The sequence below is a fragment of the Mytilus trossulus genome, chromosome 10 (genome assembly GCF_036588685.1).
Source record: "Mytilus trossulus isolate FHL-02 chromosome 10, PNRI_Mtr1.1.1.hap1, whole genome shotgun sequence".
In the NCBI taxonomy this organism is placed as follows: Eukaryota; Metazoa; Mollusca; class Bivalvia; order Mytilida; family Mytilidae; genus Mytilus; species Mytilus trossulus.
Genome location: NC_086382.1, coordinates 34,057,664 through 34,129,752, shown reverse-complemented (window position 1 = coordinate 34,129,752; position 72,089 = coordinate 34,057,664). Strand labels below are relative to the sequence as shown.

The 72,089-nt window shown below is 31.5% G+C and overlaps 1 protein-coding gene and 1 long non-coding RNA gene across 2 annotated transcripts; one reads left to right on the top strand and one right to left on the bottom strand.

Annotated features, from left to right (window-relative positions):
* Nucleotides 1-14,447: 14,447 nt before the first annotated feature.
* On the bottom strand, nucleotides 14,448-70,872 carry LOC134687250 (alpha-mannosidase 2C1-like). Its single transcript, XM_063547389.1, has 30 exons — nucleotides 70,713-70,872; nucleotides 68,740-68,864; nucleotides 67,904-68,029; nucleotides 65,737-65,860; nucleotides 64,494-64,561; nucleotides 63,278-63,452; nucleotides 62,572-62,669; nucleotides 61,161-61,252; nucleotides 59,997-60,103; nucleotides 49,348-49,458; nucleotides 48,935-49,027; nucleotides 47,963-48,079; nucleotides 47,436-47,531; nucleotides 45,545-45,636; nucleotides 43,793-43,846; nucleotides 43,056-43,182; nucleotides 36,301-36,477; nucleotides 35,703-35,733; nucleotides 33,382-33,594; nucleotides 32,557-32,636; nucleotides 31,625-31,716; nucleotides 29,721-29,825; nucleotides 28,909-28,978; nucleotides 27,563-27,649; nucleotides 26,111-26,254; nucleotides 25,138-25,247; nucleotides 23,043-23,122; nucleotides 16,305-16,453; nucleotides 15,464-15,573; nucleotides 14,448-14,762 (listed from the first exon to the last, which is right to left on the bottom strand). The coding sequence occupies exons 2-30, from the start codon at nucleotides 68,835-68,837 to the stop codon at nucleotides 14,639-14,641; spliced, it is 3,150 nt and encodes a 1,049-aa protein (XP_063403459.1). The 5' UTR covers nucleotides 68,838-68,864; nucleotides 70,713-70,872; the 3' UTR covers nucleotides 14,448-14,638.
* LOC134687251 (uncharacterized) lies at nucleotides 39,570-41,572 on the top strand. The gene is made up of 2 exons (XR_010101746.1): nucleotides 39,570-39,842; nucleotides 40,414-41,572. It is a non-coding gene; the product is annotated as an uncharacterized LOC134687251 (long non-coding RNA).
* Nucleotides 70,873-72,089: the final 1,217 nt, after the last annotated feature.

The window sequence follows — 72,089 nt, the reverse complement described above, 5'->3', positions numbered from 1 at the left end:
GAAAAACAAAAAAAATCTTTCACTTGTGACAAATTCCTGAATGAATACAAATTTTAATCACATTAAATGCTACTCCATGCATATATAATTCCAAATAAGAACTGGACGCAAATTTGTGCGTTCTTCACAATAATAAACCATCTCTGTAACATCCGTTTTTCCGATACAAATTGAAATGTGTATTGACTTGCAATTAATTTCATAATAACGCAGATTCAACAATTCTGATACACTTAAAACATAGTATCCCAATATACACGCACCAACGGTACATTGTTTAAAACGATTATATAATCAAAATAACTTATTATACGCATCCTGTAATAACTCATCGGCTCTTCCTTCCAGATTTGTTGGCCTAATTTCTTTCAACATCTTCAAAAACATATTTCACTAATTGAGAATCTGTTGTAGAATCTACACCAGTAATTGAGTGCGCCCCTCTGTACTATAGTATGCAGATACATACAGAACTAGACAAAGCAATATCGTTTCTGAACACCTGGAGAAAACATATTAAAACATAAATTTAAATTGATATGTTGTTCAATCCAAGTTTTCACATAGTTCATCAATACAATACATTCTACACCAATAAATGAAAAATTGCAATAAAGCATATGCAATAAAAATGCCCCCAATACATGAAAACTATCACCAAGTTAATACTAGTTAATGTAATGTCACCCTAAACTCCATGCTAATAGCCAACACTCTAAATGGTAAAACATATACCAAAAGCCGATGTATTCCCTCTACCAAATAACAATTAGCTTTGTTAGTAGGTAGGTAATGTAAACCCAACACCTGATCAATAAATATGTCTCCTTTGGGACATAAAAAAAGGCCAGTAATACGCCGATCTCCACAAAGGTAAAATAATAGTTCTATATGCCTTGTACATGTATACATAAGGACTTTCAATAATAGGCAAACTGGGGGAGCATACCACCCATTTATACCTTCTGATAAATTATTTTATCTCCTTTGACATATAAAAACGGCTTATAATACGCCGATCTCCTCAAAAGTTAAATAATAGTAAAATATGCCTTACACTGATGCATGTATACATAAGGACTTTCAATAATAGGCAAACTATGGGAACATAACACCCATTTAAACCTTGTCAATAGATAGTGAACGCATCAATAAACATTGAATGTACATTCCAATACCTGGAGTAAAATACAGGTAATCGATGGTTATAATCACTAACAAACCAATAAATTGCATGAGGACCCAAACAGGGAATCCAAATATTCAACAATATATACTGCATAACGGCAGTCATCAGTATTTATGATACGACTTATAGAGTCTGCATTTTTATTCTTTGTCCTAGGTATCCATTCAACCTCTAAGAACAAGACTTAAGTGTGCTTCTAACAAGTCACAAAAAAATGACATACGCAATATCTGCAATTAAGGCTTCATACTGCCCTTATATAAACAATAACAAAAAGTTTTGGTTATCCGTAAACCATTAATGCGTTTATCTCTCATAAAATCTGTCCAAGACGCCATATATATTTAACAGCCGTAAGTTCTTTCCAAATAGAACTATGGTGTACATCGTATTCATGACACACACCATGAGCAATAATCTAAGGATTTTCTACTGAACATCCACCATATCCAGTTCCACTGGTATCACTATAAACATAGTGAGGCACGAAAAATTAGATTCAAAATGTTAAAATTAACACATTTAAGATTTTCCAGCCAGAGTATAAGCTTTCTGAACTTTGAACTGAAAATCCAATATTAGATTCATATAGACTGATATAACATCAAAACTAACGATTCAATCATAGTATAGCCACATTCCTATGACATATATACGAAATGGATATAATCTGACCAACGAAAGCTACAGTTCTCTCATAAAATTAACATCAATATTTTGAAGATAGTTTAACTTGTATTATGGTATCAAACAGTTATGAGTCTCTCAAACGGTTATGCTTATGTAGCTTTGTCTGTATCAATGAAATAATCAAATATGTCAATGTATAACTGGGAGACCATGTGGATACAACCACTTTGGTCAATAAGTATAAAAAAGAAGATGTGGTATGATTGCCAATGAGACAACTATCCACAAAAAGACCAAACTGACACAAACATTAACAACTATAGGTCACCGTACGGACTTCAACAAGGTCTTGTTTAATTCAGGTGGCAAAATCTGTACACACGCTAATATCAGAATCGGTGACAAATCCATAAATCTATATACTTATGTACATAAAATTTCTTTGCATTCAACTCAATAACATTAGTGGTCAAGTAACATAAGTAAATATATATTAAGCAGGACTTCATCCCAAAAAGGGGAACGAGAATAAAATTATATATGAACTTCCATCCAAGGATTTGTAGTCTTAACTATTATACCTCGTCATATATTCAGTAAAAACCAAGATGATCAGAATGCAGATCGTATATGCCTTTATGGTGATAAGCTGAATGTTAAAACTTAAAACAATAAAAATATGTTTAATTAGATTGCATATCTACCAAGATATCTTCAAATTTCACAAAGGTGTTTTCCATAGATGTAAATAACATGAGCTATATCTAAAATTAAAAAAATGATTACCACTGATTAGAACAGAGGTAGCAAATGATGGCAAGTGAATAAGCAAACCAATGGTTTACATCAGTACATTCAATAATAAGTCCTCTAAACAAAAGATCTTCAATAGCTTATAAAACAAAATCACTGTATGTAATAGCAGAATAATTGTTTTGTAAACAAACGGACAGCCGTGTAGTACAAAAAGTATTTTATAAGCGTGTAAAATGGTATCGGTATTTAAATTGTCGGTAATGAAATCATGACAACCAATGTTATACCAAAAATCAATAATGTCTCTATAATCTATCTCTGACGATAATTTTAGACTCAAAATAGTCTTGTGTGAGAAAAGTGTGCACTCGATTGACTACCAAAATAATATTTAAATACTCATCTTATATAAATAATTCCATATTTGGCCTATCGACTGCTTTCGAGTTGAATAGGCATCTATTCCTCAAATATTGGTTATCCACAACCATAGCAGACTCCTTCCTGAAACTTAGACTGACTTCCGCTCATGCTGGACATGTTGCAATATAACGGGAAAACGGCATATACAACCGGGATGAGGTTCTCGAAAGGGCCGCTGTTGAAACTTTAATTGTTGTTTACTATTGTTGAAAATGTCCTGTTGTGAAACACCATGCAGGAGATTCCTCAAGTAATGGAGAATCTGAGTTCATTGTCAAATTCAAGATAGGCAGCACACCAAGAAAATTCGACTGCTCAGATTGACGATGTCGTGCTGAATGGTTACATCGGCAATTAAATACCGCGAAAATAATTTTGAAGCGGGAAAACATTACGCCCTCTATGCTACATATAATGAAACACCCAGGAGAAATTAATTTCACTCTAATGCACTGCCCGTTTAAATGAATGAAATTATAAATATATAACTATAGTATTTTTTAGAAAGTATTGTGTTTGCTATATTATAAAATGATAATTTCAAACTTAATCTATTTAATAAACCCAAAAGGTCCACTTTATACATACATGAATATTGTGACACTGTTTATATCGAACAATATCGTCATTAATCTCTGAATTATTTGACTTCAATTGAATGTAGCTTTATAAAAATCATTTGCTGTTTGTCTCCTGACATATTCTAGACTTTAATTTATATTTGTTTCAAGGTGCAGTTTATGGGAGTTAAAATATGGATGAAATAAAGTTATCAGTTTAATCAAATTGTAAACATGATACAAGTGCTAAAAATCATTGCATTTTACAAATACATACACAAATTTGCTTAATATTTTAAACAAGATATTTGTCCACCTTTTCATTGATTTTGTGCTAATTGGATAAATTATCACATGTCTGATTAATCTTTTACCATATATATTGTCCTACAGCTATACTTAGTTGGTAATTGCAATAAAAACAAACCTTAATTGGTTTCCTACTTGTCAATTCAAAGTTGACAAAAATCACAACATTAACAAAAGATTATAATTAAGGGTTAAAGAAAAGTATTACTTGAATATAACAGTTATTAATAAATATATATTTAATAAAATATTGAATCTTGAAATTGTGAATATATGTACAATATCTTTTACTAAGGCCAGAAACATATAATATGTCTCTTCTTAGGCTATTGATGACTTATCAATACTGTAACAGTTTATTTTTTTTACTGAAGTATACAAACCAATTGTCCTGCTTTATCAAAATAAGTAAACCAAACTATTTTAACATGTTCAATATAAATTGAATAAAAATAACAATATAATTCCTTTATTGACCATAAACACAGTTTAAGATATTTTTCATTGTAATCAGAATGTAATCATAAAGTAATCAAGATTACAGGGTATTTTGAAAAGTAATTGATTAAATTAAATAACATGTAATCAGATTTTTGGATGATTAATGACTACAATGATTACTTGAAAAATTGTAATCAATTACAGCTGATTAACGATTACAATTACAATTACCCCAACTCTTCATTCCGCTATTGTGTTGCTGTGAGATGGTAATTTTTTTGTAAACTTGTTATTCATGTTTGCCTTTTTGCTTTGTCTGTGTAACATTTTGTTCATCTTTGTTGACATACTGTTTTGTTTTTATAGTAATCAAGATTACGATTGATAGCTGTACTGCTATTTTTGACATTATCATGTCTGTTTGTTTTGTTCACACTTTGTTGGCAATATAATGGAATTTTATATGCGACTGTCATACAAGTCAGAGTTTTAGCTAGTTTTAAAACCAGGTTTATTCTACTATCTTTTATATAAGGAATTACCTGTATCAAGTCAGGAATATGACACTTGGTTTTCATTAGTTTAATGTGTTTGAGCTTTGGATTTTGCCATTTGATAATGAATTTTCGGTTTCAATTTACCTTGGAGTTCGGTATTTTGTTATTTTTCATTTTGCAAGTCTTCGCATATATGTACTTAGTGTCTTTTATGTGGAAGAGGGTATAAAGTTTCTACCACGTCCGTTCTGTGTTTTTGTAAGATTTATTATTGCTTTGTATCGGTCAAATGAGTTTAGTCCTGAATTATAGAATGATTTAATAGTATTTTCTTTTTTCATGTATGTTGTACTGTTCTACCAATGTCTAAGATTATGGAGACGGTTTGGAGTCAGTAATCATGCTTAACCTAGCTATATAAGAATATCCTGCAAGCAGCCGACCACGTTATCATATAGTACATGTATAATGTAGATTTTTACAAGAGAAAAATACACAAACAACATTAAATTAACATTATTAAAAAGTTAATAAAAATATAACTTAAACGTAAGGAATTAAAGTAGTCTTTCTTCGTTTAAATTCGATACTTTAAATCATCATGAAGAACTTGCATAAGGTTGTCGGTTTAATTTCCCCGTTGTGATATTATGCAGCTCATAGCCCTGTTCATTTGCTTGATACACGCGGATTGTAGGTCTTTCGATTGCATTTATATACATATAACTTATAGTGTTATTGTGAGTTACGAGCAGGTCGTGTGGAAGGCCATATAGGCCAGTGGCCTCTGCGTTTTTACCAGCTTTCACTATCATATTCGCCTTAACTTTGGATGCATGTCTTAATTGTACTCCAATATCTGTATTCGTCTCGTTTTGCACTGTGACGGAGAATGTATCACCCATTTCAAAAATTGAAGGCTGAAATAATAAACATGCATTACTCTTTTATCAATTTCAATATTAAACGCATGTGTCAATAACTAAAAATTATTTAATATTTTAGATTCAGTAAGAGACAATATTTGATATGTACTGACGATGAGTGTGTTTTATGTAACGACATTTGCTACCTATTAAGGCTTTTCATGGTCGCTAGATATTATTTGTTCTATTAAGGATATTTCAAATATAATTAGCTTCCTGTTATATGAATAGGATTATTCACAAGATAAACTTAACTATGATTCTGTTAAATAAACTATTAGTTTTGTAGGTGGGAGGATGATTTTTAAATGATTTTCCAAGCCTGGTAGAAACTCAACTAAAATTTGTCGATGGCGAATAAAACTGAATATCCAGCAAAAGAAAATGAGTAATTATCTCTTATTAAGTATAATACTCAACAGGGAAGTAGATCAAAACATCAGAAAAGTCTGAAAAAACAGCAGCCAGGATTCTATCTTCTTCTCTTAAATGACTGTATACATGTTATATTGGATAAACATGTTGAGCACATAAACTTGTTAAGAAGTAAGGGCAATTCCCTAAATTTATGTCTTCAATAAATAACTGAGTTCATTCTTATTCTTTATTCCGTTTATGTTCAAATATAGATAGTAGAGATGCGGTGTGCTTTCCAATGAAACAACTCTACACCAGAGTATGACATGGCAGTAAACTAATACATGTAATTAGCTATTTTAAAAATCTTTTTTTAATTTAGAATCCTTTCTTTTTGGTGAATGCTCACCCTTATAGTACACGGACCATTGCAATTCATTTCATAACCATTGCTTACGATTTAAAATAGGACAGTAATCTATGAGAATGATTCAACTGCTTTGAGGGCTCTAGTAATAACAGGTTAATGATCATTCATAAGTCCCCAGGGACAAGTTAGGGTTAACCATTTCTAATAAATAACATTGCATGTTTCTGAATTTATTTCATTGAGTCTTGACTATGAAATAATCAATGAAGTTTTTTTGGGATTAACTTCAAGACATCGATTTAGAAGCAACATTCCAATGATGAAAAGACTATTGCGATACATTATGCATTTAACAGTGCATTGTTGGTTTGCATTTAGCTAAATCCCTATAGAAATATGATTACAGAAAACTATATTGCTATCAACTAAAAAGTACTAGTATAATCAGAATAAGGGAATGTATCAATTAAAAATTATACTTTTATCTCACTTATGTAGTATACACAGGTGAACTTACACAATATTCATGTTTGCGTGAGACCATAAATCATGGATCAGTTTCATTCAATCTTTAAATAACTCAGGTATTCTAACTTTGTTATACACCACAAAAAAAAAGATAATTTGAAAAAAAAGCTTTTTATTTTACTCAAAGAGATAGCATAAGTATGATGTCTGGAATAGACATACACATTTGCAACAAATAGTAATATAATTAAGAAAAGGGAAAAGCTATACTATAATACAATACGTTTAATTATTAAAGATTCATCAATTGAATCATTGTCGGATAAGATGTTGGTGGAAACGATTATGGATAGTGTCCGTGGTAAAAATTCAAACTTATACTGATTAAGAGTCAATTACCCCTTGCTGAATAATTAGAGAAAAAATCTGTATAATGGAGCTCGGTACTGTAAAGACATATTGTTGCAATGATAATATTTGTTTTTTTTCCGCCTGTGAAAATGATTTTTATCTTGGTTAAATTTCAAATGTTTTACGTAAACATAAAATTAATGACTTTTAGACTGGCGATACAAAAGGGGACGAGACGTCCACCAGTAGACGTACAGATTTAGTGAAGAAAATCCGTCATGTACATAAAGTATTTTAATACTACTGCATTAAATATGTTAAGTAGTTTAATCAAACGAAATAAAAGTAACTTACCCAAGAACAACGTTATTAGATTTATTGCTTCTTTTCAATAACCTTGTACTATTCAAATAACATTGAAAAATGTGGAATTTTCGATTTACTTTCGTTTTAATTATGACTCACGATATAAAGTGGTATAAAATAAAGCTATTTAAAAAGTTATCTCACAAAAATACTGAAATCCCAGGAAAATTAAAAACGGAAAGTCCCTTATCAAATGGCAAAATCCAAAGCACAAACACATCAAACGAATGAACAGATGATTAATGCTGTCATAGGTCAATTAAATATTAATGCCTGTTTCAATTCACTGCTATATCTGAAGTCAATATGTAGGTAAAAGAGTACTATACGATTAAATTGATTCACATATCAACTTACATATATTTATTACCGAGGGTATCACCAACCCAGTAGTCAGCACTTCGGTGTTGACATGAATATCAATTATATGGTCATTTTTATAAATTTTCTGTTTACAAAACTTTGAATTTTTCGAAAAACTAAGGATTTTCTTACCCCAGGAGTAGATTACCTTAGCCGTATTTGGCACAACTTTTTGGAATTTTGGATCCTCAATGCTCTTCAACTTTGTATTTATTTGGCTTTTTAACTATTTCGATCTGAGCGTCACTGATGAGTCTTATGTAGACGAAACGCGCGTCTGGCGTATAAAATTATAATCCTGGTACTTTTGATAACTATTACGTCAAATAAAATTTTATAGATAGCATCTTGCTATAAGAGAAGTTTAGTAAATTGTTTATACACGATTGACCTTTTGTACAATGGTTTGGTATTGACAGAAAATTATTTGATGTAATATAGTCACTGTGTTGTATTGATGTAATTTGCATACCACCTGAAAACTCTTTAATCAATTCCGAAAATTCTCTTTAAGATATAGAATTCGAATTTTTGAAGTTGCAATGAACAAAAAAGTATAGTTGTCTAATTGGATTATTTGTTTGTAAAACAACAAGTATACAAGATGTTAATGATTATGTTGGTTTTAGCACATAATTCGATTGATCTTAAAGTCAATTGAAACGAGTTTCTTGAAATTTTAATTGTTGAACCAATGAATATATATATATACTAAACCAAGTCTTGCAAGCACATTTTCTTTTTATATTTTAAACACATCTATAACGTATTATCGACACATAATATTTCATTCAGTGGTTGTTGCGCGACCTAAGTAAAAGAGTGCCTTCTTTTACTTTAGGGGTCCCACAACCTACGATATACATAGGTAATATTGATAGTACCCTTAAGTCAAAGAATGCAATAATGCCTTCTATTACTTTAGGGGTCCAACAACCTACGGTATACATAGGTAATATTGATAGTACCCTTAAGTCAAAGAATGCAATAATGCCTTCTATTACTTTAGGGGTCCCACAACCTACGGTATACATAGGTAATATTGATAGTACCCTTAAGTCAAAGAATGCAATAATGCCTTCTATTACTTTAGGGGTCCCACAACCTACGGTATACATAGGTAATATTGATATTACTCTTAAGTGAGAGAATGCAATGATGCCTTCTTTTACTTTAGGGGTCACACAACCTTTATAAAAGCCAATACTATATAAACAATCAATACACCAGAACAAATAATATAACAACGACACAATGCATTTAAATACGCTTTATTAACCAGTTAGTATAATTATAAGCTTAACTGTCCTATCATTATAATAGGTGTCAATACATTATTTTACCCAAAATAGTCACCCCGGTCCATTATGACTTTTACCCGGTCCATTATGACTCATATCCGGTCCATTATTGATTTGTTGCCAGTCCTTTATGAGCACGTGCAATAATGTTGAAAAACCAAAAAAAAATGGCTGACATCAGTGTCCGCTTCGATTTCAATTTTATGTTTTGAAAAGATCTGTGCAACTTTTCTGTGGAATTACCTACAAGTCCAGGACTGCGTAACTTCTTTTAGCAACATTTTGCGTGCTATATTTAGAACCGGAACTCTATAGACGCAGACGACAGTACAGTATGGCAGGCCTTGTTCCTGCAAAAATATCGGACAGATACGCCAAGAATGGCGAAGACATGCTTGATGTTTTGTCTCATGACATAATGAGGTACGAAATGCTTGCAGAGAAGGAGACGTTCGACGCTCTTACCTCCGTCCTGCAAGGGGAACAATCCCATGACTCTTGATATTCATTATGACAAGGAAAATGATTCAGAGCTATCTATGTTTGAAAAACCATCTCAGGCTTCTAGCATTGTTAACAATAGTAAAAGTAACATGATTGCCAATAGAAAAGACTGCAGTAATCCATTCAGTATTCTAACTGGCGCTGTTATTAATGGTGGAGTCATAAATCTAAACATATTTTCTGGGAAGAGGAAACGGGATGACTTTTCCAGCTCTCAAGAGTCTTAATAATTATCAGACAAGTTCCTAATTCAATCTGTATTTGTTGTCCTTGTTGAAAAATTTTGTTATCAGTAAATAATTAAGAAAATATACAATTCCATTTTTATTGCCTCAGAACTGGTTAATAAAAGTATTAAGAAATGGGTAATTTAATAATGGACTGGTTATATATCCTCGGTCTGTAATAACGGCCCGCGGATTACTGTAATGGCCCTCGGCGTTGCCTCGGGCCATTACAGCAATCCTTGGGCCGTTATTACAGACCTTGGATATATAACCAGTCCATTATAAAATTACCCATTTATTAATACTATAATATAATGTGGGAACATCCATTTTTAATAGTAATGTTGGGACCCCTAAAGTAAAAGAAGGCCAAAAAACGTCACGTTTTATTCTTTTAAATCAAAACTCGGCTATTGCTATGGTAACATGGAAGTGTAACAATAATAAAAAATATATTTTTACATTCAATGGAGACTAATTGTCGGAATGCAAGGATGGGTAAGGAACAGATTACATGTAATTACGAATGTAACAATAATATTTGTGTTTACGGTTACATTGCAATATACGCTATGTTTATTAAAACTTTAACTTTTATAATTGTGTTGCTTAATTTTTCAATATGTACTAGATAATAATGATAATATTTTCAACAAAGAGTGTTTAAATAGTTTCAAGTGATTAATTGTTTTGATGTTTTTACCGATATTACTGCAGTTTAGTAGTGCCAAACATAAAGTTTTATTTTAATACAAGTAACTAATCTCAACGTACATTGCAGTACATAAATGTAACAATAATGCAATGTAACCGTAGAAACAAATTGTATTGATACATTTGTAATTTATCAGTTCCTTACCAAACCCTTCATTCCGGCAATTAGTCTCCAAGGTAACAATGGTTTTTTTTTTTTTTATTATTGTTACATTTCCATGTAACAATAGTCAGAGCCTTAAATCTTAACCTTCCAAGTATATAAAACATGTTTAAATAGTTTTGGTTTGAAGTGTTCATATGATTTTAATGAACTTAGTAAGGTGGATATATTTGACAAATTTGACATTTCAAAAGTCGATTCTAGCGTGAACTCATATAGCAGAAATTTTAAAAAAAACATGTGTATAGTAAGTAGTTGAAAAAGGAAACTAATATGAAGGTTAACCTACAAAGACGAATATAAGTTTGCAATAAGTACTCAAAGTGTATTTGTTAGTTAAAAATCATGTGTGTATGCTTTCTTTTAGCCATTTGTAGTCTGATATCATTTGTGCCATGATTGGAAGTTATCATCAATAATTAAATGTTGAATAAAGTACTGAAGAGTTGAAAGAGATTCCTCAGAAACCTGTGTCTTGCCTGTAATTACTGCTGTCAGTGTAAATGTTTAATGTTTTCTAAAAGGGTGAGGCCACTAATCAGTAAACGACACAACTCCGAAGCAGTTTTCTTGGTCCACCTTCATCAGAAACAATAAATATTGGACAATGAAATACATTTAAACTAATCTTAAAGGGGCATAGGCTGTCATAATAATGTCGACAGATTTGGCTCAAATCTCATATTTAATCTATAACATACTGAAACACATATCCAGATTAAAGAAATCCTAGAATAAACAATTAACATTGCATATAAGAAAAACATATATTGGAATTTCATTTGTAATTCTGTTTAGACTCTATCTTATTAACTATCTACATGACCTCTGAAAACTGCTGAGGGTCACATAACACGATATGAACATAAAAAGGTAGCGACCTCGAGCAATTGGATTTTTCTATGTCTGTTTTATAGCATACGTTAAAAATAAGATGATTATCATTTTAACTTGTACATGTTGTATAAAAACATTTTTATGGATTAAAACAATGTGTCTCCCCTTCTTTTTTTCTACTCTTATTCCTAAACTGTTTGGACTGTAACACCCAAAAGCAATACAAACCTTCGTTTTGTGGTTATAATACTTCAGATATCTTTCGTAGATTTAGTTCTACTTAAGTTATTGTATGTGAGGACATCGTGATATCAATACACCCCAATTTTTTCCTTCGTATAAAATTGTTTAAATGTCAATATCGTCGGTATTGACAGCTTAAACAAACAAACCAGGACATACTTGTTTGTCTTTATGAACAACTGTATCAGATAATCATTTTGAAAAAAAAAACATAATTTGAAGAGAAGATTTGATGGAAACTATATCGTCAATATAAAACACTTGGTTAAAATGTATACAAAGTAAAAAAAAATTGGAGTGACTAATTGGGAGGGAAATGTCACATGTTCTTATTCAACAGTTGATTGAGGCAAAGAGAATATTTTCAATGAAACCTTAAAAGAGAAATTAACAGAAATTCAGGCATTGCTGTTCTATAAATACCCTTGCCATAATTCAAGACATAGAAAAATAGAAATTATGCGTCTGACAAATCAGAAAGGTGCACACATGTTTTAACTCATTTGTATTTTTAGTTAGATCTCTGACATTAGCCACTAATAAAATTGAGAATGGAAATGGGGAATGTGTCAAAGAGACAACAAGTATATTCCAAGACTTGTAAATAGTTCCAAAAACATTTAAATGACAGATGAAAAACCAAAGTGATTGAAAAAAGACCATCATACCACATCTTCTTTTTTATACACACTTCTATAGAGGTTGTTTATTATCACTCTCCGAGTGTTATAATACCTCAACAAGCAATGTATTTATAAAAACATGAGGCAGCTGTCAACATGACTGCAAGCCAAGCTTTCGTTAATATATATTACCGTTATAGTTAAAACAGATTTCTGTTAGAATACCCTGTGAACAAGACATCAGGAAAGGAAGAAAAGAAAAAAATAAGTTTTACAGAGTGCATTTATTCAATTAATAAAGATACATAATATTAAAGTTTTTATTATAATTAAAATTATAATCCTGGTACCTTTGATAACTATTTAAATATTTGTAAATATTGTCTTAAAATTTCTGTATTACTAAACAAATACTATAAATTGCTGAACCATTAGATACCAAATCAAATATATTTTGAAAAATAAGCAATTTAAATTAAATCCATGAATTGCAAATAGTTTCAGTTGAGGGCAATGACTTTAAATTTTTCATCAATTTTTTGAAAATAGCTACATGGTTATTTTGATAAATTATAACAATTGTATAATGCATATATATGTTAAGGTAACTGAGCAAAGGCACTAAAAATAAGACAGCAAAATACTGTTTCTTCGCTTTGTGTTTTATCATGTGCTTATAGTGATCATTTCCGTTCTTTCCTGTTGTTTTATTGTGTCATATTCCTATTTGTGATTTTTTTACTGAGTGTGTATTATTAAAGTGGGTAATGAATGAATAGAACCAGACACCTTTTATGTTGATTCCCACAATTTCTGTTTGTTACCTTCATTTGTTTCTTCCTCATTGATTTTCAAATTTGACCATCAGTAAACTACTGCCATCCTTTATTTGTTCTATCAAGTCATAGGCAACCACTCAATCATTTAGACTACTGTAATATCATTTTTACCGGGAAGAAGGGGCTCCCAACCTAGAAGAAAGGGGGTAATTCAACATTTTATCCCCATTCAAATGCATTGGTCATAAAAAAAAAGGAGGTCCAGCCCCCTGAACACCATCCCCAATCCCCAAATGTGTGTATGAAAGGAACTGATCATCCTGACAAAAGATATTAACTATTCAGTGTCCCTCTTTTTTCAGTTTTTTCTGAAGTAAATTTGCATGTCATGAGAAAACCTCTAAATACATACAATATCTTCACTAGATATATGATTAAATGGACTCTTTTGCGGGTAAAAACTGTTTTGATAATTTTCCTCACTTTATGCAATATGACAAAGTAGTAGTGGACTGAAAACTTTAAAGGATTGCAGATATGAATTACTTATTACATCAACATGTTTTGATATTCACAACCAAGGCATGGTATATTTTCCTTGGTGTGCTTGATTTGGAAGTCACAATCATAAATGCGCCTATAGATTTAAATGTACATTGAAATTAATATTTTTAAATTTTGAACTCAACTTAAAGTATATTTTTGCATCAAGGGAAAATTCTCTTAAGAAACTATTTTTATTTGACATGAACTTGAAGTATATTAATTTGTAAACAAATCCTTATAAAAATCAGTGTAATAAACTGGAATTTCAACTCTCTGTACCTAATGATTACAGCATTCAGCATTCAGAATGTCAAAACATGTTCAAGAAATAAATACACAATATTATGTAATTATCTGATATTTTGTGTCCTCAATTTTTATTCCATTTTCATGTTTAACTTCAAAATAGAACATATGTAAACCTGAAATAAGAAGCTAATGCTTTTTAGGATTTAAATCACCTTACAACAATGATTTTATTTAATACTTGCAAAATTTATAAAAACAAAATGATCAAAATGCAATTTGTAAGCAACTTTTTATTGATTTCAAACATAATGCATATGGCCATGAACAAAATTTCCTCCAAATATTGCGTAAATCTTAACTCTAATAGAACATCTTTCTAATCTGTTTATGTAGACAACTAGTCCCAAGGATCTATAAAAATTCAAGACAAGCAAAAACATTTTAACTCAAAGACTAAACTCTACCATTATAGTTATGATTTCAAATGGTTGGAATGACAGATGAATGTCTCCCTCTATCCTTGCCACTGATTTATGTGTATCTTCTATAATCTCTTCCAATGCATTACATCTGAAAGTAAAAAAGGCATGAAGTGAAGTAATAAAAAATGAAAATGATGAATTTAAGGTCTAAATATGATCCAAATTTTTTCAATTTTTTATCTTAATTCAAGTTTTCACTTGTTAAGTAAATCCTCTGTGGCTAACAAGATATGTTAAACAAGTCTGTTGAATGAACTTGGATGAAACTTTTTTTAGACTTTGTTTCAAAAAGATATTTTATCAAAAAAAGACCAAAAAAACTGAAAAAGTATATTTAAACGAAAACGCATCTGACTAACAGGTCGAACACCTGATGTTCTTAAACCCTGCTGACTGCCATTGGCGATTGCCAAATAAAATTGATCATGAGATGTAACAAAATGGATCTTAATATAAATCTAATACTAAACAGAAAAAGATAAACTTGTGACCAAGATGTTATGCCACAAACACAAGGTGTCAATATTTAAAAAAAAAAAAATTGGTACATCAGACCTAGATTTCGACAATATATGTCTCTTCAGTGATGTTAGGGATCGAAACATTCTTGGGAAGGCCATATTTAATTTACCCTCAATTTCAGATAGACTCTTGAATTCTAAGAGTCAATATAGGATGAACGGATCATATAAACCGGAGGGAAAATATGATACAAGCCCAAATGAAAAAATATAAACAAGTCTAAATTGGAAACTACATTCAAACCTATATATATATATCAATACTTACCTCTGGGCTGTTTTGACTGGTAATGAAGATGAGAGTACTGCTTTCCCTTTTCCACCATAGGACTCATACAATCTCAGTACAAGAGTCTTGTCCTTAGTTTGATCTTCACACTAAATCAGAATTATCTATTTTATCAAGAGTCTTTTGAATGAGCTTGCATGTAAAATAGAACAATTTAAACCAGATGCACTTTTACAAAAAAAAGTTATAATTTAGAATGCCCATAAAATTTGTACAGTTTATTGAATTCTTAATTAAAAATAAACTATCTGCAACTTCATGTTTTATTTGGCCTTATTCACTTTTTAAGGTGTAAGTAAACTGATTAACATTGTTTGTACATTTTAAGTAAAAATGTTGAATTCAAAAATTAAAATGCTGATGGCAATGTGTACTCCTTATCAGTGTAAGAACTTTCAAGTTTGTCTGACGAGATTTCATATCTGTCTTCAAAGTTTTTATTTTGGAAGCAAATCTTTTTTATAAAAGAGGAAGTGCAATATTGTTGAATGATTCTACAATTCCAGTATAAATCTAACTGCAGCTACATCCTTTAAGTTTAAGAAGTTTTTGCTCCAAATTAAATAATGAACCATAAAACTCCTGTATGCTTGAAAGGGGCATAAAGGCCTCATTCTGTAAGTGTCCAAAGTCAGGAGTCTATATTTTACATGTGGCATTTCGGGGCTTTCATGGCTGACTATAGGATTTGATCATTGTTGAAGGCAGTATAATGATTAATGGTTGTCAACATGTGTGTTGGTTTTTGCTGGAGAATTGCCTCAATCCTATCCATACCCTATCTATTATTTTTAAATTTATACATAGTTTAATAACCAACCATTTTTACAGTCTCCAATATAATTTGTGAATTATCCACTTTGAAATATGACTGTGACGTTGATGAAACTTCTCCCTGAACTTCTGTTGTAAATAGAGGACAGTTCAAGTCATAAGCTTGCTGTATTACACCAGCCTCCTGAAAACTTTCTACAAAACAGAACAAATTAAAGAACCTTAGTATGCACGCTTACATACCCCACGTCCCCACATTGTCATTTGAGAAATTAAATAAGTGTAAGAAAAAAAAATTGTATAAGAAAAATTAATTTCCTGCCAATATGCACATCTAAATAGTAGTGTTGTCAACGATTAACCGATTAACCGGTCGAACGACCGAATACCGAATACCAAAAACGCTAACCAGTTAACCGGACTTTTTTAAAGTTTTGAAAGATTTGATATTAATGTGTATTATCAATAAATAGTTATGTTTTATTTGAAATATGTTGTCGTGGTAATTAATTTGACAGATCAATTGTTCAGTATATTGAATGCTTTTGTTAATTCTAAAAACTTAAAATTAATTAGAGCTCGAGCAGGATCTTAAAGATACATAATTAGTATACATGTTTTTTTAACAGTAACTCTAAATCAGCGATGTGATTGAAATTTACTAATTACTTCATTATTTCGTTTTTGATCTAATATTGTGTAAACATACATCTAAATGTATAACCTCCGTAGTGCTAGGCTTAGTCTTTTTTTTAAACGAAATGCTTTCTCAAAAATTGTGAAATGCAACCAATGTGAATGTACTCAATGTATACGTGATAGTACGAGTAACATTACTTAAAGAGACAAGCAAACAAAGTAAAGAAACAGGTCGTACGGTGACCTATAGTTGTTCATTTCTGTGTCATTTTGGTCTCTTGTTGTGAATTGTCTCATTGGTAATTGTACCACATCTTCTTTTATTTAATAATTAATCATTTCTAATTGAGACACTCTACATTATTTTCAGAGACAGCAAGATAAAATGAAAGAATAATCGGTTTCAGACATATTCATATTCCTCGAGATCAAGAAGTTTTTTTTTTACTTTTCAATCTGAAGTTGGTACAATCGTTATATATAAAGTTGATACGGTGTATTCGAAAATTAAAAGTCAAATTGCGCCAGAAAAAATATCATACACGTAAATTTTTGACTTGGATGAAAGGTTGTCAAATTAACACCTATACATATCTATGTTTTGGGTACTATTGATAAGGCTTTCAAACACCAACGTAAACTACCGGTTAACCAGTTAATCGGTCGAACGATTATCCGAGTAACCGGTTAGGAAAAAGTGTACGATTTGACAACACTACTAAATAGTATGTCCTTATTATCTACAAAATTTCATGAAATTCTGTTGTGTGGTTTCAGAGGAGTTGAGATGACAAACTGTTGCAGAAGTACATTGAAGCAAATAAGTTCAAAGGGGTGTAACTCCTAAAAAAACTAGAGGCTCTAAAGAGCCTGTGTCGCTCACCTTGGTCTATGTGCATATTAAACAAAGGACACAAATGGATTCATGACAAAATTGTATTTTGGTGATGGTGATGTGTTTGAAGTTCTTACTTTACTGAAAAATTTTGCTTCTTACAATTATATCTATCATGAACTTTGCCCATTAGTAACAGAGAACTATATTTGGTAAAAATTTACATAAATTTACCAAATTAATGAAAATTGTAAAAAATTGACTATAAAGGGCAATAACTCCTTAAGGGGTCAATTGACCATTTAGGTCATGTTGACTTATTTGTAGATCTTACTTTGCTGAACAGTATTGCTGTTTACAGTTTATCGCTATCTATAATAGTATTCAAGATAACCAAAAACGGCAAAATTTCTTTAAAAATTACCAATTGATCTGAAAAATTCAGGGCAGATAGATATTGACTTGATTAACAATTTACCTTCTTGTCAGATTTGCTCTAGATGCTTTGGTTTCATAGTTATAAGCAAAAAACTGCATTTTACCCCTATGTTCTATTTTTTTAGCCGTGGCGGCCATCTTGGTTGAATGGCCAGGTCATCAGACACATTTTTCAAACTAGATACCCCAAAGATGATTGTGGCCTAGTAGTTTCAGTGGAGATTTTGTAAAAGATTACTTAGATTTATGAAAAATGGTTAAAGATTGACTAAAAAGGGCAATAACTCCTAAAGGGGTCAAATGACAATTTTGGTCATGTTGACTTATTTGTAGATCTTACTTTGCTGAACATTATTGCTGTTTACAATTTATCTCTATCTATAATAATATTCAAGATAATAACCAAAAACAGCAAAATTTCCTCAAAATTACCAATTCAGGGGCAGCAACCCAACAACCGATTGACCGATTCATCTGAAAATTTCAGGGCAGATAGATCTTGACCTGATCAACATTTTTATCCCATGTCAGATTTCCTCAAAATGTTTTGGTTTTTGAGTTATAAGCCAAAAACTGCATTTTACCCCTATGTTCTATTTTTAGCGGTGGCGGCCATCTTGGTTGGTTGACCAGGTCACGCCACACATTTTTTAAACTAGATACCCCAAAGATGATTGTGGCCAAGTTTGGATTAATTTGGCCAAGTAGTTTCAGAGGAGAAGATTTTTGTAAAAGATTACTTTAATTAACGAAAAATGGTTAAAAATTGACTATAAAGGGCAATAACTCCTAAACAGGTCTACTGACCATTTTGGTCATGTTGACTTATTTGTAGATCTTACTTTGCTGAACATTATTGCTGTTTACAGTTTATCTCTAACTATAATAATATTCAAGATAATAACCAAAAACAGCAAAATTTCTTCAAAATTACCAATTCAGGGGCAGCAACCCAACAACCGATTGACCGATTCATCTGAAAATTTTGGGGCAGATAGATCTTGACCTGATAAACATGTTTACCCCATGTCAGATTTGCTCTAAATGCTTTGGTTTTTGAGTTATAAGCCAAAAACTGCATTTTACCCCTATGTTCTATTTTTAGCTGTGGCGGCCATCTTGGTTGGTTGACCGGGTCACCCCACACATTTTTTAAACTAGATACCCCAATGATGATTGTGGCCAAGTTTGGTTTGATTTGGCCCAGTAGTTTCAGAGGAGAAGATTTTTGTAAAAGTTAACGACGACGGACGACGACGACGACGGACGACGACGGACGACGGACGCCAAGTGATGAGAAAAGCTCACTTGGCCCTTCGGGCCAGGTGAGCTAAAAATGAATGGTAGTTTCCCGTCGATATGCACATCTACGTAGTATGTCCTTATTATCTACAAAGTTTCCTGAAATTCTGTTGAGTGGTTTGAGAGAAGTTGCGATGACAAACTGTTGCAGTAGTACATTAAAGTAAATAAGTTCAAAGGGGTGTAACTCCTAGAAAAAAAATTGAATCGCAATTTCCCGTCGATATGCACAACAACAAAGTCTGTCCTTATTATCGGAAAAGATTTCGTGAAATTCTGTTGTGTGGTTTAAGAGGAGTTGCGATGACAAACTGTTGCAGTAGTACATTAAAGTAAATGAGTTCAAAGGGGCTTAACTCCTAGAAAAAAAATTGAATCGCAATTTCTTGTCGATATGCACAACTACATAGTATGTCCTTATTATCTGAAAAGGTTTCGTGAAATTCTGTTGTGTGGTTTGAGAGAAGTTGCGATGACAAACTGTTGCAGTAGTACATTAAAGTAAATAAGCTCAAAGTGGCTTAACTCCTAGAAAAAAAATTGAATCGCAATTTCTTGTCGATATGCACAACTACATAGTATGTCCTTATTATCTGAAAAGATTTTGTGAAATTCTGTTGTGTGGTTAGAGAGGAGTTGCGATGACAAACTGTTGCAGTAGTACATTAAAGTAAATAAGCTCAAAGGGGTGTAACTCCTAGAAAAAAAATTGAATCGCAATTTCCCGTCGATATGCACAACTACATAGTATGTCCTTATTATCTGAAAAGGTTTCGTGAAATTCTGTTGTGTGGTTTGAGAGGAGTTGCGATGACAAACTGTTGCAGTAGTACATTAAAGTAAATAAGCTCAAAGGGGTGTAACTCCTAGAAAAAAAATTGAATCGCAATTTCCCGTCGATATGCACAACTACATAGTATGTCCTTATTATCTGAAAAGGTTTCGTGAAATTCTGTTGTGTGGTTTGAGAGGAGTTGCGATGACAAACTGTTGTAGTAGTACATTAAAGTAAATGAGTTCAAAGGGGCGTAACTCCTAGAAAAAAAATTGAATCGCAATTTCCCGTCGATATGCACAACTACATAGTATGTCCTTATTATCTGAAAAAGTTTCGTGATATTCTGTTGTGTGGTTTGAGAGTAGTTGTGATGACAAACTGTTGCAGTAGTACATTAAAGTAAATAAGCTCAAAGGGGCTATACTCCTAGAAAAAAAATTGAATCGCAATTTCTTGTCGATATGCACAACTACATAGTATGTCCTTAGTATCTGAAAAGATTTCGTGAAATTCTGTTGTGTGGTTAGAGAGGAGTTGCGATGACAAACTGTTGCAGTAGTACATTAAAGTAAATAAGCTCAAAGGGGTGTAACTCCTAGAAAAAAAATTGAATTGCAATTTCCCGTCGATATGCACAACTACATAGTATGTCCTTATTATCTGAAAAGGTTTCGTGAAATTCTGTTGTGTGGTTTGAGAGGAGTTGCGATGACAAACTGTTGCAGTAGTACATTAAAGTAAACTAGATTTCATTGAGATGGGAGCCATCTCTTTGGGCCCCGCTGTCAATAATGTGGGGTAAATAAGTTGTATGGATAATCTGATATGAAGCATTATTTGGAAGTTATTACATAGTCTCACATGTGATTTTAATCTAAGATTTAAGTTAAAACTGATAAATATTCTCAACTTACTTTCATAGTATAATAGTGATATGACTGCATGATGTGAACTCATTGTTGACTACTCTAAGGTGACTTCTGGATATATGGATTGATGTTTGAACAATGTTTAAAGATGCTGCCCAATTGATATTTGTCACATATTTTTAGAATTATGCCTTCAATATATTATGACCCACCAAGTATAAAGTATGAAATATTAACGGTTCTCGAGAGGTAAAGCGGACACAATTTGTTAAGAACAACGAACGGATGGACAGACCAACGGACTGACCTTTGACCTAGGATGCATACATTATGACACATTTAATATATATGTTAAGTTGAAAATGTTTGTCAGGTATAAAGTATGAAATAATAACAGCTGTCCTCTCAAAATATAGTGTGGATCAAATTTTGTTAGCGATGGACAGACCAACAGACAGACAGACCTTTGACCTAGGAAGTGGTACATACATCATGACACACCCTCTGGTGTTGGTTAAAATGGATGTCAAGTATAATATTTGAAATCATAATGGTTCTCAAGATATAGAGCGGACACAATCTTCACAACAGAACACAGGGTTGTCAACTGAAACCAAAGTTTTTTTGACGTTGACCTTTGACCTAGGAAGTTGTACATACATCATGACACGCCCTCTGGTGGTGGTTAAAATGGATGACAAGTATAAACTTTGAAATCATAACGGTTATCTAGATATGGAGTGGACACGATCTTCACCACAGGACACGGGGTTGTCAACTGAAACCAAAGGTTTTGACCTTGACCTTTGACCTAGGAAGTTGTACATACATCATGACACACCCTTGGGTGTTGGTTAATAATCATGTTAAGTATTAAGTATAAAATCATAACGGTTATCTAGATATGGAGCAGACACGATCTTCACCAAAGAACACAGGGTTGTCAACTGAAACCAAAGTTTTTGACCTTGACCTTTGACCTAGGAAGTTGTACATACATCATGACACACCCTCTGGTGGTGGTTAATATACATGTAAAGTATAAAGTATGAAATCATTATGGTTCTCTAGATATGGAGCGGACACGAAAGTGTTACGGACGGACGGACAGACGGACGGATGGACAGACGGACGGACAGACGGACGGACGGACGGACGGACAGACTGATCACTATAGGGCGACCCGCCTTTTCGGCGGGGCCCTAATAAGCTCAAAGGGGTGTAACTCCTAGAAAAAAAATTGAATCGCGATTTCACGTCGATATGCACAACTGCATAGTATGTCCTTATTATCTGAAAAGGTTTCGCGAAATTCTGTTGTGTGGTTTGAGAGGAGATGCGATGACAAGAAACAGAACTGACAGATGGACGGACTGACGGACGGGTCAAAAACAATATACCCTCCGCAACTCATTGCGTGGGGTATAATTATCCTGCCATCAACCATTTTACTAAATAAATAAAGAAAAAGTGAAAAAAAGAAAGACATTTTAGTAAAATCAATATGGTCTAACATAGCATCTCCTAGTGTCCTATTTCTGTTTAAGAGAAACATTTCATTTAAATAACTGTATACAGTTCATTTTGATATCAGGCTCTTGCAATCTGTAATGGAATAAAATGTGTTTTTGACAAACAAAAATGTTTTTACATCCCTGTATTTTTTCTTTCCCATAATACTGGCATAGGTATTAAAGGTATGTATTACAATTATTGTTTGATTGGGATTCTCTCTTGATACATAAATAAGTTTATGAAAATCTTGAAAGATAAAATTTATCACAATGGTATCTGTTAGTATAGGTTTTCTTCTTCTTTTGAGTCAACAAGGCTTCAATACTGAAGAATACATGTTGTTGTGGTTTCAGTTTCTGTAGAGATGTGACCTAGTACTATTGAGAAGTTTAAACATATTATACATACCTTTGTGTGGCATTACAGCATATGTAAACTGATGGACTCCCATGTCAGCTGTCTCATCTGGAGCTTTTGGTGATCTCAACCTAGAGGAAATACCAGGTTATTTTAGGTTTTAATAAGAGTTGCATTCAAAGGGAAAACAGGTTTAATGAATGCAGACACTAGATAACAATGTAAATTTTGTAAACAAATATAAATTTCTATTTGGAAAAAAATAGAGTCATTATTTCTAACACAAAAATACACCCAAGAAAAAAAATATTTATGTAAATATCTTATTGACTATTTCACTCCTACCAAGGATAATTCCCTGACATAAAACCACTGGATTCTGTATTCATGTAAGAGCTTGTTGCTCTGTCATTTGAAAAATCAAGATATTTTTCATTTTATAGGCTGTGGCAATTATTATTTCAATTCAATATTTTATTGGAAAGAGCACAATAGAGGCATGATCCAAATACAGACAGTTATAATATTAAAACAACATATAAATGAAATAAAGATTCATGTAACAAGTCATGAGCCAATTCTATGTATACAAATACATTATAGACTGATATTGATACCATAGACTTATATTTCAGTATTATTATAGATTTTCATATAAAAAAATATTTACTTAAAACACACAATATAAGATATTTATATATATATATATATATATGTATATGCACACAAACTACTGTAAAAGATTATTATTTGATGAAACGGTATGGCGGTCTCTCAAATCAAGAGCTTCTTCAATATACATACAAATAGATTTTAATTCCTTTTCAGACATAGGATTTAACATTTTGGTAAATTTTCATCCAAATTATTTGAATTAATATCATTAATTTTATATTTAGATCTAATTTTTTTATATTGCGGACATTCAATCAAGAAAAGGATCTCATTCATTTTTTTCTGTGCAAAATTTACAAAATCTCTCATTAGATGGTATTTTTGGTCTTGCGTACCTCCCAGTTTCTATTGCTAATGAGTGTGCACTTATTCTTAATTTAGTGAGTTTTTTTCTAAGGTATTTAGGAATATTAAAATTTAAATATTCTTGTTGTTTTAATTTAGTATAAATTTTACTAAAAAATAAAAGTTAACCACAGTTTCCATCTTTTATCTTAGAAAGTTCAAAAATAATTTTATTTTTGTAGAAATCTTCTAGTTTCTGTTTAAAATTACTATTACAATGCTTGTTTAAGAGTATTCCAATATATTTCATTAATTCAGATAGTTTATAAGACCAGGAATTTTCTCTATTTGTGAGAGTTTTGTCCACTTCAAAAGCAGCCTTGAGAATTTCATGCGGACCACCAGACCGTTCACCAATATCACTGAAATGCTCATAATATTTAAACATAAGTTGATAACATTTAATGCTAATGGGTAAAGTGCCCAATTCACACCGCACTGCTAGATTGGAAGACTTTCCATGAACCCCAAGTATGTTTTTAAATATGGAGTGTTTTTTCTAATTATTAAAGAAGATGAATGCAAACTGATAAAATTAAGCGATTCCCTTGATTGGTATCCTTGGTACTGTAAATTCAGAAATTATTGCGAAAAATGCAACCGAGTTGTAAATGCAATAATTTAAATTCGCATTTTGAAATATTTTATTTAAAATAAACAGGATTCTTTTTTAAGTCGTAAAAATTAAAATCGCATTTAAGTTTAAATTGACAAAATTGCAATAATAAATGCACCCAATAATTTCTGAATTTACATTAATTTCTTTTTATCGCTATTTTGTGCATTTTCGTTTGATCTTTTTTTGTGATAATTTTTATATCATGCTACTTGCTTGAGATTTGCGATTAAACATTTTAAATTGTGGTTCACTTTTATGATTACCCACAATATGAACATTAGTACCCCATGAATAATGTGGAATTTACATTAATGATAATGAAGTGAATGTTTAAATCTGGGATATGTTTATGAATTTCAGTAAGTAAGGAATTTTCTAGAAATTTAACTATTTTGCGATTGAAATTAATTCGTTAATATCTTTTTTAATATTTCAATTATTTTTATCTTTGGTATTCTAAATTCTGAAGATGCACTTCTGTATGAGTTGCTATGCAATACAACTTACAGAGAAAGTCTAAGAACGTTGTCAAAACAAGAGTAACCATATTTACAATCATTCATCAATGCCAGTCCATAACCATGCTCTGATATATCAGCCCATTTATGTCCACAGACCTGGAAATTATTTAAATGAGATAAACATAATTCAAGATGGTATAGAACACTACAGGGAGATAACTCTTTAAAAATCAGCTGATCCTTTTAATCACCTTCTATTGTTAAAGATATACTTAGCTTGTTAATGATTAAAATATTTGCTAGTCAATCCGATATATATTCAATGAAAATTTTCTGATAAAGTGTATGGCTCCAAGTTTTTTGCTATTTTCATTATTTTGTGAAAGGGCCATAGCAAATATTCTGTCAAAATTTAATGAAAATCAAACAAGCCAAATTGATTTTAGTCAAGGTGTTTGGTACCACCTAAATTGATGATTACAATATACAGATATTTTTTCCAGGTCCTTATCTCAATTTTTTGCTATCCGTGACAAGAACTGATTGACAGAATAGTATAATCACAAAAAATTATAAATAATTTTAAGTACTTTTTGCAACTAAAAATGTATCAGGAAAACATTGTGCATGAAAATAAATATTTTAAACAGCTCTGTACACCTCTGAACTTAACTATCAAGAATGTTAGGAGCCAAATATTAGAAAAGACATGAGAAATATAACAAAAGGGGACAAAAAAACAGAAGTTGTTGTTTGTAGTTGTGGTTCATAAATGTTTTTGGTTTCTCGTTTTTTATACAGATTAGAATTTGGTTTTCCTGTTTGAATAGTTTTACACTAAATATTTTTGTAGCCCTTTATAGCTTACTGATCTATGTGAGTCAAGGCTCTGTGTCGAAGACCTCACTTTCACCTATAACGGTTTACTTTTACAAATTGTGACTTGGATGGAGAGTTGTCTCATTGGCACTCATACCACATCTTATTTCTATTTACATTGTGAATGTTCAAACACATACCTCAAACTGAGCCGAATCCCATGATGTATTGTTATGATTGGTTCTCTGTAGGTGGCCATACTGTATATCATATGAAGCTTGCAAAGAGTGAATTGATGTTGGGAATTCTACCTTAAGGAATTTTCTATTTTCATGCCATGTGACCTATAAAATAATAGATAAAACACATGTACCAGAGCCGTGGTGTAGTGGTTAGTGCATCGGACTACTAACACAAAGGTTCCTGGTTCGATTACCGTTTGGGATGAAAATTTCAGGAACTCAATTTTCGGCTCTCCCTTGACACCATTTGCGAGTATGGTCTTGAGGAAAGGATGATAGTCCGTCGGACGGGGACGATAAATGGCTGGCCCGTGTTAAGAGAGAGCCATATCTCTTGCACGTTAAAGACACCCTTGTAGATTTCGAAAAAGGGTAGGCTAATGCCGCTACAAGGCAGCACTCGCACCCGCAAAGTGGAAAGGGATTAATATAAGTTGTAAAGCTTGTTTCCCAATCCACTATAAACAAATATGTTTAAACTAAACATGTACCAATGAAAAAAAATAAAGCAAAGATCGCTATGTTCTAATAAGAATTTACTGTGGATTCATTAATATTTGTTGGATACTAATTTTTGTGGATTTGGTAAGAACAGGGGAACCACGAATTTAAGTGTTCAAGTAATTACAAATTTCGGAAAAAATGTGTGCAGACTTTGCCAAAACCACGAAATTAAATATCCACAAATATGCAAGTTTAAGTTAAACTACGAAAATTGATACCCATGAAAATAAATGAATCAACAGTAAATATGCAATCAAAAGAAAACTGCACAAATTAAGGAAATTCGGTAGTTCTGAATTACCCATGTGGGTGGATAAAATCGAAATATCAACAGAACAAATTTCTTCAATAGAGCCTACTTTTCAATAATGACAGACTTGAGACACATAGGAACTGATGAACAATGTTTTATAATGTTTTATTCAATGATGAAAGCTTGAAGCACACCTACTCTTCCTCCAAAGGCAATTTGCCAATACAGTCAGAGTCGGCAACAAAATTGTTTCTAACTTCTAGTCAAAAGAACAATGTTCTGATGTTTTTATTATGTGTCTTAACAAAGTTTTGCCAAAAACTAACTAGCTTAAGGCATTTGCTAGTGGTTAAAGGTGTAGACTGCAATAGTAGTATTCAATTACAAAACCAGGTAAAAAAGAAAGCATGCATCGTCAGTACATGTATACTCCCACTAGTAAATATAAGTAAAAAGAAAATAACATGATTTGTCTGACAGATCCAAATGTATCCCACATAACAACTCATCACTGTTAAGCAGCTGACAAATATAAAATGTTCTGTTTAAGACTGTGGTAGAAAAAATTGCAAATTTATTTAACATGTTAAAACATTCAAAGTATAGGCAAAACATGAAGCATAAAACCAATATATTTCTTAAATTCTACAAACCTCTGTGTCAAATCTGAAGTAAGGGGACTCAGCATCCAAAGTGATAACCTGTTTTATATAACTTTTATCACTTATCTTCAGTGAAAACTAGAAAACAAATAAAAACAAAGAAAATTTAATGTTATAGCTATATTTGCATATAGGCTATTTTTTACCTGATTAAATTAAATATGTAATAAAAAATATACCTTCATGTGCTACTTTTTGAGTAAAACGAGGTCGAAATTTTGTATATTTGCTCAAAATTCAGATTTGTGGCCGTAATTTCTTTTTCGAAAGAAAGACATAACTTTTTTGTTATAAAAGATAAACACAAACTGTTTTTTGTTAAATAATCGGTAATTTCTGTGTTTTAAAAATATCCTAAAAAATATGCAATTTTTTTATTAAAAAATAACTCATATTTATCAAATGTTCATGAATTGAGGAAAAAACGTCATTTGTTACTACATGTTTATCCAAATTAAAAAAAATCCTCTATTTACAGTTTTATAAAATTTGGGTCACATAATCTCCCTGTAAAATGAAACAAAATGCCGTTTTGAAAAATAGGGGTCCATGAACTCGTTTTCAAATTAAATCAGTTTGAATGATAAAAATCAGTCGAAAAATGCATCTTTTCCCGATATGTCACAGTTTGACGTCGCGAAAATAACAAATTACGTTAGCAACGTCACTGCCTTCCCTGTAACTGTATCGTATGCCCTTAAAGGAGTTGATTGATGAAAAACTCAACGGTCTCAATCGGATCAATGGGACAAAATCTAAATGATGTAGACATGAATCTGAAGGAATATTTGTAAGAGGTTATAAAAACCAATGCTTAAATTGACTTTTAGCTGAAAGTCAAAATTTTTTAAATTATTTTTGAAGATTTTCAAACAACTGTCAATATAAATAACAGCAATAAAAACATTGTTCGTTTGATAAAAGGTCTCTTTTCTCAGTGTTCATTCAAAATGTTGAATGTATGCAACATCAAATGCATTGATTCATCCCCACCCCTACCCCATAAAAAATAACTAAAATCAACTTCAAGTAAACGCAATTTTGCGCCTGTCCCAAGTCAGGAGCCTCTGGCCTTTGTTAGTCTTGTATGATTTTAAATTTTAGTTTCTTGTGTATAATTCGGAGTTTAGTATGACGTCCATTATCACTGTACTATTATGCATATTTTAGGGGCCAGCTGAAGGACACCTACGGGTGCGGGAATTCTCGCTGCATTGAAGACCCATTGGTTGCCTTCGGCTGTTGTTTGCTCTATGGTTGGGTGGTTGTCGCTTTGTCATATTCACCATTTCCTTTCTCAATTTTACAAAGTACATATAAAAATACAATATACTAACTTCCAATGAAGCTCTCAGTGGTCCTTCATCTAGAATCTTTACATGTTGCAGTTTTTCGTTGATTGGTTTTCTAAAATAAAGATATACGCATGTTGTCAAATTTAAAAGAGAAAAAAACAAGAATGTGTCCATAGTACACGGATGCCTCATCCGCACTATCATTTTCTATGTTCAGTGGACCGTAAAATTGAGGTACTAACTCTAATTGAGCATTTAAATTAGAAAGATCATATCATAGGGAACATGTGTACTAAGTTTCAAGTTGATTGGACTTCAACTTCATCAAAAACTACCTCAACCAAAAACTTTAACCTAAAGCGGGACAGACAGAAGAATGAACTCACGAAAGAACAGACACACAGACCAGGAAACATAACGCCCATAAGTGGTCCATAATATATTAATTTGAAAAACATATTAACAAGACCCATTCATGAATTTTTTTTTGAATATACCATCCATAACATTCTTGAAGCATGATATCTGTCATCAGTACTATGTTGTTCAAAGGTTTCCACCTGCAATACACTTAACCGCAAACATAAAATGCATTTAATGTAGATTAGAGTGACCCAATTTCTTTATGGTGTCTAAATTGTCAATGTTCGTGTATTTAAAATCAAAATCAATTCTCTTAGCTGAATAAATAGATTTCCAATTTCTTTGAGGAAAAAAAAAAATACAATAAAAAAACTACCTATGTATGACATGTTTTTTTATACTATGCATTGTGTTGAAATAATGTTATGTAAATGTACCTCTCAATGTCACTATCAATAATTAAAATAAGGTTAATTATATCAGAATAGTACCTGGTCTCAAGATGGTAATCCATAACATCCCATGCATCCCAGAACAATGGAATGTCATCAAATATAACAAACTGGTTGCCATGGTAATCTTTGGATATGGCATTTCTGAAATATGTAAATTTTTATTTCTAGTTTTCATTGATAAATAAACAAGAATGTGTCCACAGAACACGAATACCCCACTCGCACTATCATTTTCTATGTTCACTGGACCGTGAAATTGGAATAAATTCTCTAATTTGGCATTAAAATTAGAATGATCTTAACACAGGGAACATGTATACTAAGTTTCAAGTTGATTAGACTTCAACTTTATCAAAAACTAACTTGACCAAAAGCTTTAACCTGAAGTGAAACAGACAGACGAACGAACAGACGGACGGACGGACGGACAAACCTACAGACTAACTGACGCACCGACCAGAAAACATTATGCCCCTCTACTATTGTAGGTTGGGCATAAAAAATAAAACAAAACTGATATCCGCAACTGCATCAGAGACTAAGTATTCAAGACATGCATGGTTTCTGTACTGTGTTTAGGTTCAATTTTTCTAATTACAATTATCATGATTTCAGAGCTTTTTCAATATAAAACCATACCTGTCAACTCACCCGTTTTTTGCGGGTGAAACCCGTTATTTTCACCTCTCACCCGGGAGTTTTTCTTTACCCGGCGGGTCCCGGGAATTTCTAACATTACCCGTTTCACCCGGATTTCTGACCGGAATTGTTTCCGGTATTTAGAAGTAATACGACCTTCGGTTTTATCGGTCTTTTTCAATGTAACCAAAAGTCAAAATGTAGGACTTGTTTACCTGAGCTACGTAACGATATTTTTAACAAGCTACAAGATGAGTTCAGTGACTATCAGTTGACTCCATTAGATGAACTTCCACTTTGCACTTGAAACTGACATTGGCACATTTTGGGGAGAAATGTCCAAGTTGCATGACATTTTTCTTAACAAGCCAAGATTTTTTGTTTTGTCAAAACTTGCTAAAACATTACTGGTTTTGCCAAACAGCAATGCAGACAGTGAGAGGGCATTTTCTTAAGTAAAGAAAATAGCTACAGAGTTTAGGGCTGATCTTAATAAGGATACACTGTGTGCTCTTCTTTCTTGTAAAATGAATACACATTTGCATTGCTATGAACTGAAACCAAGTGCAGTTCTTTTAAAGAATGCCAAGTCTGCTACTATGGAATATAACAATAGTCTGAAATAAACTTGTATACATGTTCTAACTGTTTTATATACATATTGACTATATAAATTATATGTAAACATATTTTTGTTCTTCAATTGAGCCCGCAAAATGTCGTACGCGTTATGACCTGAGATTTTTTTTCTCAATGCAGGTCATGACCTGACTTTTCATTTTCAGAGGTTGACAGGTATGATAAAACTGAAAATAATTTGGATTTTTTTCAATCAGCAATTGATGCTTTCAAGTTCATCATACCCAAGGTTAAGTGAGATAGTTCACAGTCATGTTTCAAAAGATTTTAATCTTCTGGTTAGCCCAAATTTCAGATTAGTTTGACAAGATGTAGCATAGCAACAAGAATGTGTCCATATTAAACAGATGTCCCACTTGCACTATCATTTTCTATGTTCAGTGGACCGTAAAATTAAGGTACAAACTCTAATTAAGCATTTAAATTAGAAAGATCATATCATAGGGAACATGTGTACTAAGTTTCAAGTTGATTGGACTTCAACTTCATCAAAAACTACCTAGACCAAAAACTTTAACCTGAAGCTGGACAGACAGACGGACGAATGAACAGACAAACGGGCACACACACAGATCAGATAACATAATTCCTATAAATGGGGCATAAAAATTCAAGAATGTTATTCTGTAGAATAAAAAGGACCTGGCTGACAAGATAATTACCTTTCAACACCATGGAGATGTAGCTGTGTCATTCTACCTTCATAATCAAATGCTGCACTAACTACCTTGTTTTTCAACCAATGTAATTGTCCCTGAAAACATTAAACATATGTTGTGTATTATATACACTGTGGATTCATTAATGTTTGTTTGATACCAATTTTCTTGGATTTCATGGGTACAGGCAAACCTTTCTCAATCCACTAAAATTGGTACCAACAAAAACAAATGAGTCCACAGTATAAAGATTATGTCATGTCGTGGCTGATGTTTGAATTCTTCAATTTCTCCTAAATTATGTTCATATCCGTTTGCTAGGTTTAATACGACAGATCTCACATGATAAGAATGTTCATTTAAACCAAGATATCAATATAAGATAAAATTCTACCAAAAGAGCAACAAATAAAAAAAAAATGTAAAATTATACAAGTATTTTTTATTTTAAAGTTGTAAAAAGAACAATGAAACTGATCTTTCCCATCACCAAAACAAGTCCTCTATTAACCACTGATATTTAAAGCTCTCATGGCAGGATTATCCATAACTTGCACAAGTAGCAGGCTGATATCTGGGTCAATATGAGGATATAAAATGTCATAATCTCTTACCGAATGTTTCAAACTGGTTTTTATATACAGCTGAAATGCATGTATTCATGAATAGGCCACTTCACAGTTAGTTCAGCCATATTGAATAGGGGAAGATTTTTTTGAAAGAGGTGGACATAGTATGAAAGTATGGGAAATCTATGCATGTTTCCAAGCAACTGCTCAGTTTAAATGATGTGTTCCCGTATTTTTCACACCATTTTTATCTCCATAATGAATCATTATGTGCCCCCTATCTAATATGGCCTAACTACCAGTGAAGCAGCTTATTTATTGAATGTTACTGTGATATAATATTCTCAGATGTATTTTGACTATTACCTTTTTGAATGCATGTGTATGATGTTGACAAGCTATTGGTTTATACACTGTGTATCCATAACCTCCTACTTCCATAAAAGCTGAAATATATATCATATTCTATATCTGTATTAATGTAATTCTCCCCCTACATCAATAGTAATCAAAATTATTTGCCAAATTAAGGTTTTCACCCATATTTTGTAGTTATCTAAACATTGGAATATGATAGTGAGAGTGGGGCAAGGTGTCCTATGGAGGGATATATTATTTCTCCAAGTTATGAATACAATATAATTGTATCAGGATAGCACAACTTGTAAATGACATCCAAAAAATGAATTGATTAAATTGATAGAAGACACTATTTACAGGTGCGGATCAAGAGGGGGGGTTTGGGGGTTAGAAGCCCTTTTTTTTTAACAATCAATATGCATTTGAATGGGGACATGAAGTTGGAACCCCCCTTTGTCCTGGGTTAGGAACCCCCCCCCCCCCTTTTTAAAATGGCTGGATCAGCCCCTTATTTACAACATACAGAAGACAATTCTCTAAAAAAAAATAATGATGCAACATTTCATACATTGCAATTTACTGAGTGATTATATGTTATTAACTGAAAAAAGACTTTTTTTGTTTTTTTTTAATTTTTCAACATTTTTTATTTAGATGAAAAATGAAAAAATATTCATTTCATTAATTGTCTTCTTGTACTCCTATAAATGTGTCTGAAATTAATTAATAAAGTATTGTCTATTGTCTATTAATTTTATATTTCCCTTTCTTATAATCTGTTACATGCATATGTCATCATTGTATAAATCAAAAGTAACTACCGGTATTTACCTAAAGTTTGACCAAAACTGTCAATCTGCGTAAGATCACTGTCAGAAGAGACACGACGTTTCTTAGATGCACTTTGACCCTTATTATCAAGGGCAATAACTCCTTTCCTCTCCCATCCAAGAGTGTTATGAATGATGATGCTGGAGTTATCTGACTTTTTCTCATTAGTAAAGGGAACTTCACTCAGTAATTTTTTATACTTTTTCTCCACATCTGTAAGAAAATTAAATTTGGAGAGAATTCATAACAAAGGTGAAATCACTTAATGAAATTATAAATGATACTCAATTTTCAAAGGCATGAACTATCTATAATACTAAAATTACGAGGTCCAATTTGTCAGCCGTCATCACGTAAAAACGACGAATCAAAGAATTCAACTTTATATATAAGTAATATAGTACAAAGGTGTAGATTAAAAATTACACCACTCCAGGCCCTTTTATTTTCCACGTAATTAATATTGCCAATAATTAAGAAGTTCCGGGTCGAGTCCGATACCGATACCAATAGTATATATATTCACCTGTTACCTATTACCTTATCTGTACGTGACGTTCCGCATCCGACAGGCGCACGAACAAACGGTGTATTCAGGATTAATATGCTATATACACGGATCATAATCACAGGGTTGACACTACTATATTGTCAAATTGATACCTATTGTAGTATTTTAATCAGTAAGACTTTCTAAGATAACAATACGAATACTAAAAATCTGGACTAAAAATAAGGCGTATAGGTACAGTTTTCAATTTGTTAGCGGGGTTTATGACGTAAAACAGCGAATCAAAGAATCCAACTTTATTTATAACTAATATAGAACAATGTTGTTGATAAAAAAAAATACTCCATTCCAGGACCTTTTGTTTTCCAAATAATTATTGCGAAGCAAATGAAAGTTTTCCACAGAGTCGTCTGCTCTTTACCAAGGTATTTAAACTTTTGCAAGTTTACCTGTCCCATTGAATCAATACAATAGCTATTGTTCTTGGTGAAGTTTATTCACTTGGACATTTAAATTTCTTCTAGGAGAAATCTATCACTCATTGATTAATTTGCTTGACCAAAAAAATATCTTCTATGTTGATTGAAATACATGTATAAACTCACATAAACTGCATGTGATACAGTATTTATTCAATATCAATAATATATATTCAATCTGTTCAATATAAGCACTGATTTAATTATAAAAAGTTTATTTCTGATTTTTTTTAAGTACTGCATGCATTTATGTTTCAAAGAATCTGCATGTTTTTCATGGTTCTTCAGTTATAAAGAATACATTTATGAAGACCTTTATTAGAACATTTTCATTATAAGTTTTTATTTGTGAACAGACTAAAAATAGCAAATTTTAATAGGTAAAATGTTGAAATTTGATCAGAAATCAACTTTTAATTTTTAAATCAGTGTTTCTATCAAACAAATTGAAAATGTGTTATTGATTGAATAAATACAACATCATATGCAGTTTTATAATGACTTATTTGTACATGTATTTCCAGCATTGTCAGTTAAATTTTTTGTTCAGGTAAATTAATCAATGAGTGATATATTTCTCCTAGAAGAAATTTAAAGGTCCCAGTGAATAAACTATACAGAGAACAATACCTGTTGTATCTGTTAGATGGGACAATAGAACTTACAAAAGTTTAAATCGACAGGTAACTTGCAAATGAATCTGTGGAAAACTAAGATAGGCTTCGCAATAATATTACCAATAATTGATAAGTTCCAGTTCGACGGGTTCAAACAGAAAGATTTGAAAGCAGAGAAAACTGTGTATCTTATAATCGGCATGACTTTACTAAAATAAGGCTTGCGCATAGTTATATACTTTAATTCAGTCACGGACCCGCGATATCACGGGTGTGTTCTAGTAATATATATATTTGGACAATATTTCTATTGCAGATATGTCTAAGTAGCAATTTTACAATTCTAACATTAAGAAGCTTTTAATTAGAGAATATGTGAATAATGGTGGAATCACTTATTACAAAATTACAATATATTCTGGCATGTCATTCTATTTAATTTGTCATTAATTATGTGATAGCAATTTCATTAGTTATAAAAATTATGAAGTTCAACCTAAATGGTCAATCTAACATTGCATGAAATAAAATCAGAATAAAGACTTGATATATATGGTGTTGGCTTTCAATCATTTGTAAAGAAAGTATGCTGAGTTCTTGGTTGTCAACTTATATTGTAAGTTTGCTGGCTCCTTGATATTTACACCAAATTTCCTGTTATTCATCTAACTATTACCATTATGCAAAAGACCTTGTAAAAAATATTTCACAAACCTTTGTATAAATCTACAGCATCTTTAAAAACCTGGAAATATATAAACAAACATTATTCTTAAATAGGTCAAACAACTGAAAGTCAAATAAAGTCCTTATTATATTCCTATTTTATTATTCTAATTTAACAAAATCAATTTCAAAGCAAGTAGTTCTGCAAACATATTTTTTGTTAATATCACATTTAATCAAAAGGCAGAGAAAACATTTGTTTTTATGCTTTTAACATTTGTCTTAGGTTTTTTTCCAGCATGTTTTCTGATGACATCACACAAAACTTTGCCAACAAAATACAATAAGAAAAATGTAACTTATGTTATCTGTTGTTGAAGGGACTATGTGGTTCATAAATCAGTGCCTTCTTATGGAAAAAGGTCTTTTTTGATTAGTTTGAATAATTTTCAGTCAGTATATTAGTTGAGGGTTAATGATAGAAGTCCCTTCAAACCTGCCTGCATGTATTTTTTTTTTTAATAAATACTAAAAATAAATTTTCATGGAGAAAGAATTTCCAAAACAAGGTCTGACTTGTAAAATGTCTTGTAACTTTTTTCTTCTTTCTACCGATCTTTTGGTACATAAATATCAAATCACTTACCTCTCCAATAGAAGAGCCAGGTAAGACATCATGAAACTGGTTTAGAAGTATTTGTTTCCACATCAGATCCAGTTCAGCTCTGGGATAACTGTATCCCTTACTTGTCAGTGCTGATATTGCTGCTAAATATTCCAGGTTATGGAGCATAAATTCACATTTTCTGTTGTATCTTTTCAGCTGTATGAATAAAAGTATTTACATTTTTTGATAGAGTTCAGCCTTCCGAATAGATATTTTATTGTGTGTTTTTCTATGTTGTGATGTTATACTTATGTTTCAGAAAAAGGGAGAATGTTTCGTACCATTAAAACGATTAATCCAGCTGCAAATATTTGCAACTGTTCTAAGTCAGAAATCTGATGTACAATAGTTGTCCTTTGTTCATGTAATTTCATCGTGTTTCTTGTTTTTTTTTATATAGATTAGACTTTTGCTTTTCCCATTTTCCCGTTTGAATGGTTTTACACTAGTTATTTTGGGGCCCTTTATAAGTTGTTGTTCAGTGTGAGCCAATGCTACGTGCTGAAGGCCGTACATAGACCTATAATGGTTTACTTTTATAAATAGTTATTTTGATGGAGAGTTGTCTCAATTTGGCACTTAAACCACATCTTCCTATATCTATATACATATTTTATATAGTTAAAGGCTTTTGATTACTGTTCATTGTTTTGTACATACATCAAGCCTTTAGTTTTCTCAAGTGACTTATACTACATTTGTCAATACTGCTTGCTATGTGGTATAGGTTTTGCTCATTTTTGAAGGCTGTACAGCTGCTAATTTCTTCTTCATTTGTTCTTAGGTGAATACTGGTAGTTGTTTCATAAGCAATCATACCCTATCTTCCTATTCTTATATTTAGAATTTGGTCCAGAGTGTGGCAATCTGAGTTTTATGTTTTTAACTGCCTTACATTATTCCATTGCTGTCTTATATTCTTAATGAATAAACAATTGTTCTGTGCCAAAAATATTGATTTGAGGAAGCGATAACGGTAGTTTTTTATATTTTAGTTTATTTTTTTCAATAAAGGAACAGCTTAAACCTCTGAAATATCAAATGTAGGATGGACTTTAACAGTAGTAAAAAGCAACTATAATGGGCCACTTCAGGATTAATTAGGCCATACTGAATAGGAGCAGTTTTTTTTTTGAAAGAGGTGGAAATAGTATGGTAATATAGGAAATCCTATGCATGTTTCCAAGCTACTGTTCTGTTAAATGATTCTTTCCCCGTATTTTACAGACCATTTTTAGCTCCATTATATGAAAATCTGCCCCTTATTCAATATACATTGAGTGATATAACTAGCCAGGAAGAATTTATTATTTTTATTTTTTTAATTATTAATAATTACAATGGTATAGAGTGGGGTGCTCATTTTCGCCGGGGACACAATTTCACCGTTTTAGAATTTTGAGGTGTAAAAACTTCAAAGGATAGCTGAAACGGAAGAAATGTACTGGTAAATTATATTTTATAACAAATATGATATTTTTTTTAAACTGAAATAAAATTGCGGCTCCCACCGAAAATGACCGAAAAACGGACAACGATTTTCGGACAATTTCCTAAATAAAAAATATGATTTCAAAGAAGTATTTCTAAGTAAATATTTGACTGAATGCCCTAATTTTGAATTCTTTACACCTTTAAAAAGTCTGTTATTCATCTATAACGAAATAGATTTGATAAAAATTGTTAAAAGCTGCAGTTATTTGGTTTTAAATAGATGTGTAAAAACGGCGAATATGTGTCCACCATTGACAAAATATCCGGAAATTTCAAGCACCCTTTAATCTAACTTTTAAGATGATTTTTTTCAAACAAACACGTTTTCAAGCTTAAGAATATTTTGCATTTGAAGTTATCTTCATAAAGAGATATCAGTATACTTCAAAAACATTTAGACCTGACCATAAACTATAGAAAACATGGAAAGATGTGGCGAAAATGGGCACCCCACTCTATGTTTTGAACACTTTAATAAAACATTTGTGAACAGATGGTCTTTAATAATGTCTTATTGCATGTATTTGGTACAATTATACATCTGATATTTTGTCAGAATAAAAACTTTGTCTATGCAATACTTTTGACCTTTTCTTCCCCTCCTATACATTAACAGAGAAGCCATTAATATTTTTTCATCTTACAGACAAATATATAATAATTTGTATTTACCAATGTCATATCAACTATAGGCATACAACATAAAAAACAAATTACCAAACAACAACTTATTGTATATTGCTGAAATACATGCAGTTCCCATGCACACAATACATATGTGTGTCATTAAAACAGTACATTTTATTGTTTTATTATATACATGTAATCCATAATGCATTTTTTATACTACAAAGTCAAAATAACAACAGCATTAGACATTAGAGTTATGTAATTGTGATCAATTAGTTCATGTCAGAGGGATATATAAAAGTAAAAGTTATACCATTGTAAGGTATAGTTTAGTTTCAAGAAAACAAAAAGGTAAGAAATCTTCTTTTCTTTTATAATATTTCTTTATTTCTTTATTTTTCCAGTATTTTTTAAATGTATTATCATATTTGTTATATAAAATATCATGTTAGTTTTCTTGTCTTAGTAATTCTATGGGTTTTTTTTCTATTTAGTTTTGTATTTCTTTAGTCTTTTAAAGAATTTGATATAAACATCTTTGAACAAAAAAAAACAGTCTATAAAAAAATTTGTAGACTACAAAATCAACATTTCAATTTTCTAAGGTAATATTGGAAAAAAATCATGATTTTGGAAGGCAAATAGTTAATACCAGAATGAGTTAAACAATTTTTTTTTCATTGAAATTAGCAATGTTACATGAAGAAACACAAGTTAATTTGTGTGATTTTTGTCAAATGCAGAAAATTATAGCATGATGGTAAAGAATTTTTACAAAATTTTCTATTTCTAGTATCAGCTTATATCTTCAATTAACAAGGGGAGATAACTCATATAATTGGATGTACTCTGAAATTATCTATTTTGATTACGATGTGTAGCAAGTTTATACATTTTAGAAATTTTTCCATGTATGATTCTACCAAAGTATGACAGTTTTGAACAACATGTAGTTTATAAAAGAAAAGATTTTTTTATCTTTCTTTTTAACAATCTTTAATTTTTGGCCCATTTTTTGTATAGTAAAATATAACCTCTATTTTGGCAAAGAGTGAGAATTTATTCCCGTTTACAATATTTTTGTACTTGTATTGTTGGGTTGTTGTCTCAATCATATTGTCAATACCACTCCCTACATGAGTAATTTTAAGCTATATAAATATAATTTAATAAAGTATCTATTTTTTTTAAACAGAAAATGAACAAGACCATCCTGTTACTCGTAGTCCTTTTGGTTTGTGTTTACCATGCCTCTGCACAGCTTCTTTCACCAACAGGAGGAGCGTTTCTAGCAGGACTTTCTCTGCCATTTATAATTAATGGAGGGCAGTTCCCTTCCTTCGGCACATTCCCAGCTGGAATTCCACCACCACCCTTCTACTACCCTGGACAATTTTGTGAGTATACTTTATATAAAATATCATAAAAACAAGAATGTGTCTATAATACACAAATGCACCACTCGCACTATCATTTTCTATGTCCAGTGGACTGTAAAATTGGGGTTATTAAACTTAGAAAGATCATATAAGTGTCAGATTTCTCATTTTTTTTCTGCAAGAATAGGTTTATTTTGGAATCAGAAAAAAAATGTCGGGTTAAAGCAGAATTTGGAATACTTGGGTGTCGGATTAGGCAGATTACACAGTATTACATTTGGAGCCCATTGCATGATTATCTAGCAGATGAGATCACCCCTAGTTTTTGTTGGGGTTCGTGTTGTTTATTCTTTAGTTTTCTATGTTGTGTCATGTGTACTATTGTTTTTCTGTTTGTCTTTTTCATTTTTAGCCATGTCGTTGTCAGTTTGTTTTAGATTTATGAGTTTGACTGTCCCTTTGGTATCTTTCGTCCCCATTTTAGATCCTAATTTAGGAAATGAAAAAGAAAGAAATACAGTTTATGCATACTCCCTTTTAATATATAGATATGCCATTATTATATTATTGTTTTATTTCATATTTACAGTCTAAAAAGAATAAAAGATTGACAGTTACTGATGAAGATATCCATGGTAAAAAGACTACAGAAAACCATAACATTCATCATGTTCATATGGCCTGAAAACTCTTCATATATTAATTTATTTATTATATCACCATAACAACAAGATGTTTTTCAATTACATCGCTTCATTTTATATTTTTGTTAAGATTTTTTTTAAAACATTTATATGTGTATTTAATATATAATATTCCAAATGATATATAATGGTAAACATTCAATAAAGATTTTTCATAGTGTCGAGAACTCAAATGCTATTTTAACCATTTTGAAAGAATGTTAGGAAAATATGCATGATCTTTTTAAAAAGAGATGCAATTGAACAGGTCTATTTTGGAACTTATTTAGACCAATAATTTGAACAAAATTCAAAAGAGCATGCAACTTTATCTGGTAAAAATATGTCATATAAAAATATAAAGGAACATAAATATCAGGATAATTTATCTAAAAAATTCCTGATACTTTTAATAGATGAACATTTCTGTATTAATTTTCAAAATAAAAAGTAAAAATTTGACTCACAATAGTCATTTAAGGACAATAATTCCTACAAAATGTTAATAAAATGGTTTGCATTAATTTTAGTTAGAACTCATAAGGTATTCATTGGTGCTGTTTACAGTTTTTGTATATTTATTATAATTTTCTAGATACTGGAAAAAATGCAAAAAAAAATCATCATTTAAATTCATTTATAAAGTGGACAATTCATTTAAAGTCCTACATTGGATATTTCAAGGGGGAAAAAAAGTCATGTTACTTATAAAGTAGTTAATCCTACAATTTTTTATTTTATCAAAGTTGTGAAATTAACATTTGTTTTTTTTACTAAAATACAAAACTATGACATGAATTCCCTTAATATATCGGAAAATGAAAAAAAAACAAAAAAACTATATATTTTTGTAACCATCTCTGGTAAATTTGTTCTAATATAAAACAAATACTGTTGGTCCTTTGCACTGAAGACACAGGGGTCTCTAGATATTTCCACTTTATTTGTTACTTGATGATTTATTTAATTATTATAAAAAGAAAATGTATTCATTAATGTATTTTTTGGCTGTTATATTTGTCACTAGCTAATTTATTTAAATGACAATAAAAATTTACATTTGAATTTGACTTATTTTAAATCATGCAATGTTGGTCATATTTGCTGGATACAATTTATATATATAAAAAAGAAGATGTGAAATGACTGCCAATGAGACAACTCTCCACACGAGACCAAATTACACAGAAATTTAAAACAACTATAGGTCACAGTACAGCAATGTCTATTTATTATAGTTTTCACGATAATAGTAGGTTTAAATGTCAGCAAATCCTTTTTCCAATCAATCTTTTAATGTTTATTTCAATTTGATATATTACCTTTATGAGACATATTCAATTCATAATGGTTTAGAAGAAGTTTTACTCACAAAAGAATTTGGTTGACAGACAAACAGACATTGATTCCTATGTCACCACCTACCGGTACCTTTCTTGACAGAGGTTGTAAGCAGATCCAGGAGAGGGGGCATGGGTCCTCTTTTTGTGCGAAAAATTTGGTGATTATGTAGAAAATCACTGAAGTATGACTAGAGTGGGCCCCATTTTATGGCAGTAAGTGACTCCCCACCCCCCTTTTTTTATGAAACTTTTGGATTTGCCACTCGTAAGTATGCATATCAACAAAATTGATAAAGATGTCTTTAATCGGTGGTGATGAATAATTTTGATGAAGATACTCTTTTAGTCAACTCATCTTAGCATGAGGAGTATATGTACCATTGTGGAGTTCTAAGCTCAACTCACCTTAGCATTAGTAGTATATGTACCATTGTGGAGTTCTAAGCTCAACTCACCTTAGCATTAGTAGTATATGTACCATTGAGGAGTTCTAAGTACAACTCACCTTAGCATGAGGAGTATATGTACCATTGTGGAGTTCTAAGTACAACTCACCAAAGCATGAGTAGTATATGTACCATTGTGAAGTTCTAAGTACAACTCACCTTAGCATTAGTAGTATATGTACCATTGAGGAGTTCTAAGTACAACTCACCTTAGCATGAGGAGTATATGTACCATTGTGGAGTTCTAAGTACAACTCACCTTAGCATGAGTAGTATATGTACCATTGTGGAGTTCTAAGTACAACTCACCTTAGAATGAGAAGTATATGTACCATTGAGGAGTTCTAAGTACAACTCTCCTTAGCATGAGTAGTATATGTACCATTGTGGAGGTCTAAGTACAACTCACCTTAGAATGAGTAGTATATGTACCATTGTGAAGTTCTAAGTACAACTCACCTTAGCATGAGTAGTATATGTACCATTGTGGAGTTCTAAGTACAACTCACCTTAGAATGAGTAGTATATGTACCATTGTGAAGTTCTAAGTACAACTCACCTTAGAATGAGTAGTATATGTACCATTGAGGAGTTCTAAGTACAACTCACCTTAGAATGAGTAGTATATGTACCATTGTGGAGGTCTAAGTACAACTCACCTTAGCATGAGTAGTATATGTACCATTGTGGAGGTCTAAGTATAACTCACCTTAGCATGAGTAGTATATGTACCATTGTGAAGTTCTAAGTACAACTCACCTTAGCATGAGTAGTATATGTACCATTGTGCAGTTCTAAGTACAATTCTCCTCTCCATCGACATAACTTTGAGATATCCTCTTGTTCTACTGAGGTAAAGTACTTATCTGGTGTACTCATTTCTACTCTGAAAAGAAAACAAAAAAAAATTATAGTACATACATCACTTTAATGAGTGAGAGTATTTATACAGGATACAATCTCCTTTTAATTGATTTTAATGTAAAAAATAGTACCTTAATTCAAGCACAATGCTTGACCATTGTCTTTTGATGAATAATTAACTTTTCAAAACACTAGTTTATATAGATAGGGGATTAATTAAGGAATCCAAAGAGCAAAAAAATATATATAGGTCACCCTTCTTGTTATTGAGATATTAGCCATTGAAATTTTGGCGGGAAAATATTCTCTTTTGACTTTTCATAGCTTTATTATTGACAAAGATGAAGTTCTCAAAAACTGTTAAAAAGTAATTAAAATTATAAGACTTTCACAGATGGCTTATCATCATACATATGAAAGATTTACAAAAAGAAAAACGGGGGTCACTGGGCAAATTTTTTCAAGGTATTCAAATGGATAAAACCAGAGGATTCCGAAAATCTGACAAAAAATTTAAAACATGACAAGCCAGCTTCCTTAAATGATTGAAATCAACAGTAAGATATTATGATTTTATGGTAATGATTGGTCGCAGACTAACTGATGTTTACCCAGTATCAAACCATCTTTACCTTGGTAATCCATTGACATCTTCAAGTCTTTTCAATCTCTGTAACATCTCCTCTCTGAAATAAGAGTACAAGTAAATTATCAAACGCCATATAAATAACTAATTTATTTAAACAAGACTTATTGACCATGTTTACCATGCTGGGAAGACAAGCTCCAACTACAGCTTCTTTTTAAACTATATAAAAGTTGAAAACCTATTATTATCTTATTCCTGCACAATGTGATTAAAAAAGAGATATTTACACTTGCATGCACATTTGTTCACCATTTAGTAAAATCACAAAGGTTCCGCTAAACCATCACATCATAATTCAAAACATTTGACTTCACAATTAAATAGTGATTGTTGCTTGACATCAAAGGGTGATATAGAGCAAATCTAAGGTCATTTGGAGACAAAAAACAGCTAAATATCAAAACAGTAAATATGTTTATACAGAAGCAGTGTCCATGCTATGCTTACAAGGAAATGAAAACACTCTTTTCCACTTTCTGTTTGAAAGACATTTCAGGATCCTAATAGACCACTTTCGAGTTCATCAGTCACCGAAAAAAACTCGTCAATTATGCACGCCTTTATGACATCATTTTCCAGATATAGGGGCATGCCTTTATCCCAGAACTATAAACTTTTTTCAAGCGTCTTAGTGATCGTCATTGTGCAGGATAAACTAGAAATAATGGTTGTTCTGTAGGTACTTAATGACCTAATGACAGCAGTGCTGATTGTCAATTTTGGGAATTTAATTTGCCGGAATAATTCGTACAATAAAGAATTAATAGTTTTCCAACCACTCGCTCAACATTAAAATGGAAGTGACAACGCCCCTAAACGCACAAATGACGTTTTTGACGGATATGCATCAAACTTGAAAGTTGTATATATATTGGTTTTGTCATGATACACACATCCAAACAATTGGAGGCAGAACTTTCATTGGCTAACATAATATTACCAGAACACACAGCAGAGTAATTTGAAAAATTATTGCTAGAAACTAAGGGCAAATGTGCTGCAAATTTGATTGCTGATTCACAGATACAGAACCTCTACATTGAAAGTATAATAGTACCCAGTTGTAAATTATTTACACTATAAATGCATGTGTAGTTTTTAAATTTCTTTTCTTGTTCACAATATCAAATTTGTACACATATATACAAAAACATAAATCACTCTGTGGCACACAGATACCTAATTCATATTATGGTACAGATATCAAATTCATTCAAACAGCTGTGTAATAAAATGTATTTGAAATAGTTCCCTCTAATAGAGCAATAAATGAAAAATATCTACTTTTAGTTTAAACATATTTATTTATAGTGGATTGGGAAACAAGTTATAACAACTAAAATTAATCCCTTTATACTTTGCTGGTGTGAGTGCTGACTTTTAGCAATATAAGCCTGCTCTTTTTTTCGAAATCTAGAAGGGTGTTTTTACGTGCAAGAGATATTAATCTTTCTTAACACAGGTCAGCCATTTATTGTCTCTTTCCAATGTATTATCATTGTTTCTCAAGACAATATTGTGCAAAAGATGTCAAGGGAGAGCTGAAAAATCAGTCATTAAAACTTTCTCCCCGTAATCGGGGGTTGAATCAGGAACCTTTGAATTTGTAGCCTGATGCACTTACCACTACATCACAGCTCTCTTACAGTTGAATATTCCATATTTTGAAAATAAAAATGTTGTACATACAATGAAATAACCCAAAAGGGACTATTCTATTCTATATAATACCTACGATGGCCCATTTCCTCCATCACCATAGCCAAACAGGAAAACACTTTTACTAGACCTGCCTTTATCTTTATAATTCTTTATTGTTCTTACCACCTGAAAATAATAGATTGATTGATTATTGAATGCTTAATGTTCCATCAGCAAAATAAGGCTATATTGTGTCGAAAGTGAACAAGATGTTCAGATGAAATAATATATTTATAAAATGTAATCTGCTACATTAAAACCATATTGCTGTTAATAGTCTATAATGGAATTGTAAATATGATATATTCATTTAATAATATGTGATCATAATTTATGTCTAAATACAATTTTGTAATAAACCTGAAGTTATCTAAAGTCATAAAAAGTACTTGCATCCTTTTCGTTAGAAAAAAAAGACCAAATACACCTGTCATCTGCTTATAAATACAGGATAAATCTTAGGATTTACATTTGGTTTTGTGCATTCTTGCTGATCTAGAAGAGCCATTCATATGTGGAAAAATTTTAATGTAATATTTAAATCATATTTTTTGTGAATACATCATTGTTTGTTCTAAGAGCATTTATATGTCATATGTCATAACCATTTTCAAAACACAAAACAAGTAGATACTCAAATAAATCATTCTAGTTAAGTCTCCATCTTAAATCTGTCTAAATTACCAACAATTCTACTTAAAATAATATAAACTAGATATCATTGAGATGGGAGCCATCTCTGTGGGCCCCGCTGTCAATAATGTGGGGTAAATAAGTTGTATGGATAATCTGATATGAAGCATTATTTGAAGTTATTACATAGTCTCAGGTGTGATTTTAATCTAAGATTTTAAGTTAAAACTGCTAAATATTCTCAACTTACTTTCATAGTATAATAGTGATATGACTGCATGATGTGAACTCATTGTTGACTACTCTAAGGTGACTTCTGGATATATGGATTGATATTTGAACAAAATGTTTAAGTGCTGCCCAATTGATATTTGTCACATATTTTTAGAATTATGCCTTCAATATATTATGACCCACCAAGTATAAAGTATGAAATATTTACGGTTCTCAAGAGGTAGAGGTGGATCAAATTTGTTAGCGATGGACAGACCAACAGACAGACAGACCTTTGACCTAGGAAGTGGTACATACATCATGACACACCCTCTGGTGTTGGTTAAAATGGATGTCAAGTATAAACTTTGAAATCATAACGGTTATCTAGATATGGAGCGGACACGATCTTCACCACAGGACACAGGGTTGTCAACTGAAACCAAAGTTTTTGACCTTCACCTTTGACCTAGGAAGTTGTACATACATCATGACACACCCTCTGGTGTTGGTTAATAATCATGTTAAGTATTAAGTATAAAATCATAACGGTTATCTAGATATGGAGCGGACACGATCTTCACCACAGGACACTGGGTTGTCAACTGAAACCAAAGTTTTTGACCTTGACCTTTGACCTAGCAAGTTGTACATACATCATGACACACCCTCTGGTGTTGGTTAAAATGGATGTCAAGTATAAACTTTGAAATCATAAGGGTTCTCAAGATATAGAGCGGACACGGTCTTCACCAAAGGACACAGGGTTTACATACATCATAACACACCCTCTGGTGTTGTTTAAAATGGATGTAAAGTATAAACTTTGAAATCATAACGGTCCTCAAGATATAGAGCGGACACTAAAGTGTTACAGACGGACAGACAGACGGACAGACGGACGGACAGACTGATCACTATAGGGCAACCCGCCTTAGGCGGGTCCCTAATTATAATCAGCACTTCCTACTGATGTCACAAACATTATACTTGAATGTAGCTGGAGTTGTGCATAGTCAAAACAATGTACCTTTGTTTACAGGCCTTGGTCTCTAGTATAAAAGCAAAATATGTCTTACTTCTTCTACCTGTCCTTTCATCTCATAAGAATCTCCAGGGGGAAAATGAGTCAGAACTCTTGAACCATCAATCCCTTCCCACATAAATGTATGATGCTGCAATAAACAATACATTGTTCTGTGTGAATCTGTTAAAATTTTGTCTACAGATTAAAAAAAAATAACAAGTTGAGTGTACAAAAAACAAATAGACTGTCAAATAATTATAGATTATTGTTGGTCATCTCAATGGTGACCAATGATAATCAGTGTATCTCTAATTTTACCTCCAAAGGCATTGTTGATTTCATTGACAACTACACATGCTCCCTTAGTTCCAAGCAATAATTTTTCATTTCACTCTACTGTCCTGAGAAAGGAAATTATCACATGTATCAGTCAGTAAGATAAAAGGAAAATTTCACAAGTAGCAAGAAACTTGAATACTGGTAGACATAAAAGTTTAATTTCTATATTGATATAAACTATTAAGTGAACATCCTTAACTTCATGCAAGTGTAATAACATGTAAAATCAGACATACTTACAGGAAATTTGTTGAACAGACTCCAGCTGAGTTTCTGTGTCAAAAATCTGTTAATGCCACAAGTTTTCATGATCTGGGGAAGCTGTGCTGAATATCCAAATGTATCTGGCAACCAAAACTTTAAAAAAAAAAAAAAAAGAAGTATTTTAAAATTTATTAAACCTAATCATTTTAAGTTCTTTAAGTTCAAGTTTTTTAAATTGTTATTTCAATTTTATTCAAAGAAAGAAATTTTTAAAAAGAACATTAGGTCTTATTACCTATTAGTGGCCAATGTTCTTATTTTTCTCTATCAAATGAAAAGTGAATTTAAAAACAATTCTACACACAGATGTTTTTTTGCAAAGTCATTTTTTCAAAGTATGCTTCTTTGAAGGCATTTGTTCAAATCATGCTTCTTTGCAATTGTACAGTCGGGTGTTCTCATAATGCTTCTTTGTACAGTCATTTGTTCTAACATACCAATAACTGAAATCAACAGTTCAATACACTATATAGCTACAAATGCTTTAGATGTAGATAAACAACTTGAAATATAAGAATTGATTTATTTACAGGTGCTTTAAAACAAGCAATAACTATTACATGCAGGATTATGCGATTTGCCTACAGCTTAAGGCTGTACAGTGACCTATAGTTAGGTCTATTGTGAAGAGTCGTCTCCTTGGTTTCATTGGCAATAATAATACATCTTCTTTTTTTATATATAACATAAAGATGTTCAGATATACCCTGCTGAGCCTAACTTTAAGCATACTAGATTATGACAGTAATTAATTTCATTTTACCAGGACACATTACTCTTGGTAATGAGCAAGAGCATACAAGTCCCACTATAACCCCTCATGTATCAACCTACAAACTAACTTTAACTCTTTGGATTGAGATCTCACTTGCATCCTTATCCATTCCTGGTCAGCAGGTTACCATGTGACAAGATAGTCAACATTAGAAGAAGAATACATGTATTTACCTCTTTACATTGCAAATCAAATTCCTCTTTGAAAAACTTTTGTCCATACAAAAATTGTCTTATAAATGACTCGCCACTTGGTAGGTTTCCATCCTATAAAAGAGAAGTTCACTTTTAACAATACAATGCAGACAGCAAACTTAGTATATCAAGCTAGGTCTGTTTCAAAAAATAAAGGATACAAAAGTATTAATTATTAAATATATTACAACACCGAGCAAAATAGTTGACCTTTCAGAGGTCATGAAAGACCAAAATCAAAAAAAGTTATATCACATGAACAATAAACTATTTAAATATTATTTTCATGTATAATTTGTTCACAAGCTTTCAAGGTATAAAATGATCTATGAAAATATCTTGTACATGTATTCCTTTATTGTGATGTTTTTAATATTGTCAAGGAAACATACCATCTCTACCCATGTACCACCAACTGGAATAAACTGCCCAGACTTCACTAACTGTTTAATCTTCTGGTATAATTTTGGGTAGTGTTCTTTCACCCAATAATATTGCTGAGCCTGGAAAACATATATCATTAAATTGTAATTCCTTTTTAATTCAATCAAGACATGGAGAACAGTGTGGTTCAGAATTGAGAGAAATGTGTAAAGCACTGTTTCATACACACAATCTGTAAATTATGTTTTCTGGTCTGTTTGTCTGTTCGTCCGTCTGTTCGTTTGTTTGTCTGTCCAGTTTCAGGTTAAAGTTTTTGGTTGAGGTAGTTTTTGATGAAGTTGAAGTCCAATCAACCTGGAACTTAGTAAATATGTTTCTTATGATATGATCTTTCTAGTGTTAATGTCAAATTAGAGTTCTGACAATTTCACTGTCCACTGAACAGAGAAAATGATAGTGCGAGTGGAGCATCAGTGTACTGGGGACACATTCTTGTTTAATTTTATTAGAGTATAAAAGGTGAATTATGACAACACTGAAAAGGTTTTAATAGTATTCCTGTTTCGTGCTAAGATACAAAATCAAATAATTTTATACTCCCTCAATATATAGTTTAGATTGAGTATGTTGTGATTTAAAGACAAATCCCTCTATTGTTTATGCGCATATACCAGCGCAACAGTACTATGCCGTCAGCGTTTTATGACGTCGTGGTTTCCGCGAACTCGAAACGTTAATGAGAGTTATTCCTCTTTGAGCCGATTGAGAGAGTGACAAACGTTTTGATAAGTAGATTTTCCGAGAAGAAAATGAAAATTGTTTTTATATAATAGACATGTTCCAGAATTGGATATATAAATTAGTTATGTGAATTAAGTGTATCTGAAACAAACAACAAAACAGCAAATGATAAAATATATGAATAAAAAGAGAGTCAACTATACAGCAAACTAACAACTGTCAAGCTTTATGACAAATTTAGGAAGACACTGTCTGTGAATTTAGTACTATGTGATAGCTAATTCAATGGAGATTAGAATGATAAAATTTTTGTGGAATATTTTTCAACAGGAATAATTTTGTGACTTGTGAAAGATTTTTTCCAGAAGGATCTATTTTGATATTTGATTATTGATTTCTACTACTAGAGGTGACAATATATGTACAGTATGTCTTCAGGGCAAAATTTAGCTGGTTTAAAATCAACAAACAAAAGACCTACTACTAAACCTGTGAATACTGTTCAGACATTGCTTGCAGCAAAAGTAGATAAGAATAAACCACCACCTAGTAAACGAACTCATTCAGACGTATCTAATGAATCAAACAATAGTTTAGACTTATCTGGCATAATGAACTTTCAAAAGGATATTGATGAAATTAAAATCAAACTTGAAGGTGTGACAAGGAGAGAGGACCTTGATAGAGTAACAAAAGATCTGATTAAAACTAGTGATCTTGAGCAAGTTGTTACTTTAATTGTCAAAAAGCTGATGAATGAATTTGAAATAACTGTACAAAAGAAGATTGATGAAAAAGTGGAAGAAGTTAAAAATGAAATGCAGGAAAAATTTGATGCTTTAACTATAGAAAATGAAGACCTGAAAAATAAGATACAAGCTATACAGTATTCCAATACAACAATTAGAAGAGACTTAAACGAAACAAGTCGACTTTCAAGACAGGCTGATATAAGCAGCAATTATAACGAGCAGTACTCGAGAAAAAATAACATTAAAATAATAAATTTTCCAAGAAAGGATAAACAAGATCTTAGAAAGGACTTTATGGAAACTGTGAAAAAAGAACTAAATGTGCAATTAGAAAACAGAGATGTGGTTGCAATCCATCGTATACCATCCCAAAAGGCTGGGCCCTATCCAGTTATTGTCAAGCTATTCAGTAGTGATGTTAAGCGCCAAATTATGAGATGTAGGAAAGAATTGACCAGTAAAATTAGATTTGTGGATGACGTTACTCAAAGAAACATGAGTTTAATTGAGAGACTTAGAAAAACTGACGAGTTTGAGTCTGTCTGGTACTTTAATTGTGGAATTTATGGTAGAACACCTGCAGGACTTCAGCTGAAATTTGGACTATATGATGACATTCATTACAGAGTACAGCAAGGGAAATAGATGTTACGTAATTAGAACTTAGACCTCACGGACAGTTTTGAGAATTCTATAGTTCATTGTTGATATTTGACTTAATATTTGTGCTTATCTCCCTTTCTTTGTATAAAAAAATCAGAGTTATCTCTCTTTTAACTATAGATCATATATAGTATTGATTTTCTTTCTACAATACATATTGATGTTAATTTTTTTTTTTGTACAGATAATCTTAATTTTTGTTGAACTATTATTTTGTTGGTGTCATATAAGGCAAACTGCATAAACTGACAAATCCCAACTACAATGTGGCAAAACATATTGAAATATTTAATTTTTTTAACACTTTTTTTGTCTGTTAATTTTATTTTTTTCTATGAATTGAATGTCTGTAAAGTATTGAATAACACTGTTGGTCCATGTACGAGGCTTGGTAATACATGTATGTTGAGAATTTTTATACCACCATATCTAGATGTTTTGAGCAAACCTTTGCGTATATGTCTTTGTGTCTCATGTGAATGTATAATATGGATGATCATATGTAAAAATGCATGCTTATATGAAATGATGATGTACACATATTTCAAACCATTATGGGCTCTTTAAAGATACTGTCTGTTAACTGCCAGGGTCTGGGTGATTTATCTAAAAGGAGGGATGTATTTAGTTTTCTAAAATCTGGAAACCATAACATTTATTGTCTTCAAGACACTCATTTCACAGTGGATAAAGAAAATAGTATAAGAACGTTATGGGGATATGAATGCTACTTTTCATCCTTTTCTTCAAATTCAAGAGGTGTAGCTATTATGTTTAAAAATAATTTTGAGTGGAAAGTACTTAAAGAAAAAAGGGACATTGATGGAAACTACTTAGCTTTGGATTTGGTTGTAGATAAAGTCGGTTTTACTCTCATAACTATATATGGCCCAAATACTGACAGTCCATATTTTTATGAGCATATTATGTCAATTATTGATGATTTTGAAAATGAGTGTTTTATTATCTGTGGAGATTTTAATCTTGTGTTAAATCCAAATTTAGATTGTTATAATTATTTACACATAAATAATCCTAATGCTAGAGACAAACTTTTAGAATTGATTGACGATAGATCTCTAGTTGACCCCTTTAGGGAACTTTTTCCTGACCTGTGTAGATACACTTGGAGAAAAAAATCACCTTTCAAACAAGCTAGGCTTGATTTTTTCTTATTTTCTGAAAACATTTTGTCGTTTTTGAAAAATTGCTGTGTAGAACCCAGTTACCGATCGGATCATTCTAGAATTATTCTAGAACTTGAATTGAATCCATTCATTAGGGGGAAAGGTTTATGGAAGTTCAATAATTCTTTGTTGTACGATGCTGACTATGTTAATGTTATCAAGGAAAAAATTTTGGATGTAAAAAAACAGTATGCAGCCTTGGTATATAATTTTGACAATATTAATGAAGTGAATAATAATGATCTTCATTTTACAATTAACAGTCAGTTGTTTTTGGAAACTCTATTAATGGAGGTGAGGGGCAAAACTATCTCATACTCTAGCTTCAAAAAGAAGGAAAGAGAGAGAAGGGAAAAAACTTTAAAAGATGACATTAATATTTTAGAAGAAAATGTAAACTCAGGTTCTATACAGCAATTGGAAGACAAAAAAAATGAACTAGAAAAATTCAGAAAGGAAAAAATGCATGGTAAAATAGTTCGATCTAGAATACAGTGGATAGAAGAGGGAGAAAAACCCACAAGTTATTTTTGTGGACTTGAATCTAAGAATTTTACCAGCAAGATTATTCCAAAGGTTGAAAAAGAAAATGGTGATATTGTAACTAACCAAAAAGAAATACTTAATCAGGTTAAAATATTTTATGAAAATTTGTACAAAAACAGAGATGTTGAATGTTGTAAACCTAAAGATATTGAAAATAGTCTACAAAATGTAAATGTTAGAAAGTTATCTTTGGATGAACAAGATAAACTAGAAGGTGAAATATCAGTTCAGGAAGCTGGTGAAACTTTAAAAAGAATGAAAAGCAATAAAACGCCTGGATCAGATGGTTTTTCAAGTGAATTTTTTAAATTTTTCTGGCCTGACTTAAAAATTTTTGTTGTAAGATCCTTGAATGCAGGGTATGATAAAGGGGAACTTTCTGTTACTCAAAAACAGGGGATAATTACATGTCTTCCAAAGGGTAACAAACCTAGACATTTTTTAAAAAACTGGCGCCCTATATCTTTGCTTAATACTGTATATAAAATTGGCTCTGGGGTTATAGCAGGAAGATTTAGAACAGTTTTGACTAAACTTATTGATACTGATCAGACAGGTTTTATGAGTGGAAGATATATTGGGGAAAATCTAAGATTGATCTATGATATCATGGAATATACTGAAGATAATGATATACCAGGCCTTTTATTGCTGATAGATTTTGAAAAAGCCTTTGATTCCATTTCATGGGAATTTCTTTTAAATGTATTGAAATTTTTTAATTTTGGCGATTCTATTATAAATTGGGTGAAAGTGCTCTATCAAAGCATTAATTCAGCAGTCATTCAGGGAGGGAATCTTTCAGACTTTTTCACTGTTGAACGGGGTTGTAGGCAAGGTGATCCATTATCGCCTTATCTTTTCATTCTTTGTGCTGAAATTTTAGCGTTAAAAATAAGAGATAACAAAAATATAAATGGAATCAAAGTTCTTGATGTTGAACACAAACTCTCGCAGTTTGCTGACGATACATCACTACTTCTAGATGGTAGTGAAGAATCTTTAAATGAGGCATTATTGGAACTAGATTGGTTTGCTAAAATATCTGGTTTGAATATGAATTTTTCCAAAACTCATGTCATTTGGATTGGAAGTAAAAAGTACAGCACAGAGACACTTAGTACAAATCAAAATCTTACTTGGGGAAGCACATCCTTTAAATTATTGGGTGTTAATTTTGATGTTGATTTAGAAAAACTAGTTAAAATCAATTATGATGAAAATATTGTAAAAATAAAAAGACTAGTCAAACAATGGTCTAGACGTAACATTACTGTTATTGGTCGAATTACTGTTGTAAAGACACTTATGTTGCCAATTTTAAATCATTTAATATTGTCACTACCTAATCCAAGTGAAGATATTATTAAACAGATAAATGAACTGATGTATAAGTTTATTTGGAACTCACCAGTTCATAGAGTGAAAAAAGATGTAATACAAAAAGATTATTGTGATGGAGGCTTAAAAATGATTAATTTACATGCTTTTATAAATGCTTTGAAATGTACTTGGATTAGAAGAATTTGTAGAAATGATTGTAAATGGCGAAATATATTTTTGTCATATGTTGATAAAGATAGATTATTTAGTTGTGGTAATAGCTATGTAAAGCAACTACAGCAAAGTATTAAGAATAAATTTTGGAAAGATGTACTGGGTGCTTGGCAAATGGTAATTGAAAAAGAAATGAATTTGCACGACTGGGAATATTTTCTTTCCAGTCCAATTTGGATGAATAACCTATTCCAAATTGATAACAAACCAGTTTTTTTCAAAGACTGGCATAGTAAGGGTATTTTATATGTAAATGATATTGTGGGGGAGAATGGTACCTTTCTAAATTTTTATCAATTTCAGGAGTGTTTTCAGATGGATATAGACATCATGAAATATAATAGCATAATTTCTATGCTAACTAAGACTTCCAAAAAAATTAAAAGGGGAGATTATAAATTAGTATCTCCTTTCATACCATCAGTTATAAAGACCATTCTCAAAAGCAAAAAGGGATCTAAAGATATGTATTTGGTGCTAAACAAAAACAACACTGTTCCTACAGGAGTAAAAAGATGGGAAGCAATTTTAGGTTTAGAAAATCAAAACTGGAAAAAGATTTTTCAACTACCATTTGCTATTACAAAAAATACTAAGCTACAATGGCTTCAGTATAGAATTAATCATAAAATTCTGGCAACAAATACGTTTTTAAACAAAATTGGGATTGTGCAAAACCCATATTGTACTTTTTGTAAGACTGAACTTGAATCAATTGAACATATACTGTGGGATTGTTATTATGTACAACAATTTATTGAGCAAACTGAAATGTGGTTTCTCCATAACGGTATTAGTATACCATTTACACAGGATATTTTTTTGTTTGGAAATTTATCACGAATGTACAAAGGTGACCCTCAAAACAATATTTTTCTCTGGATTAAACAATATATATATAATACACGATATTTTAAAGGAGAATTAAGTTTAACAGCATTGATTGAAAAAATAAAGCATCATTATATTTTGGAGAAGAAGATATCAGTTAAAAATAAATGTTTTGAAAAGTTTAATCAAGCTTGGTGCATTTACCAAGAGGCTTTACAGGATAATTTGGTGGATGAGCAACTATGAAAAAATTAGCAGACATCAAAATGATTTTTTTTTTTATTTTTATATTGTTTTTTTTTTGTTGCTTTTGTTTTTTTTTCTTTTTCTTTAATCATCTTTTAATTCTTTTATTTATTAATTCTCTATATTTTTTTTTTGTATGTCCTTTTTAATAAGATACAATTATAAAATCCAAACAAAATGTTATTTTCAAGTTCTATACATTTTCTAATAGGTTGTATTATATTACATTTATATATATGAACTTATTGTTTGAAAACTGTACTGTTGTATATTATATATGTTGGATAAAAAAAATAAAAATAAAAAAAAAAAAACAACTGTCAAGAAACGAAACAAAAATCTGGATACTCGACAACAAGATGGAGGGGGATAGGACCTTTATCGGGACTACGGGATCGGATGTTTTAAGCTCGGGATTTCGGGATCCGGGAATCCCTTTTAACTTTACTTTGTTTAAATTCGGGACCTTGGGATTTAGTTTTTTTAAGTCCGGGATTTCAGGATTGGCAAATCATATTATAATATAAAACTAATTTCCATAGTTTGCTACATGTATGGATTTATCTGTTCTATAGAGACACTCTCTTTGGTAGCCTATGTTTTAAATTGTATTTATATTTTCACAAATCATTAAGAAAGTACGAAAATCATCAATCATGTCATCAAAATTCAATGTATCTATAGAATTAGAAACCTTACGTACCTATATGGATATGGCAAATTATACATACGTATTTTGAATGTGTAAGGCGATAACATTTTTACACAAATATAATATTCAGATTTCTGATAAGCACCAATAAATCAGTTACCCAACGACGCATACGTGTAAAATAAAGTCCATCTAGAGAAGTTAACATTTACGCTTCTAACATTGTAGGTTTTTGTATTTGACCACTCCCGAGTATGATCCGATTTGCCAAATTTTATACTTATGTACTAGATGCGCAATTGTTGAAAAAAAAAACATAATCCTGCCTGTGTTTAAAAGTTGTCAGAATGAAGAATTAAGGAGGAATGCATATGAAACAAAAATGTGTCTAAAGTACACGGATGCCCAACTCACACTTTCATTTTCTATGTTCAATGGACTGTGATATTGGGTAAAATAATCTAATTTGGCATTAAAATTAGAAAGATCATGTCATAAGCAACATGTTTACTAAGTTTCAAGTTGATTGGACTTCAGCTTCATAAAAAAAAACTACCTTGACCAAAAACTTTAACCTGAAACTTGCACTTTCATTTTCGATGTTCAGTGGACCTTGAAATTGGGGTCAGAAGTCAAATTTGGTCTTAAAATTAGAAAGATCATATCATAAGCAACAAGAACTTCAAAAACTACCTTGACTAAAAAACTTGAACCTGAAGCGGGACAGACGGACGAACAGACGGACGGACGCACAGACCAGGAAACATAATGCCCCTCTACTAGTCTATCGTAGGTGGGGCATAAAGAAACAATAGTTGATTTGAGAAAAAAAGTCGGACTAGGTTCCATTCATAATCACGATATGACAACTGTATGATTATACTTAGACTGAGTTTCTAGCAACATGACAGAATATTTTGATATGATAGATGCCTATGGATGAATGATAAAAACAGTAGTATGTTAAATAGACCCCGTTAACACTTGCACTAAATTGAATCGATCTTTTAAGAATATCTCTCATTTACGATCTTTTTAGAACTTGTGATTTTAAATTTAGTATACATTGCAATCCTAAAATAATCGGTCATTTCGTTAAAAAAAAAAACTCGTAGTAAATAGAATAACGGGAACGAAATATTTGGTTCATTACATGTGCTTCTGCATTTATTAATTATCTTTTAAATTAATATGTCATAAGTCCTTTTAAAAACAAAGAAATGTCAGAATAATTTTGCTTATAACGGTCATTTTGTTTGAAGATGAGGAATTTACAGAAAATAATAAGAAAAATAAATACAATTGAAAAGATAGTTTTTAAAATGTGCATCGATTAACACACGTATATTTAGCGAATACGGAACGAATAAGTTACGGTATCAGTCGAGCACTGAAACGGGTCTTGTCCGTGAGGAGCTTGTAATTTAGTAGTTGTCGTTTGTTTAAGTATTACATATTTGTTTTTCATGTATTTATTTTTTTGTTCATAAATTAAGCCGTTAGTTTCTCGTTTGAATTGTTTTTCATTTGTCATTTCTGGACCTTTTAAAGCTTTATATGCATTATGAGATTTGCTCATTGTAGAAGGCCGTACGGTGACCTATTATAAATAGTTCCTGTGTCAATTGGTCTCTTGTGGAAATTTGTATAATTTGCTATCATATCTTTACTTTCAGAAAACTGACGCAAAAAACGTCGTATACATTTTTTTTATCTTCATGTTCTGTCAAATCATTTGAGTATACGGATGAAACTCTGAAATCAGTTACTTATAAGAATATATTAAACTGACCGTGTGCAGATTTATTTTCTTATCTACATAAAACATTTTGAATTGTAGATCGATTTATCTAAGCGTTTAAACTTAAACAAAGATCAGGGTTGCGTTCAATATCGTAGCGGCTACATAGGGCTACGTAGATTTTTGACTATTGAACATGTAGCTAGTTCATAAGATCAAAATCTATGTAGAACTACGTAGCCGCTACGATATTGAACAGAACCCGGTTCATAAAGAATCAATCTTTTTAAAACTACATTTGGAAGTGCTATTTTTAAGTCCGATCTTTCCGAGTCATATTTGCAATATCGGCTCATCGATCTTTATTGTTAGGGGTCTTAGATTTCTATTGATTTTAAGTTATTATCATCAAAATAAAAAGGAACAACATTCTTAACCGTAAAATTAGAATTCATGATATCGAAAGCACAGGTCTGTCTTGTCTTTCAGATATACTTTGACTGAACTATGAAATGATATATAACAAATGTATTCACTATTTTAAGAAGAATTTCTGTTCAACACATAAGCACTATAAATAAGTTGAATAGAAATGTTGTTCATAGAAGCATAATCCATTCGCGTGTACTTTTGTTGAACGCATTGTTTTCCAACCACCGCATTTATATTACGTGTCTGTGAAACTGACTGAAAACTAAGTACTATCACGTGTAAATTAAAAGTAGTTGAAAACAAACAAACAACATAACAGCAAATAACGAGAACTGTGTTGTCCGTAATTTGTATAGGAATAACGACCAAAACCGGCGGAACGGCTTTCGACGTTATGTTAGAATTCGCGCAATGTATTCCCGCCATTTCAAATTGTTAACCCTTTTCTAGAAATATCTCTTTTTCCATTCCGGTGACCCCAACTTTTTTATTTCAGGATTTTATCTAGAAATAAACAACGCATATTCTGTTGAATACTCATCGAGAAATTGTTGGTCAATTTTTTTTAAACATCATTCTTTTTTAGTTATTTAACAATAAATAAAGGCGGGAAAATTATTATAGCAACTTATCGCTATTATTTTACCCTCAGAAATTGGTAATATTATTAAAATAGTTTGTATTAACAACTTGGTTAACAAAACAAACAAGTTTTATGGGAAACCAACTTTTAAAAAAAATATTACACTGCTATTGACTAGAGGTCCCGATTTCCAAATTCCATGAAAAAGACGGCGTTCTAAATCGAAAACGAGGTCGGTGACCCCATTTTTTTATTTGCTTATTTGGAAGCTTTTACCTAACCTAAAGTAAATATAAAATATAAAGAAGATATTATTGGTAGATCTGAATAGAAGGATTTGTCTTTAAAAATAAAGGTGGGCATCAGTGGTTGAGTTGAGTAGTCGCTGTAAATCACCTATATATAGTAATCAGAAGTCTGTCAACTCTTAATTTGTTAGTTCAAATTCTATTGGTAGCAAGGTGTATTTGACCTCAATCTAAGCTGATAAGTATCATTAGCTAGTTTACTGCCTCAAGTCTATGGTTTTCTCTGAAGAGGATAATCTGGCTTTCCCCACACACACACAAAAATGTTAGAATAGATGTGTCTAGGTTGAATTGTGTTCATTATGCAGACCTTTATTTGTCTTTTTGGATTCAGCATGTTGTTGAATCCTCTACAATCTTTTTATCTCTTAAGAATACCATTAGCAGACAACAAAGAACAATACAGGAAGTAGTTTACCTGAGAACAAGTGAAAGTAAAGTTTGGATATTTCTCCATCAGTTGTACAGTACAAGACCAACTCCTAGCACATTTCCTGATAGTTTCTCCATATGGCCACAACCAAGCTGTAAACCGTATCAATTAGGGTTTTTAAAAGAGTGAAAATTCATATACATTGTAAAACAGTATCAATTAGGGTATTTAAAAGAGTGAAAATTCATATCTAATCTATATCATTGGAAAATTAAATTCTCAATTTTGGAGATTTGTTTTCATAATAACTTAACATTTTTTTCAACATAAAATATATAAAAAATTTCAAGAGTGCATATATGAAAGTGTTTTTTTTTTTAATTTCTGGATATTATTTAAAAGAGAATAGGATGTCAATTTTCAGAATGTGTAAAAATATCATATCACCTATTAATTCAAAATCCATGGACAATAACACTTATAAGTCTAACATTGCCTAAATGTATGAAGAATAACCCACTGCATTTTTTTCACATGTCCTAAGTCAGCAACCCGTTCTTCAGTGGTTGTTATTTGTTGATATTGTTCATCAAGTGTTTCTACTTTTCTTATTTTATAAAGATTAGACAGTCAAGTTTTTATGTTTGAATGGTTTTACAATTGTCATTTTGAGGGCCCTTTATAACTTGCTGACTTCTGGGTATAACTTGCTGTTTAGTGTGATCCAAGGCTCTGTGTTGAAGGCAGTACTTTGACCTATAATGGTTTACTTTTACAAATTATGACTTGGATGGAGAGTTGTCTCACTGACACTAATACTAGGTCTAATATCAATTTATAAAATTCAATATTTGAAACTTTTAAATTGATTATAAGTTTTCACATAATTTTGATTGAGGAAGCAGGTTATCTAACATGAATAAACCCTAATTTATTTCTCTTGGAAAGATTTTTAGTCTATCTGTACTATTTTCAATGATTATATTACTGTAAATTCAGAAATTATTGCGAGGTTTTTATTTTTGCAAAAAATGCGACAGAGTTCTAAACCCAATAATTTAAACTTGCATTTTGAAATATTTTATATCAATCAAACAGGATTTTTCTCAAATTCGTAATAATTAGTCGCATTTCAGTGTAAAATGACAAAATCGTAATAATAAATGCACCCAATAATTTCTGAATTTACAGTAGTTTCATTGGGTTTACCTGAATCTATATGAGCATGTCCCATTGCATGAATTGTATGATGACCTTGACCATTGCCTTGGTGTAAAAACTTCTCAGCCATTGTATGTGCTCTAAAATAATAAACATCAATCTACATTAGCTATATGTTTCACTAATTTGCATAAAGCTTTTAAGGAAATCAATTGCCTAAAAAGTTTATCCATCATAATCTTATAAAGCAAAATACTGCAGGACTTAAATTTTAACTACAAATATTACGGTATACTTTTTTTCAAATCGACATGAAAAATATCTTAAATATTTGCAGTCTTTGTATCTAAATAAAATACATTTATTTTGGTAGTTTTACGTAGTTGTAATAAAATGAAAACATAATAAACACCACATCACCGAACTATAATTCTTATATCATTTGCATATCTATAAATACTTGAATTGGATTGGTCAAGTAGAATTTTTCTCTTGGTTTACACTTCGATAAACCCTGTTTCCGAAACTACTTTTGTAATCTGTTCATGCGCGATACACATTCTTGCAGGGTTACTGGGATTTTCAGCAAGTTGAGATTATAAAACAATTGCATAACAGTTGTTTCTATTCAAATGCATATATAACCAAAAACAAAGAAATAAAATAAATGCACTAAAGCTTCGAGAATGTATGAAAAATAAAAAATTTTAAAAATTCCGGGAAATTTCACGAATGATTTGGCGAATTTCATCATGGCAAAACACAACGTCATAGGATTGAAAACATTCAGAGGGAAGATTATTTCGTTACTTGTACGCTTCAATTTCGGATAGTATCTAATTAAAATGAAGTTTTTGAGTTAGGTGCTAGTTCATTTTAGATTCTGCTGCATTTATCGAACATTTAATTTTTTAGAAAGTCAAGATGGCGGCGTACTCTTTAGTTACAACATGTCATTGTGCTTCTGATGGTATATATAGTAGCCATCAAAGTAATAATGTAAATTAATAATCGCATATGTTTGGCTGAAGAATTATAAGGATTAAACACATTTTTTTCTAGAGGTTATTGATGTGTAAACCGGGTCTCTAACTCACAAACTTGACATAAAAGTACTTTAGACTTTTAATCAGTTTGTGAGTTAACCGCCCCAGTTTACACATCAATAACCTCTAGAAAAAATGTGTTTAATCCTATAATGTACCGACATATTTTTCTGTAAAAAACAATACTGCAGAGTCATTATTATTCGTTGGATGTAAATTTTCCTGGACTTCCTTGGTACAGGTAAACCATGAATTAAATGTTAAACGAATTACAAATTTACTATAGAACTGTTAGCAGACTTCTACACAACCATGAAATTAAAAATATCAACAAATATTCCCTTATCTACGAAAATTGGTACCGACAAAAAAAATCAACAGTAAGCAGTTGATTACAGTGATAAATAGTTTACCTGGAATAGCTAGCCTTGTCATCCAGGATGATGGTGTTAATCATATCATTAACAGTATACAGTGCTATGTAACCTCTCTCAGACTCTTCTGGTAGATGCTGGAAATTTGTATTTAATTTAATTTTTTAATTTAAACATATTTATTTATAGTGGATTGGGAAACAAGTTTTTGCAACTTATATTAATCCCTTTCCACTTTGTATTTGAAAAATATAATTGGTTTACAATGTTAATACATTACAGTATGTGTTATCTAAAATGAATTTCAACAGCATATTTGTTCCTTGTTTTAAAAATTCCAATCTTGAACATATATTACATTATTATAGTAATAAACCAATTTTCAAGACATTTTGGTCATTGAAGACTTCTTCATAACAAAGATAAGACACTTACGCTTGTAACAAATTCCAAAATATATGTTGCCCTCTAGAAGTGTTTTAGTTATTTGTGTCATGGTGTCATTGTCTCATTATTGATTAATAAATATCATTTTATATTATGAATCTAATCAGAGGTTACTGATATGTAAGATAGATCAATGCACTCACAAACTGAATATTTTTTTAAAAAACCTTAAGGATATATTTTGGAATTCAACTCCTTGCTTTTTTCCTTCAAGGGTAAAATATCATATAAGACTTCAATAGCTCATAAAAGCCAAAGGCCTGACTGTTCTCAACACTGACTAATGTTTAATTATTACCTTTGCCATATCATGGAGTGTTTCAATATCTAATATCAATTCAAAGACATCTCTATGAAACACAGAAATTTCTGCCTGGGACAAAGTGAATGTTTTATCTGGTACTGGTGGGTTAATCAGACCGTCTCCTGCTCCAAATAATGTGTTGCAGGCCATTTCAACATACAGCTTGTACCTATATAGGAAAAATTATAAACTAGAAAACTGAAATTTCAGCAAGGGTCTTTCAAAAAAATCTTGTGAAGCACAAAAGCATATAATTCATACTGATGTTAACAAAGACACATGTGTGTGTGTGTGTTAAGTTTATTTATAGTGGATTGGGAAACAAGCTATAGCAACTTATATTAATTCTTTTCCACTTTGCGGATGCAAGTGCTGCCTTTTAGTTGCATTAGCCTTCACTTATCGAAATCTACAAAGATGTCTTTTACGTGCAAGAGATATGGCTCTCTTAACACTGGTCAGCCATTTACCATACTCAAAAATGGTGTCGAGGGAGAGCGGAATAATCAGTTCCTGAAATTTTCACCCCGACAGACATCGAAATCAGGAACCTCTGTGGTAGTAGTCAGATCACTAACCACTACAGCACAGCTCTCAATGCATGTGTGAGTTAGTTATATGTCTATGAATTTGTAATATATATAGCAGATATGAAATTAACCACTTCATGGAAAACATACTTTCCTTTGATCTCTAATGTTTAAATAAAAGTTTAGATTGTTATCCTAGCACAAAGAATTTAAAATTCATGATTATTGAACAAAAAAAAGTTTTTCATCAAATTAGTGAGTCAAATTTAACTAACTTATAACACACACACATCTTCAAATTATTCACCATCAACTGTGCAAATTTTGTTGGCCTCCTACCTTTACTTTTGAAGGATATGCATTTAGAAAAAGTGTTGACAGACAGTTTGACAGACAAACAAAGTGAAGGTATATAGGATGCATGAAGGAACCTAATAGAAGGGGGTAGGAGGGGTCCTGATCCCAAAATCCCGGGCTTAAAAACACAAAATCCTGACATCCCAAAATTCTATAAAAGCATTCCCAGATCCAGAAAGGTCAATCCCTATATCCTGAGCTTAAAAACACCTGATCCTGGAGTCCCGATAAAGGTCCTATCCCCCTGCCTAATAAACCATCAGTTTTCTTTCAAAGACAGAAGCTGGCTTAAAATTTTTAAATTATAACTGTGATGAACTTACCTATTTTTCCCATCAACCTTTGCTTGATTTAATGGAAAAGAGGTTCTCTTAAATGCTACACTTAATCCCTGAAATGAAAAGACCTCTGTTTACAAAATTGCATGAGCTTGACACTCACTTACATTTCATACCAAACAGTTTAATAGGCAACAAAACAAATTAGTTCATCACAAAAATTGTTTTACTGTGATAAATGTTTATATGTCTATCCAACAACAGAAGAATTGTTAAATCTTGTGGCTTACTCTACCAGTTTGTCTATTTACAGAATTTACTGTTTGTGAGATATCAAACCAAATCTGTTAAATTCTTCATTAAAACTTATGTATCATGTGAGCAAATTTCAATCTTGCCATATGAATAGATCTTACTATGAGCTATAGATACATGTACATGTGTCTGAATTCTTGGTAGGCATGACTGAGATATTTATAATTTAAGAATTACAAAACAGTCTGACACTTTTTACTGAAGCTAATACATAAACATGAATAAAAACAAGAATGTGTCCATAGTACACAGATGCCCCACTTGCACTATCATTTTCTATGTTGATGAGTGGACTGTAAAATTGGAGTAAAAACTATAATTCAGCATTAAATTTAGAAAGATCATATCATAGGGAACATGTATACTAAGTTTCAAGTTGATTGGACATCAACTTCATCAAAAACTACCTTGACCAAAAACTTTAACAAAAACTTTAACCTGAAACTTGCATTATCATTTTCTGTGTTCAATTGACTGAAATTAGGGTCAAAACTATAATTTGGCATTAAATTTAAGAAAGATTATATCATAGGGAACATGTATACTAAGTTTCATGTTGATTGGACTTTAACTTCATCAAAAACTATACCTTGACCAAAAACTTTAACCAAAAACTTTAACCTGAAACTTGTACTATCATTTTCTGTGTTCAATTGACTGTGAAATTGGGGTCAAAACTAAAATTCGGCATTAAATTTAGAAAGATCATATCATAGGGAACATGTGTACTAAGTTTAAAGTTGATTGGACTTCAACTTCATCCCAAACTACCTCGACTAAAAACTTACTCCTGAAACGGGATGAACGGAGGAACGGAGGAACAGACGAACGGTCGCACTGACGAATGAACGGACCGACAGACCAGAAAACATAATGCCCCTCTTCTATCCTAGGTGGGGCATAATAAAAATAAAATTAAGAGATTGTCATAACTCTAAAGCATAGATGTTACTGACAATACTGCGAAACAAACCTGTAATGGGCATCCATCTTGCCATACCAAAGCCTCTGACCCAGAATTCCATAACAAATGAACTTCCTGTCCTGCCCATTCTAATGGAACCTCAATTTCCAGATAAAACCAATGGGTACTCCATCTGTTAACAAACAATATTGAATAAATAATGTACTCCTATAGGAATAATAGAGGTAAAGAAACAGGAAGTTGTTTCGAAAACTAAAATAAGAGGAGACAGTTTTACATTTGGTGTCAATATGTCATGAAATACAGGTGCCTTCATGAGACTAGTTCCAAATGGAACAAATATTCTGGAATATTGTTTCCAGTGGAACAAATATTACATTTAGTGTTCCAAACAGAATATATACAGGTAATGGGTATATAATATTAATTCCAAATGGAAGAAATATCATGACATTGTTTATAACAAAGATTCCAGGTGAACTTCTGTTAGATGCAATACATGTCACTGGTTGTTTCCTTTTTTGAATAATCTATCAATTAAAAATGGATTTTTCTTTTTTGTAATTTTATTGGGTCGTAAAAGCATTGATCAAGGCACATCAACACGTGTACACCAACATAAATTACAAAAGAAGCATTCTTTCTTATACAATAATAGGATTAAATTCAACAAAAAAAGTGTTTTCCTGTGCACTTGGTTGTAGCAGCACATGTCATCCTTAATGTTACATTACATTTTAATATGAAGGTTAATATTTGAATAACTTGTTGCTTGCCAATAAAACTAACAAATTATCGTGAAACATTCATGTGACATAATCATTATTTTCTAATGTGTAATTTCTTGTGAATCGTCCTCATCTAATTACAAGTATTCCTCTTCTAAATGGTTTCTACAGTTTGTTCTTTATATGTTGTGCTGTTCCATCACTGTACCAGGTTAAACATGACTAAAAGGTGGGCTGAGCTCTCACAGACAGGTTAAAAAGAAGGTGAGTTAAGCTCTCACAGACAGGTTAAACCCTGGCACATTCTTGGTATGTCTGTCTCAAATTCAATGGATCTTATTGCTTGGATAACATGCATTATCCATATATCAATGTCCTGATTTTTTATCAAAAATCTTTTTATACAAGGATGTATAAGTACATTGACAAGCACAAACCTATATCACCAAAAGGGTTAATGATATTCCTAATTTGGGCCTTTACATACATTGGTCCAATTGATATTCTTAATTTAGGCCTTTGCATACATTAGTCCAAATGATATTCTTAATTTAAGCTATTACATACGTTGGTCCAAATATTATTCTTACTTTATGCCTTTACATACATTGGTCCAAATGATATTCTTAATTTAGGCCATAACATACATTGGTACAAATGATATTCTTAATTTAGGCCTTTACATACGTTGGTCCAAATGATATTCTTAATTTAGGGCTTTTCATTTGTTGTTCCAAATGATATTCTTAATTTAAGCCTTTACGTATGTTGGTTCAAATGCTATTCTTAATTTAGGCCTTTAAATATGTTGGTCCAAATGATGTTCTTAATTTAGAGCTTTACCTACTTTGGTCCAAATGATATTCTTAATTAAGGCCTTTACATACATTGGTTAAAATGGTATTCTTAATTTAGGCCTTTACATACATTGGTTAAAATGATATTCTTAATTTAGGCCTTTACATAGGTTGGTGTAAATGATATTCTTAATTTAGGCCTTTACATACGTTGGTTGAAATGATATTCTTAATTTAGGCCTTTAAATATGTTGGTCCAAATGATGTTCTTAATTTAGAGCTTTACCTACTTTGGTCCAAATGATATTCTAAATTAAGGCCTTTACATACATTGGTTAAAATGATATTCTTAATTTAGGCCTTTACATACATTGGTTAAAATGATATTCTTAATTTAGGCCTTTACATAGGTTGGTGTAAATGATATTCTTAATTTAGGCCTTTACATACGTTGGTTGAAATGATATTCTTAATTTAGGCCTTTACATACGTTGGTTGAAATGATATTCTTAATTTAGGCCTTTACATACGTTGGTTTAAAAGATATTCTTAATTTAGGCCTTTACATACGTTGGTTTAAATGATATTCTTAATTTAGGCCTTTACGTACGTTGGTTGAAATGATATTCTTAATTTAGGCCTTTACATACGTTGGTTTAAATGATATTATTAATTTAGGCCTTTACATACGTTGGTCCAAAAGAAGTTCCTACTGTTGTCTCATTATATTTTCCTTTCACAGCTTGATTATATCTGATTCTATATGGTGCTTCAAAATGAGTGAGATTTTTCAGCGCTGCTTTCTTTGTGTAAAGTCTGAAAAAATTAAATGGTGAAAGCAATGTCAATAAATGTCATATATACTGAATCAGATTTGTGCTCCTTTTTTGTGTAAAGTCTGAAAATAACAAAAGGTAAAAATACTGTCAATAAATCCTTTGAAGTTAGTTAGCTTTGTCAGTGTTGATTTCATTGTATTAAAGTCTGAAAGAATTAAATGGTGAAAGCAGTCAATAAATGTTTGTAATGGTCCAAGTCCTAGGGGGCAGGACCTCAAAATAGGGGTCAAACTTATACATGTTATATGTACTAATAAGTGATGCAACTTTATACATTTGTATTAAATATCAATGAGCTACCACAAGTAGTTCCTATCAAACTAACAGTATTTAAAGCAGAAAACTTCACAACTGTTGACACTATCACCATCGCTGACAAGCAATCCCTATGTTTTGTTTTCTGGGACTCTGTCACAGTGAGGATTATTTCCAGTCTGAAACTTACTGTACATGATATCATTGAATATTTGACCAAGTTAAGACACATGTAACTTTTTACCTATTAACACAAGTATTGGTAGGCAAAGTAAAACGTTGGATCCTGAAAATTAAAATAATTTTGTTTTGCTATTTTGAACTAGTGAAGTTGGTTTTTTTTAAATAAAGACGACAAACTTTAGAGAGAAATAATGATTTATAAGTAAATAATTGTCAGATATTTCAAATAAATATATGAATATACAGAACCTTCCAGCCAAGTTTACATCTGTAAAGTAATCCTTAGAAATAAATTTCTCTGCTCTCTCCAATGTAGTTCTCTTGTGTTTCAACACCACAGTCTCCATTTCATTGAAATATTTCTCCAATTCTTACTGAAATAAGATGTTTAAGATACTAAATATAGATTTGTTATGAAACATTATAAACATGGCATACAAAAGTTAATAAAACGATGGGCATTGAAATTTAACTTTATCCCTTTAATAAATTGTACCAACACATTATAATACATTTTGTTACTTGTAAAAAATCAATTCATGTACAACATATAGAGCTATACATGCTTTATCACAGAAGGAACTAAGTCATTAATTATGTCATGTATGTTAATCATGTTTTAAAATGATCTTACCCGGTACACTGCATTTATCCACCATTCTAGTTTTTGGGTGGATAATGGTCTCATTTTACATTGAAGAGGTGAAAAATCTATTTTTTGTGCTGTTAGGACAGCAAGTTGTATCAATTTAAGATCCTGTGTCCTTGGAGTTGTACAAGTGCTGAAAGTTTTTTAATATGTCTATTCTAATAATTCAAAGAGTAGATTGTGTACATGTATTTGTTGCATTTTTTGTCAATGTTTTTAAGTCCATATTAATTTGTTGTTAATGAGTACTCATAGCTGCCTAGCATCCCTAGGTATGCTGACTATCTGTTGTAAGCGATTTGTTTCAGAATATGTTTATCAATAGTGTAGAAATGTGTATGTAGATGCTTTCATACTTCTGCGAGTGTTCATTTTGTGTTTTTTTAATTTTTCCACCAGGAGATAACATAAACACTGTGAAAAAATTTGGGTCCCGAATTTTAAAGGAAAATGATTTGGTCCAGCTGAAAAAGTTTTAAAATTATCACTTCGGAAGCTGTCAAAAGATTTCAAGACCCCTATCTAAAACATAAAATTGTACATATTTTGAGTTAGTCCGAGAATACTCAGACGTCCAACGGCTGTTTTGCCAGACAAGCAGGGGCCGTTAGACATCCTTTCTCATTTTAACAACACAATAATTTGACTTTCACATGTCACACTTACAAAAAATTGGCAATCCCGAGTCACGCTTAGACCTGAATTGATTAGACCAACCGTTTAATACTATAGCCAAAGGGTCCACATGAAACTTAAGGTTTATCATAACCTTTTGGCTAAAATGGCCGTATTTACACCCCAAATTTTACTCTGACTACAGACTAACCTATACACCTGCAACAGTTTTAAGGGATGGCAGGAACTAGATATATAAATTTTAAATGCATTTTATGTTTCAGAAAATTATAAACTTTTCTAGATTTTGCTAGCCATTTTTTTTTGTTCCTGCAGAAGGTGCAAAAATTAACTAAGTAGGGAAAACGATTGAGAAGCTCCCCTAATATAATCAATGTTGTGAGTAGTTTTTATTTAAATGGACAATAGATGGACAATAGACACTTGTAAACAATAGGTGATTTAACAGGTTTAAACTGTGTAACTGAGTGGACCGTATCAAATGAAACTCAGGTGTTTGTTTATTTTGCTATCTTCTGCAGACTGGAAAAAAATGGAGATCAAAATACAGGTAAGTTTTTAATTTTCTGAAACGTAGACTTCATATAACTTTTATATATCTAGTTCCTGCCATGCCTTAAAACTTTCCTGGATGTACCAGTTTGTCTGTACTCATAGTAATTTTTTAGGTGTAAACACGGCCATGTTTTTCATTTCCTTATGATGAACCTTAAGTCATGAGACAAAAACTCCATAAAAGACATGATGACATAAAAAAATATAACAGCTATTGATCACCTAAAAGCCTCCAACAATGAGTGTAAGTTGTGTAACCCATACCGCATAGTCAGCAATAAAAGGTCCCGAAACGAAAAATTACTTGAACAAAATTTACAAATAAAAGACAAAAACTAACAGCCTGATTTGTGTTTTTGTGCATTTAAAAATAATAAAATACCTTATTTATTGTCATCTGAGAACCCACTACTTGTGTCATAAGTTCAGAGGTGTGAAATTTTGCAAAGTCCGGCGATCAAAATTCTGCAAATGGTAGGAGACAATTAGGGCGTGGGGAATGTAACCATGATTATACCTTTCTTCCAATCTTAGAATATACGTGACACCATAATTGGGAACACCGCCAAAATTCTATGATCAAATTCAACATTTGAAGTAAACACGGCTAGGATTTATCTTACAGAAACAAACTATATGCATGTTTGCTTAGGTCATTCTACCATGTATGATAAACAGTTTTTTTTTTTATATCAAAGTTATATTATAATAAAAATGTTGAGCGTCTAAACTTGATAGAAGTTGTAAAATTCTTATTATTTAAGTGAAATTAAAAATTAGTGTATAACGTAGCACAGAGAAAAACGCATAATAGGTTGTACATGCAATTGAGGGGTACTATATATGCATGATATGTAGATATTAGATAGTATAAAAAAGAAGATGTAGTATGATTGCCAATGAGACAACTATACACAAAAGACCAAAATGACACAAACATTAACAACTATAGGTCACCGTACGGCCTTCAACAATGAGCAAAGCCGAAATATGTTTTATTTTAACGTCACTTGGTCCACATGTACATGAAATGCAATCTACTCTTGGTCGGATTGTTGTTTCTTTGACATATTCCCCATATCCATTCTCAATTTGATATTACAATTTAAGCATATGTAGTCAATTAACATTATTTTTATATTAAAAAACACACAGCCTTTGAGTAGATTATGACGCACTGTTATATTTGATTATTTATTTACAAAATTAGTATATAACGTACACACGGATAAATTTCAACTTCATATTAATCATTATCATGTATGAGGCTGTAAACTTCTTAAATAGTTTCAATATATCATTTGTGTTTTCTAATGTAAAAAAAAAATTGTTTGTTTATAAACAAAACAACAGCAAAAAAATCCAAGAAATATAAAAGCAAACATACTAACAATTAATTCAGATAGATTTTTATCCATAGAAAAAACCCGGAAACTCTTAACCTTCAAGGCCCTTTAACAGTCGCAACAGCAGCGAAGACAAGAGACAGTCTATGATATAACATAGTTATGTTGTTAACTTTGATGACTGTACATGATTCATTGTATGAGTAGGGACAGAAGGTACCAATTAAATGGACATCCAATACTATCTAAAGTCGCAAATAAACTGGCAATGCCATGGCAAATGAATTAAGATTAGAAACGGGGAATGTGTCAAAGAGACAACAAACCGACCAAAGAGCAGAAAGACTACAAAATGACATACAAGTCCCCAGTATACTACACAAAAAAACAAGACTGAGAAATGAACACGAACT

Coding starts and splice junctions, on each gene's coding strand:
- LOC134687250 (XM_063547389.1), bottom strand. CDS start 68,837: ATGGAGACTGTGGTGTTGAAACACAAGAGAACTACATTGGAGAGAGCA. Junction 35,734..36,300: donor CTGGCTCTTCTATTGGAGAG/GTAAGTGATTTG, acceptor ATATATTTCCAG/GTTTTTAAAGATGCTGTAGA. Junction 28,979..29,720: donor GATTACCATCTTGAGACCAG/GTACTATTCTGA, acceptor TCTTTATTTTAG/AAAACCAATCAACGAAAAAC.